Source organism: Musa acuminata, chromosome BXJ3-6 (genome assembly GCF_036884655.1).
Source record: "Musa acuminata AAA Group cultivar baxijiao chromosome BXJ3-6, Cavendish_Baxijiao_AAA, whole genome shotgun sequence".
Classification (NCBI taxonomy): domain Eukaryota; kingdom Viridiplantae; phylum Streptophyta; class Magnoliopsida; order Zingiberales; family Musaceae; genus Musa; species Musa acuminata.
The window spans coordinates 15,776,257-15,840,000 of NC_088354.1; the positions used below are offsets into that span (position 1 = coordinate 15,776,257).

Sequence of the window (63,744 nt, forward strand, 5' to 3'; positions counted from 1 at the left end):
ATAATAATACATATAATTAGTAGATTTAGATAATCCTAGAGGAATATCTACTTCAAATAATTAGATGATAGGATAACACGATAATATTTTGGATATCCTTGTAGTTTTGGGTTGTATACCAAATATAGTAATTTTATTCTACAATAATGTTATTAGTCCTCCATAATTGTAAAATCTTGTGTGAGCACAAGATATATCAATATTTTATCCAAAGATGAAATAGAGTTGATATCAATAATTTAAAATTTATTAAAAAATAAAAATATTGATATTTATTATTTTTATTATTATATTAATACTTCTTTCATTATATTTTTATAAATATTTTTATATTTTTTGAATTAAATTATTATAAATGGCTTGAGCATGTGTAATTTATATTGGAAGTTAGATATTGGCCATATTTGTTGGAAAGAATTATAGGCTTAACTATTGAAAGTTCCATGAGATAAATAATTCAAAAATTAAAAGTCTTAATTTTAATAATTATTAATAATATTTATATTTTATTTCATAATATAACTAATGCATAGAAATATTAAAAGGTTGATTTTAAATTATTGATAAGTCATTAACTACCACCTTAATTAAAGAACTAACTAAAGTCCAATATTACAGTATTTGATGAATTTTATGATATATCATCATTATGACTCACAAAGTTACGATATTAGATATAAATGTAGATGAGTCTTTCATTTGTAATTTATTATTAATTCTCTTCCTTTTTTTTTTGCTTATTTAAAATTTACTATGACACAAGTAAATGATAAGTGAAATTTAAATAAGCTAATTAGTATATATATATATATATATATATATATATATAGGAAGAATTGAGATTAAAGTATGAAATACTCATAACTTAAATGAGTTGACTAGTATATATGTTGTAGATAACTCCATATTCTATATTTTAGTGAATAGAAATATTTTATCATATTTATAAATAATTTATTTAGATATGATAATGTATCTAATTTATGTAAGGTCTCAAATTATCGACACCTTTAGGCGTACATAAATAGAGTTGAGAGATAATTAGATTCAAAAGTTAAAATTATCAAATCCGATAGGAGTGATAAATTTTATGATATATATGATGAGTTCAATTATAATTATGGTTCTTTTGTAGATTAAAAAAATGGGATATTCAGTATATCTTACCATATGTATAATAACATAATAAGATTATTAAAAGGTGAAATCGGATTATTATGAATATATAATTATGAGCATAATGAGTTATTCTTGCTAGTCATAAGTGTTCTATAAGTCAATCACGTGAGTGATGACACGTGTGACTTGACATGCAGTCTTTTTGCTTATTATATTTTAACATTTTATCACTTTATATTGATTGTTACATATACATATGTATATATTGTGATGTTTTTATATCTGTGCAATGGAAATCAAATCGTGATGAGATCATGATAATGAGATCGATTCACTTTTAAACATAGATCCTAAATAATCTCAATCATATGTCACTCGAGAGGGACATCGAGATAACTGGACAGGCTGGTGTGTTGTATACCCGTTCATATGATGGATGTAGTTGGTCTCATAGCTGCTTGTGTGGGGATACTAGGGATACAACATAGGTGCTCATTGGAGAATGAGTCCACCGATTGATCCGCTTACGGAATGTTGGATGGTTGATGATGCCTTATTGTCAGATAGTAATTCTATAGTCCCAATGGTGCATCCGACCCTTAGACTTGAGACACCAAGGATGTCATGTAATTCTTTAATACCGGACTTATAGGCCTAGAGGTTTCAGATCTAACACAACCGATCATCGGGAGTGGTAGCCAACCTTACGAGGACTATTGAGTGTCGATAGAGGATCATCCACTCTTAGTGCCATGAAAATGTTAGGATCAGGGGTCGGCACTAAGAGGGGGGGTGAATTAGTGTAGCGGTAAAAACTACGTCGGTTTAAAAAACTTCGTATGATAAAAACTGTTTCCGACGAAAAACCGATTTCGGAAACGTAACTTGAAAGCGTACGTAATGAATTAAAGGTGGTAAGAACTTAAAGAGGTTTACAGTAAGGTAATAGCAAGAATAAAATGTAAACTAGAGAACACAACAGTTTTAGAGTGGTTCGATCAACGTGACCTACATCCACTTTCGGCTTCCTCCTCCGATGAGGTCATTGACGTCCACTGGAGGCCTTCCTTCAATAGGCAAAGGCCAATCACCTTTTACACCCCTCTTCTCCTTTTACCGAGTTAAGGAGATCACCCTTACAAGCACTCACTCTCCTCTCTAAACAAAAATCTAAGTTTAAGCTAGAGGAGGGAATACACTTATGATCGCAGTAGCGTTTTCTCTCTTTTAATCTCTTTGTGCTTGTGTACTTTAACCAGGGATGAGAGGGGTATTTATAGGCTTCAAGTTGATTCAAACTTGGAGCCTAAAACTTTCCCATCCCGGGTTCCCCGGGCACGGGTGGTACCACCGCTTGCGTTGGGCGGTACCATTGCCTAGTGTCAATCTAACGCTGACATTGCCCTGGGCGGTACCACCACCCAGGTCTGGCGATACCACCGTCTGACATAGTCTCGAAGACTGTGCCACGACGGTAAGACTTCTTGGGGCATTGTTTGGGCTTCTTATTGGGCCCAACATAGTTCTTACATGGGCCTAGTTGGCCCCTAATTGGGTTGGCCCAAATCCAAGCCTAATTATATGCTAACTACGAAATCGTAAGACATTTGCTAAGCTAAACAAGTCCCTATGTCTATTCTTCCGACGAGCTTCCGACGATCTTCCGGCGAACTTCTAATGATCTCTCGGCAATGTTCCGGTGGACTCCCGGCAAGCTCCTGGACTTCACGATGATCTTCTTGGCAAGTTCCGACGAGCTTCTCTGGCAAGCTTTGAGACTTCTCGGCTGGTTCCGTTAGAACTTCCGACGAATGTCCAGACTTCCAACGAATGTCCGGACTTCCAACGAACTCTCGAACTCCCAACGTGATCTCAATCTTGACTCTGGGACTTCATTTTGCTTCATGCCTTGCTATCATAGTTAATCCTGCATATGTAAAAACATACTTCGATATAGACAATTACTACTAAGCATTAATTAAGTTGTCTGGCATATCATTGGTCCCTCGACGCTTCATTCGATTCTTCGGCGCATCATCTTCTCTTGTAGCTTATTGCCCAATCAGCCAGTTGACTCTGCAACTCCGATATCCTTGGCACAATATCCGCTCTTCTTGGCCCGATACCCGAATCCACGACCCGAAGCCTTCTGTCGATACGTCGACCGATCCACCGGCCCGACATCTAATCTTCTGACATGTTCCTCCGGCCCAACATGATTTTTCTTGCTTTAATTGTCTCATCCTGATCGAAGCATCCTGTATCACTCAAAACATAGATTAAAACATAAATACATATCGATTGGTTTCATCATCAAAATCTAAAATTCAACAATCTCCCCCTTTTTTATGATGACAACCAATCGACGGAGTTAACCTCGACTCCCAAAGTTTAAATAAACTCCCCCTATCAATATGTCATATTGATAGAGACTTTTGGATTCAAAAATCCAAGCAACATGTCATGATCAAATCATGCATAACATCAATATACTTATACCATACTTCTCCCCCTTTGTCATCAACAAAAAGGAAAAGTTCCAACTATCAAGGGTTTGAGATATCTAAGTTCAATACATTACATGAAAAACATAATATCCATTTTTATCATCATGCAAGCTAGCAAAAATTTAGAGTTTTACAAGTTTGTAAATTTTGCTAGATGTGTAAGTTTATCATTTTTGCTTCTTGAGATAGGCAAGATAACACTTTTTTGTAGTGTTCAAGATAGCAAGTTCTACATCATGCAAGCTAGCAAATTAGAGATGTTCAAGAAAGTAAAACTTGCTTTGTGAAATATACAAGTTTTACAATATACAAAGCTAGCAAATTTAAAGATATGCAAGTTGACATATTTGCTTTTCTTTGCGATGTGAAGATAGCATATTTTCTTGGTGATGTTCAAGATAGCAATTTCTTCTCTTTCGAGAAGTGCAATTTTTGCTTTCTTCTTGAATTGTGCGAGCTAGCAAATTTGCTTTCTAGCACGTTTTGCTCCCCGTTTGTCATTGTCAAAAAGAAGGAAAGACCCTTTACATCAATTTTTAAATTATGACAAAGGTAAATATCAATCTTATTTATGTATTATTATATTTTTAAATTAAAACATGCATAATGATACATTTTATTTTTCATGCATGATACAAATAAATCAATCATCACTATGGGCATATCATACATGATATTCAAGCATTTATGATACATCATTTTGGCAACATGATCATAGCTTTTCAAATGATAGTATCTAAATGTCAAAGTTCATTACATCCTATCATGCATGATCATTAATTTCTCATTTGTATTTCATGGATAATTTCATTTCATCATATTCAAAATATCATCAAGAAAAAAAAATTAATTGAGTGATGAATACAAGGAGTTATACAAAGACAAAAAAAATCATGTCATGGAAGATGAGATCATGTGGATACCAAAAGACATGATTAATTTTGACACATCTCCTATTTACATAAAATACCAAGAAGAATCGTAGGAGAATGATTAATGAAAAATCTCGATTCATAATAAATCATAATTTTAAATATCAAGGAATCAATATCATGATTTAATAAAAATTTATTCAAATTTAAATCATTAAAATCATTTTCAAAGTATAAGAGATTCATAAAGATGATACAAATGGATTCATCAAAACCCTTTTTGGAAAAATAAAATTTTCTAGGAGAAACCTTTTCTCTTTTAAGTTATTTCAATTCATGTGATTTATTTCATTTATGCCAAATAAAAATGTGCATCAACGTTTAAGATCGAAAAATAAATTTCATCATAAAAACCATTCATCTTGCTTATAGCAAAAAAAAAGCTACTTTTATTACCATGAAAATCGATAATCCATAAATCATAAAAATCATCATGCATCATTTCGAAAGAAAAACTTATTAAGCATGATCATTATGCATTACTTTAAATCAAACATGATTTCATTTATTTTTGAAATATTCATCATGATAGGACATACAAGCCAAAGAAATTATTAAACATAAAGCATATTAATCAATCATGATTTCATTGAGCATAAGATATTTTCAACCAAAATCATTTTATTATTTGTTGTAGCCATGCATTTTTCTTTTTAGGTGAATCTATCTTTTCATGCTTAGTTTTTCATACAAAAACCATACTGTTGAATCTCGGATTTTGATGATGAAGTCAATTGTCATTTGTTATCTAATCTATATGTTGAGATAAGTGTGTAGGATTAACTACGATGAAAGTAAGATATGCAGCAGGAGTTGCGCCGGAGTCAAGACAATGATCACGTTGGGAGTTCGAGAGTTCGACGAAAGTTCGGACAGTCATCGGAGGTTCTACGGGAACAAATCCGAGAAGTCCATGAGCTTGCCAATGAAGCTCGTCGGAACTCGCCAAGTGGATCGTCGCAAGTCCAGGAGTTTGCCGGAAGTCCGCAGGAGCATCACCGAGGGTTCATCGGATGATCGACGGAAGTTCACCGGAAGAAGCGATTGACGCACCGGAGCAAGTTGCAGTAAATGTCTTAGGAAATATCGTAGTTAGCACAATGATTAAGTTGGAAATGGGAGGTGATCCCATTAACTTAATCTTGGGGCAATTGGGCTCCTAAAAAACTCAAATTGGGACGAATGGATCAACCCATTCGGACCCTGATTTCTGCCAGGCGGTTGAACCGCCCAAGCCAGGCGGTGGCACCGCCTAGGCTCAGTCTCCGAGCGAGACTGGGCGGTGCAACCGCCCCAGCCAAGAGGTGGCACCGCCTGGGCTCGGTCTCCGAGCTCTGGCTGAGCGATGCAACTGCCTCAGTCAGGCGGTGGCACCGCCTGAGCTCGGTCTTCGAGCTCTGGCAGGAGGTGCAACCGCCCCTGACAAGAGGTGGCACCGCCTAGAGGCTCAGTCTTCGAGCTCTGTCAGGCAGTGCAACCGCTAGATCCCGGAATTCGGGGAATTGATAGTTTTAAGCTCCAAATTCAAACTAGGTTGGGGCCTATAAATACCCCACCCTTTCAGCACTGAAAGGGCACTCAAAACACACCGAAATCCTGATCTTATTCTGTGATTCTTAGAGCTCAAAATTATTGTAAAGGCTAAAAGTTCTTCTCCCTCTTTTCTTTCAAGTTCTGATCTTTAAAGAGAGGAGAGAAAATTCTGTAAGGGTTGTCTCCTAAGCCCGTCAAAAGGAGTGAAACTATAAAAGGGTGGTTGGCCTTCGCCTATCGAAGGAAGGCCTCTAGTGGACGTCGGTGACCTCGTCAGTGGAGGAAGCCAAAAGTGGAGTAGGTCAAGATTGACCGAACCACTCTAAATCTCGGTTTGCATTTACTTTGAGCATCTTATCCTTACTGCAAATCTCCTCAAAAGCTTACTGCTTTCTGCGCATATACGATCAGGTTTCAAGCTTTGCACTTTCCAAATCGGTGTTTAGACGTAAATCAGTTTTATCGTACGATCATCATAGCGTTTACGTTTTGATTTCAATCATAACTGCAAACTGCCTTTATATCCTTGCTTTAACTACATCTCGCTTAATCAAGTGATTTACGAATCAGCATTTAGACGTAAATCAGTTTTTTCGTACGAATATCATATTTCAGTTTGTACCTACTATCTGATTTGAACCATAACTGCAAATTGCATTTATATCTTTGCTGCATCTCGCTTAATCAAAAGTTAAAGTGATTTATGAATCAGGCTTTCTTACCGAAATCACTTTTATCGAACGAACGCAGTTTTTTTTAATCGTAGAAGGTTTTCCGCTGCACTAATTCACCCCCCCCTCTTAGTGCTCTTGACCCTAACAATTGGTATCAGAGCGGGGTTAACTCTCAAACGGATTAAAACCCAAGAGAGATGGCATACGTCGGAAACCAAGAGGGCCATTCTATTACACGTCCACCCATATTCAATGGGACGGACTACACCTATTGGAAGACCCGAATGAGGATCTTTCTTATTTCTATGGATTTTGAACTTTGGAATCTTGTCGAAAATGGATTTTCGAAGTCTTCTCTTCCAATGATCGATTGGAATGAATTAGAGAAGAAGGTTTTCGCTCTTAATGCAAAGGCTATGAATGCCTTATTTTGTGCGCTTGATAAAAACGAGTTCAACTGTGTTTCGGTTTGTGAAACCGCATTTGATATTTGGCACATACTTGAAGTGACTCACGAAGGCACAAGTAGAGTGAAAGAGTCAAAAATCAATCTTTTGTTACATTCTTTCGAACTTTTCTGGATGAAACCGAGTGAGACTATTGGCGACATGTTTACCCGTTTCACGGATGTTGTCAACGGTCTAAAAGGACTCGAAAAAAGTTTTTCGGATTTTGAGCTCGTAAATAAGATTCTAAGATCCCTTCCTAAGAATTGGGATCCTAAAGTCACTGCTATTCAAGAGGCGAAAGATCTTAACAACTTCCCTCTTGAAGAACTAATCGGGTCATTAATGACCTACGAGATGACTTGCAAAGCTCATGAAGAGCAAGAAGACATCCTTCCAAAGAACAGGAAGGATATGGCACTTAGAACTTCAGAAGACCACTTGAGAGAAAACTCAAGTGATGAGGACTGTGACGATGACTTGGCACTTCTAACAAGAAAATTTAAAAAATTCATTAAAAGAAACAAGTTTAAGAATGACATAAAAAATAAACTTGAACCCAAGAAGGACCAAGTTATTTGCTACGAGTGCAAAAAGTCGGGACACTACAAAAGTGATTGTCCCCAAGTCAAAAAGAGAACATCAAAGAAGAAGGCGCTCAAAGCAACGTGGAATGACTCGAGCGCATCCGAAGAAGAGGAGTCCAACACCGAGCAAGTTGCTCATTATGCCTTAATGGCCATCGGAGAGGAGGTAACAAATTTAATAGATGCAGATTTATCATTTGATGAATTATTAAATGCCTTCCATGACTTATTTGATGAATGCAAGATTATTAGTAGAAAATACAAATTGCTAAAAAAGGAGCATGATAGTCTTACTTGTAATTTCGATAAGTTAAAAGCTGAATATCATGATAGTTTAGGTTCATGCATAAAATGTCATGATCTAGAAACTCTCCAAAAGGAAAACTTGCTACTTAAGGACACCTTGAAGAAATTCGAGGTTGGTAGCAAGTCCTTGAACATGATCCTTGCAAACAAGGGTCACGTTCCCAAAAGAAGTGGAATTGGATTTGTGAGAAGTCCTCACCAAAATCCAACCACCTTCATAAAAGGCCCCATCTTACATGTTCGACACCAAAGCAAATGCAACTTTTGTTGCAAACTTGGACACAAAACGCATTATTGTCCATTCAAGAAAATTAGTCCGAACAAATTAATTTGGGTTCCTAAAGGAACCATGATAAATTCTATGCAACATGATAAACAATGTAGATCTATTTTTTAGGCACCCAAAAGCAAATGGGTACCTAAAGATCATCCTTTCTTGTAGAAACATATACCATCGCAAGCTAGGAGCAAGAGATGGTACCTTGATAGTGGATGCTCAAGGCATATGACCGGAGATCCATCTCAATTCTCTAAGCTCACTAGCATAGACGAAGGCTATGTTACCTTCGGAGACAACAACAAGAGTAAAATCATTGGTAAAGGAACCATAGGTAACAAATCTAACTTCTTTATTGAAGATGTTTTGTTAGTTGATGGTTTAAAACATAACCTCTTGAGCATTAGTCAATTATGTGATAAAGGATATATTTTCAGGTTCGAATCTAATGCTTGCATCATTGAAAAACCACACAAAAACACGTCTATGATTGCATTAAAACAAAATAACGTACACACTATTGACATCAATGATTTGTGTAATGAAATGTGTTTTTCGGTTTTGAATGAGGATGCTTGGCTATGACATAGAAGATTAGGTCATGCTAGTATGAAACTAATCACTCAAATATCATCTAAAGAACTTGTAAGAGGAATTCCTCATATCAAGTTCATCAAAGATAATGTATGTGATGCTTGCCAATTAGGTAAACAAATTAAGGGTAGTTTCAAATCTAAGAATCAAATAAGCACCTCTAGGCCCTTACAATTGATCCATATGGACTTGTTCGGACCAATCTCTACATCAAGCCTAGGAGGTAGCAAATACGCCTTCGTCATTGTGGATGACTATAGCAGATACACATGGACTTACTTCTTAAAACAGAAAAATGAATGCTTTAGATATTTTACCAAGTTTTGTAAACTTCTTCAAAATGAGAAGGGTTCTATGATTTCGTTAATTAGAAGTGATCACATTGGTGAATTTCAAAACCATGATTTCCAAGAATTTTGTGAACTCAATGGATACAACCATAATTTTTCTACTCCAAGAAATCCTCAACAAAATGGAGTAGTAGAAAGAAAAAATTGAAATTTATAAAAAATGGCAAGAACCATGTTGAATGAACATGGCCTACCCAAATATTTTTGGGGCGAAGCCGTAAACACTGCATGCTATATTTTAAATAGAGTTCTAGTAAGACCCTTACTTACCAAAACTCCCTATGAGTTATGGAACAACAAAAAACCCAATGTTTCATATTTTAAAGTCTTTGGGTGTAAGTGTTTTATCTTGAATGAAAAAGATAACTTAGGAAAATTTGATGCTAAATCCAATGAAGAAATCTTTCTTGGTTATTTTTCGGTTTCTAAAGCTTTTCGTATCTTCAATAAAAGAACTTTAATTATTGAAGAATCCATTCATGTTGTTTTCAATGAGATTTCCAAAATCAGGAAAAATGATTTTGATGATGATGTTAATTTTGATTCCTTGAATTTAAATGAAACCCCGTCTCCAACTAGCAACTTGGATGCATCCACTTCCGAAACATCCTTACCCAAGGTTTGGAAGTATATAGATGCTCATCCTAAGGAGCTAATCTTAGGAGACACATCAAAGGGGGTTTAAACACGTTCTTCTCTTAAAAATTTTGGTGCCAACGCCGCTTTTCTCTCCCAAATTGAACCCAAATGTGTTGACGAAGCCATGAAAGATGATTCATGGATTATCACAATGCAAGATGAATTAAATCAATTTGAGAGAAATGATGTGTGGAAGTTTGTTCCTAGGCCAAATGAACATTTAGTTATTGGTACTAAATGGGTTTTTAGAAACAAGCAAGATGAATATGGTATCGTGGTTAGAAATAAGGCTAGATTAGTGGCCAAAGGTTTCAACCAAGAAGAAGGTATCGATTACGAAGAAACCTTCGCTCCTATGGCTCGATTAGAAGCCATAAGGATGCTCCTTGCCTACGCTAGTAGCAATAATTTTAAGTTGTTTCAAATGGATGTTAAAAGCGCTTTTCTTAATGGCTTTATTTCCGAAGAAGTCTATGTTGAACAACCTCCTGGATTTAAAAATAATAGCCTCCCTAATCATGTGTTTAGATTAACTAAAGCTCTCTATGGTTTAAAACAAGCTCCGAGGGCTTGGTATGAGAGACTTAGTTCTTTTTTTATTGAAAATAATTTCACAAAAGGCAAGGTCGATACTACATTGTTCATCAAGAATTTTAAAAATAATTTTCTCATTGTTCAGATTTATGTTGATAATATTATCTTTGGTTCTACGAATGAATCTTTTTGTGAATCTTTTGCTAAAACTATGAGTCTTGAATTCGAAATGAGTTTAATGGGAGAATTAACATTCTTCTTAGGCTTACAAATCAAACAACTAAGCAATGACATCTTTATTAGTCAAACTAAATATGCTATGAATTTGCTAAAAAAATTTAATATGAATAACTCAAAAGCTATTAACACTCCTATGAGCACCTCCACTAAGTTAGAAATTGATGAAAGTGGAGAAAGCTTCGATCAAAAAACTTATAGGGGCATGATAGGAAGTTTACTTTACCTCACTGCAACTAGACCAGATATCATGTTCAGTGTAGGACTTTGTGCTAAATTTCAATCAAACCCTAAGATATCTCATCTCAAAGCAGTTAAAAGAATACTTAGATATCTTAATGGTACCATAAATCTAGGATTATGGTACCCAAAATCATAGAATCTTGAGTTAATTGCTTATGCTGATGCAGACTTTATTGGCTGTAGACTAGATAGAAAAAGCACATCAGGAACATGTCAATTTTTAGGACATGCCCTTGTTTCCTGGTCATCTAAGAAACAAAACTCGGTTGCACTATCAACAATCGAAGCTGAATATATTGCAGCAAGTGCATGCTGTGCACAAGTTGTATGGATGAAAAATACCTTAGAAGATTATAAAAAGTTCATCTTAAAAATATTCCCATTAAATGTGATAACAAAAGTGCAATATGCTTAACGAAGAATCCTATACAACACTCAAGAACAAAACATATTGATATTAGACATCACTTTATACGAGATCATGTTACTAATCATGATGTAATCATAGAGTTCATTGATACTAAACATCAACTAGTTGATATTTTTACAAAACCTCTAAGTGAAGAACAATTTGATTTCATAAGAAGAGAATTAGGAATGTTGATGTGTCCGAATACATAAACTAGTTAAAATTATTTTTCGGACTTTATTGAATGATCAAATCACTTGATTGTCATTACATGCCTAAATAATATGTTGGAAATTATGTGTTGAATACAAAAATTTTCATAACAATAAGCATGTTTTGTCTTCATGATTGTATTTGAAAATCTATAGCATAGTCTTGTCCGAATGCATGAAAGTGTTAATTTCATTTTCGGAGTCGCTTAACAATTGGTATCCTAACAATCGGATTTTCTCATACACTTATTATATGAAAAATATTTTTCTGAAATGGATTTGATGAAATGATTCCTGCTTATAAACTCCATCTTGAAATATGGATGATAGTGTTTTTACTTGCAAAGATTTGTTTCACATACATATCTTGATCCTTGTAAAAATGAAGCATGATTTAATCTCTCATCGATTTTAACTTCACTCAAGTAAACTCACAAATAGCTGGTATCACAAATGGTCTTCCTCCTTCATGCAAAAAGATTATAACAAATAAAAAGGAAGAAGTATTCAAAGCGATCTACATATCATGCTTTCCTTTATATGCTTGCATAATTGATTTCCTATCACTTACTATTGGAAAATAACATGAACCTAGTAAAGGCATGAACAACTATCACATTTATGCTCAAAATTTGCTTATATTGTTCTCCTGGTATCACAATTACCATGCTTTTTGTTGATGACAAAGGGGGAGAAATATATGAGTATTAATGTCATGCTTGCATCACCAAGAGATATATGAATTGATGCTATGATTGCTATAATTTGCATTATGCCTTGTTTGTATTATGTAATGATATCAAAATCTTACTTCGCAGTTTTACATGTTGATATCTTACAATATGATGAATTGCTACTATTACCATCATTCAAACTTGTAATGTAAAATTTGAAAATGAATGTCAAGCCTTGACATCATCTTCAGAGAGAAACATCATGATGGGAATCATGATGAGAGTATTGATAAGTTTAAATGATTTTAACTTATCAATATGTCTCTTGAATTCAAAGGTTTTGAATTCAAGAATGACTTATCTCAAGTATGGCATATAGACAGGGGGAGTTAAGGTTAACTCCATTATCAATTGATTGTCATCATCAAAAAGGGGAGATTGTTGAATCTCGGATTTTGATGATGAAGTCAATTGTCATTTGTTATCTAATCTATATGTTGAGATAAGTGTGCAGGATTAACTACGATGAAAGTAAGATATACAATAGGAGTTACGCCGGAGTCAAGACAATGATCACGTTGAGAGTTCGAGAGTTCGACGGAAGTTCGGATAGTCGTCGAAGGTTCTGCAGGAACAAATCCGAGAAGACCATGAGCTTGCCAAAGAAGCTCGTCGGAACTCGCCAAGTGGATCGTCGCAAGTCTAGGAGTTTGCCGGAAGTCCGTAGGAGCATCACCGAGGGTTCATCGGATGATCGACGAAAGTTCGCCGGAAGCTCGCCGGAAGAAGCGATTGACGCACCGGAGCAAGTTGCAGTAAATGTCTTAGGAAATATCGTAGTTAGCACAATGATTAAGTTGGAAATGGGAGGTGATCCCATTAACTTAATCTTGGGGCAATTAGGCTCCTGAAAAACCCAAATTGGGCCGAATGGATCAACCCATTCGGACCCTGATTTCTGCCAGGCGGTTGAACCGCCCAAGCCAGGCGGTGGCACCGCCTGAGCTCAGTCACCGAGCGAGATTGGGCGGTGCAACCGCCCCAACCAAGAGGTGGCACTGCCTTGTCACGGACTTAGCTGGTTTTGCCTAAGTCGTGCGGCACCCTTGCGTGTCCGTTCGCAAAGGTCAGCCCCCCCGAAGCCTCCCATTGTCCCTTAGGACCACCAAAAGAGAGAACGGCTTAGAGAGAATGCCTCAATCGGGATCCACAAGCAAACATCTCCGAAAAACACTTCATAGACAATGCAAATTACAAACAGACTTTACAAGCTCTGAACAGTGGCACAACAAAGGGTAAAATGGTCCATTACAGATCGAGAATCTCTCGCACGTGTCCACATGACACAACCTTTATTTATAAGCCTAAAGAGGCCACCAACCCAACTAAAATGGGACTATTAAGCCTTCGGCCGCCCCTCTATATGCTGTACAAGGTATGAACATGCCAAAAGACACGGACATACATAAGCATTACATCAAACACCTTGTTTAGAAGTTTGTCCATGACATTCTCCCCCACTTATTCCTTCGACGTCCTCGTTGAAGCCTTTGTCGACACTGCAACTCCTCGCCTTTGCTGAGTCTTCAATCTTCTGCTCCAGCTACAATGCGCCTCTTGGCTCCTTGCTGCTCTCCGCTGCTGTTTTTGAGTAGTCGAACCTTTGATCCGCCATGCTGCTTCAACTCACCAATGACTCTGACTCTGGTGTGGGGTTGGCTGAGTTGTGTTGATCCTTGTTGATTCCTGCGGATCCCCCAGATGAAGGAAAAGACCATCCTTACTGCGCCAGTCTCTTAAATTCCTCATACTGCTTGAACTGGGTGGATGCTTGTTGGAGCTTTAACGAGCATCGTCTCGCAAACTTCTGAAGTTTTGGGTCCTTCCTCCATAAAATTTGCTCATTGACTCTTCTTTCACTTAGTTGTCACATCCAAGTAGGTTCGCATCACTTCCGCTTTCGATTGGCATTTCGTTGGGAAATGAAGCGGACAATCTACTCTCAGTAGCACTGATCACCGTTGGTGAGGATTTGACAACTATTGTCTTTCATTATCTTCGAAGGGTCTTTGAACTTGTGCAGAGTTCCTCTGTTGGATAGATCAGAGAATTGGGGTACTCGATTTTCACCTATTCTCTTAAGGGTTGAGAAGGCAAAAGTTACTTGACTTCGCCCGCCTCCTCGAGGTTGTACTTCATGCATCGAGCTGGTTACTGGCCTTCGCCTGCTGTTTGCTCACACTTCTGAAGCACTTGAAGTGTTTGCACTCTTTGCGTTGAGTTAGTTACTGTGATTCACCTTCTCAATGCCATTGAACTTCTGGAATGCAGGAAGTTTTCACCCCAACTTGGGATAATTCTCTCATAGGTTTGGTCGCCTCTGGGATTGTACCGTCTTCTCCATCAACCCTGCCGCCTACTCCTCTGAGTAGCAAAGGTACAGCACTGCCTACTGCCTGCTTCATTCCTTGGTTATGCACTCTTGCATGACCCGAAGTCCTTCACTTTCGGCTATCTTTGATGAGAAGCACATTAACACCGATCTTACGAAGTTCTTCGGCCTCTGCCCTTCAGCCTTGTCTCGGTACTTGGAGATTGCCTTTGCATTCTCCACCTCCTCAGCCTCTTTCACGACCAAGCGCTCTCCCTCCATGAGAGCAAGGGATCAATGACTTTCACGGAAGTCCCGCCTCTGCGGTACCATGGCGCTGCCATGCTCATGGCCCTACTATCTGTCGCCTCGCATCTACATCCTTTTTCTTCATAATCAGTAGATATGTCTCCGTGGCACTCCTCTGAGTCCACCTCCATTCTAACTGATGCTTAATTTTGGGTAGCTAAGTCTCTCTGGACTCGTCGTCGCTTCCTCGCCCCTTTCGACCCCCTGCTTCAACACCTTTGTGTTCTCCAAGCAGTCTGTTTGGTTGATGGAAAGACAGACTGTAATTTCCATGCATGGCCTCTGCCATCACGTTGTAAGGTTTGCACCGATTCTGTTCTCCTTAGCTTCCTTGGTAGCAACGTTCGCTTACTCGGCCTTGTCCTCTGACTTGCCGGGCTCCCTTAAGCGAATATGAGCTCTGGAGCAGTCCAACTCTCCAGGTGCTTCGATCATACCTCTACATGATCAAGTTCCTCCCATGGAACTCACTGGTACTTGCATTCGAACTTTTCCCTTGGTGGAACCCAGCCCCCATATGCTGATGACCAAGGTTTTCATCCGATGCAAAATTCGATGCACGCACGGAAGACCCGCCTCTGCGGTACCATGGCCTTCACTCCTTGAATCCATAGCCCTTCTTGTCGTCGTGTTGTTCACCGAAGTGGAGCTCCTAGTAGCTCCCGATCATACCTCCATACGATCTAGTCCCTCCTGGGACTAAGTCGTGTGTATCGCATTGCCACGAACTGTTCCACCACGATCCGCTGCACCATGTCGCCTTCTGGTGACATCTCCATTGCATCCTGATCCTTGTGGAATAAACTCGAATTGTGAACCCTCCATGTGTGGCCTCTGCCAATACATCGCAGGGTCTCCTCCACCTTCGATTTTGTTCGCTCCTTTGGTAATCGACCTTCATCCACCCACTCTTGGGTCACACCTAGATGAAGCACCGCTCTAGAACAGTCCGTCGCCTAGTAGCTCCCGAAGTCCATCGACTTCACTGTAATTTGTGCACCATTGTCTGGATCCTGGGCCTCTGCCCCTACCAGCACAATCTCTGCTGCGCACTACTTCCTTCATGGCAACTTGAATGGCAACACTGTGGCATATTCTTCAAGAGTACCCGCCTCTACGTCCTCTTGCCCCGTGCTAAGACCTTTTGAACCCAACTTCGCCTCCGTAAATTGAGTCACCTTAGTTCCTCCATCAAATGCTCCTCCGAGATAAGGTGCATGTGCCTAGAAGCTCCCTTCGTCTTTGGCACCATGCAAGATGAGTCCGCTCCGTTAGAAAGAAGGACCCATGGAACAACATGATCCTACTCTTGCCTCTGTAAGAGTTCATGTCCTTGACCTCTGTCTAAGAAAAGCACTGTGCCTCTGCTCCATGTTCCAACTTCTATGCTGGCTCCCTTCATGCAGCTTGGGTACTTCGCCAAGTTACACCCAAGTTGCTCCGCTCCTCGTTTTTGCATTGAGTCGATGGTGGCCCTCACGCCCACCATTCCACGGGTCAGCCCTCCCTTGAGTCCGATCTCCACATCGACTCCAAGTGTGCATTCATTTAAGTTGCTTTGGGTCGCTCCCCCACTTGATCTTGCAATGCATCCACCAATGCATTCTCTCAAGCGAGATCATGCGACGACTCCTCGCCGCTTGCTCAGTCCATCGAGCTTCGTGGAGTTGTTATTTGTTGAGGTACTCCTCCTCAACATGTGAGGTCCGTCTCACATGATTCTCCCTCTGGAGAGCCGGGACTTATCCCTCTTGGATAACTATCCCGTTGGAGCAACATCTCTCTTCGTTTGGGAGACCACTATCCCCTTGGACTACTCCGATCTGCTGAACAAACTGTGCATTGTTCTGCCTCCTGCAAACGCCCTTGCTAGATTGCGACTCCCCGTCAATACACCCCCCACTGCACCCCTCAAGGCCTAGCAACATGCTGAACTCATTGCACACTTCAGCCTCCTACGGACGTATCCTTCACATGCCGAAGAGAAAGTTTCAATGCTCCATGGCGCCGAGTTTCGGTCGCCTTGGGATGGCCACGAACATTCCATCGTCCGCATACAAGCCCATGCATAAGTACCAAATTCTTCGAGTTAGCAATTCCCCTCACCTTTATGAGCTTTGCATAACTCTTTTGGTCGTTGAGCAACTCATTCCACCTTGGATGGTCTCATCCATTACCAAGCGCCTCGCTTGTCTTGAGCACCATCAAGTATAGTTGTCAACGTTGAGCCGTAGCTCAAACTCAGCCATCCCAACCTTTGTGCACTCCACATTCTTCCAAGCTTGTCTGTTCTCGTGGTGCCTCTTGCGCGAAGGGTTGGCCATTCCTCTGAATGCCAATCTCAGATGCCCGCTCCTCCGAGCGACTCCTTTTCCCTACATCTCCATGCCCGTTTTCCCCCAAACGGTCGCGCGTGTGCTGACTGCCCTCAACGCAACCCCGCTAGGTCCCCCACGTTTGCATGCTAAGTGTTTCTATGAGTGCTTGTCCCGCTCTGATACCATCTGTCACGGACTTAGCTGGTTTTGCCTAAGTCGTGCGGCACCCTTGCGTGTCCGTCCGCAAAAGTCAGCCTCCCCGAAGCCTCCCATTGTCCCTTAGGACCACCAAAAGAGAGAACGGGTTAAAGAGAACGCCTTAATCGAGATCCACAAGCAAACATCTCCGAAAAACACTTCATAGACAATGCAAATTACAAATAGACTTTACAAGCTCTGAACAGTGGCACAACAAAGGGTAAAATGGTCCATTACAGACCGAGAATCTCTCGCACGTGTCCACATGACACAACCTTTATTTACAAGCCTAAAGAGGCCACCAACCCAACTAAAATGGGACTATTAAGCCTTCGGCCGCCCCTCTATATGTTGTACAAGGCATGAACATGCCAAAAGACACGGACATACATAAGCATTACATCAAACACCTTGTTTAGAAGTTTGTCCGTGACAGCCTGGGCTCGGTCTCCGAGCTCTGGCTGAGTGGTGCAACCGCCTCAGTCAAGCGGTACCACCGCTTGAGCTCGGTCTTCGAGCTCTGGCAGGAGGTGCAACCGCCCCTGATAAGAGGTGGCACCGCCTAGAGGCTCAGTCTTCGAGCTCTGCCAGGCGGTGCAACCGCCAGATCCCGGAATTCCGGGAATTGACAGTTTTGAGCTCCAAATTCAAACTGGGTTGGGGCCTATAAATACCCCACCCTTTCAGCACTGAAAGGGCACTCAAAACACACCGAAATCTTGATCTTATTCTATGATTCTTAGAGCTCAAAATTGTTGTAAAGGCTAAAAGTTCTTCTCCCTCTTTTCTTCCAAGTTCTGATCTTTAAAGAGAGGAGAGAAAATTCTGTAAGGGTTGTCTCCTAAGCCCGTCAAAAGGAGTGAAACTGTAAAAGGGTGGTTGGTCTTCGCCTATTGAAGGAAGGCCTCTAGTGGACGTCGGTGACCTCGTCGGTGGAGGAAGCCAAAAGTGGAGTAGGTCAAGATTGACCGAACCACTCTAAATCTCGGTTTGCATTTACTTTGAGCATCTTATCCTTACTGCAAATCTCCTCAAAAGCTTACTGCTTTCTACGCATATACGATCGGGTTTCAAGCTTTGCACTTTCCGAATCGGCGGTTAGACGTAAATCAGTTTTATCGTACGATCATCATAGCGTTTACGTTTTGATTTCAATCATAATTGTAAACTACCTTTATATCCTTGCTTTAACTGCATCTCGCTTAATCAAGTGATTTAGGAATCAGCATTTAGACATAAATCAGTTTTTTCATACGAATATCATATTTCAGTTTGCACCTACTATCTGATTTGAACCATAACTGCAAACTGCATTTATATCTTTGCTGCATCTCGCTTAATCAAAAGTTAAAGTGATTTACGAATCAGGCTTTCTTACCGAAATCACTTCTATCGAACGAACGTAGTTTTTTTTAATCATAGCACTAATTCACCCCCCCCCCCCCCCCCCCTGTTAGTACTATTGATCCTAACACATACATCATCATTAAGCATGATATTAAACTTCTTAATATTTTCATTAAGACATCAAGCATGGTTTCAATCAAAATCGGAAATCATCAAGATACACATTATTTCTTCTTGAAAAATATTCGTAGAATCATCATTAGATTTAAATCTAACATTTTATTCCATTAACATAAAACATGTAATTTTCGTTATCATTTTTAAAATTACTAGCATGATCATAATTTTTACATTTTCATTTTTAAACATGTAATTTTTAAAAAATAATAATTCAAAAAAATGCATCATGAAAAGCATCATGTAATTTCGAAGTAGATTAATGGGGTTTTGATTACCTCATCGTCGAAAGTCGTTAAGGCGTAGTTTGCCACCTCGCCTTTCTTGATTTTCTCCTTGTCTTCGGAGGAGCTCGATTCATCTCAATTTTTTGTTCTTCTTCTTACGTTCAAAGCAAGTAGTTGCATTCTTTTTCTTTTTGTTCTTTAATTTTTATTTCATTAACTTTTTAAATTTCATGAGTAATTCAAGTTCACCATCACTTGAGCTTATGCTCGAGTGGTCTTCAATTGTTCTATGTCCCAAATCCTTCATGTTCTTTAGAAGGTAGTTTTGTTCATCATGTTCATCATGTGCATTGTGCACCATTTCATATGTCATTAATGAACCAATTAGTTCTTCAAGTGGTAGGTTGTTTAGGTTTTTAGCCTCTTGTATCGCAGTTACTTTTGAATCCCAATCTTTATAAAAAGAACGCAAAATCTTGTTTATAAATTCAAAATCCGAAAAACTTCTACCTAGTGCTTTTAAACCATTGACGACATCCGTAAAACGGGTGTACATATCAACAACGGTTTTCTTGGTTTCATATGAAAAAGTTTAAAATCATGCATTAAAAAGTTGATTTTCAAATCTTTAATCTACTTGTGTATTCGTGAGTGGTTTCAAGAATATGTCAAATGTCGAAAGTCGTTTCACACATAGAAACCCAATTAAACTCGTTTTTATCTAAGGCACAAAATAGAGCATTCATAGCTCTAGCATTTAAAGAAAACATCTTCTTCTCCGAATCATTCCAATGATTCATTGGAAGAGAAGACATTCGAAAACCATTCTCGATAATATTCCATAAATTTAAATCTAACGAAAGCAAGAAAACTCTCATTCGAGTTTTCTAATAAGTGTAGTCCATCCCATTGAAAAAAGGAGGATGAATGAGAGTGACCATCTTGAAAGCGCCTCGCATCACTATCCTCACATCATTAGGGCTTCCTTTCCCTTATTATCATATTAACAATAGTGAAAGAGGATTGTTAGAAATCATTAGCGATAAAGCTAAAGACATATGGGAGATCGAGTGAGGAAAGTGAAGGGGTGAAGGCGACACAAGCTACGTGGAGGCCTTCCGTTTAGTCGGGGTTAGGATGGGTGATAGGGGAGGAGGGGAGAGGCAAAAGAGAAGGGCGAGCAATGGGGGAGGAGGAGGAGGAGAAGGAGAAAGGGAGGGGGGAAGACGATTGGCTATGGGGGTGAGAACAATGGGTGGAGGCAAGGCACAAATATGGTCAATGATTGAGGCAATAATTAGTATGGCAAAGGTAGGGGCAAAATTATTTTATTTTGAAAGAAATGATATTTTACAAAAAATTATGAAAATAAGGGCACAAGAATTTCTCAGAATTAAAAACTTTATATATATATATATATATATATATATATATATATATATATACCGAAGAAACTATATTGTGTCTTACTATATAATACCCCTATATTTGATTTTTTACTAAGGACACTTCTTTTTTGGATTTTGATTAACACATCTTCAATGAAATCATAAAAAATAATGATTATCCTTTGAGACTTAGTTTCTTAGAATTGAATCAATTTTTTTTTTGGATAAATCAGATCAGATCATTTCAACTAAACCTTGGCTGTCTAGTTTGGTTCAATTGAGCTCTAAATTATCTCTTGATTTCTCTTAAATTATCCCCCACCTCTACTTTGCCTCCTCCCACTCCATATCTGCCTACTCCTTCTCTCACTCCACCACTACCTCCTCCTCCTCCTCTCCCTTGTCTTCCTCCTCCCTCCTCTCCATCTCCTTTTCCTCCACCGCCTCTCTCTCTCCCCCTTGCCTCCACCTCCATCACCTCCTCCCCCTAACCCTTCTCTTCTCTCTCCTCTTCTTTGACCCTTACACCTCCTCTTCTCCCTCCTTTTCTTTTGTTGTTTTTTACTTTTTTATTTATTTATTTATCCTCTCTCTCTCCCCTTCTCCTCCACGTCCTCACAGTTTATCTTGAAAAGTTATTACACTTAGTTATGCTCGGATTACACTTAAGTTATGTTAATTCATAATATATATTTAAAATATATTAATTTATATAAAATTATCCTAAATTTATCATAAAACTAAAAAACTCATGTGATCCTAAAAATTATATTAATTTTTATATAAATTATCTTAATTATCTTAAAAAAGCTATTATATTCTAAGTTATACTTGAGCTACACTTGAGTTATATTTATTTATAAAAAAAATTAAAAAAATATATTCATTTTTATAAAATTATCCTAAATTCATTTTAAAACTAATCACAAAATCTATAAAAGGTCGTTATATTCCAAATGGCACTCATTCAAAGAATATATTAAAAATATATTGATTTTTATATAAATTTATCATAAAACTAATTATAAAATCTATATATTTTATTTTCTATGTTGACTTACTTATACTCAAAATTGAACTAAGTTAAATTCGATCACCTAACTTAATTTAAAATTAATAATTTTTATTTTTAGATGATTTTAGGATAATTAATATCAAAACTTTAAAAATTTTACCAAAATATAATTCTAACACAAATCATATTATTTTTTTATTTGATGATACATTTAGAATATATTTATATATAAATTAATATAATTTAATAAAATCAATGAATGAGTATAACCTGAAGGAAGGGGGGAGGGAAAGAGCAATGGAAGATGTGTACAAGACAAAAGAGGAAGTAGAGTAGGAGTGGGAGATATAATTGAAACAGAATGAGGAGGAGGAGGAGGAAGCCAGGGGAGGAATAAACCAATGGGAAGAAAGAGACGGTGAATTGAGAAGTGAGAGGAGGGAAGGAAAAAAAAAGGAGATTGAGAGAGAGGGATAAAAAAAGGGGGGGATGGGAGGAGAATAAAGCCGAGAGAGAGAGAGAGAGAGAGAGGGAGAGAAAAGGGGAAAAGGGTGGAGGTTATGGAGGTGGGGTGGGAAGGAAGATACGGATTGGGGTTAATCCGAATCGGTTTATTCATGTAGATTGATTCATTAATCTAAACGGGCATAAACAGGTTTAAAAAAATTAAAATAAAAATAAAAATGATATTTATAAAAAATAACGACATAAGGGGGAAAATGAACAATGCAGGCGCGTCGTCGTCTTAAAACACGCCAAGTAGGACCGATATTTGGTAAATGCCTATTTCTTTAAAAAAATTATCCTATTGGTGAGGAGGACGGCAACACTCCCTTTCGACCTTACAAAACTCCCTCTCTCCTTTATTTCCTTTTTATTTTCCTTATTATTTGTCGTACTTATGTGCATACTTCCCCAGAGCTACCCGACATGGCATTGGTTCGAATGTGTGGCGCGTCACCTTGGAATCAATTAGAAAGGCGGGTAAGTGGGACGGGTTGCAACATTAGTTTTCATGGATGTTATATGCACTTCTGTAAATAATTCCCAATCAAACGACAGTTTGATTGAATCATCTCCTCCTCGACCTCCGCCTCCTTCGCCGGCGCGGTTTGCTCTCTCGCTCGATCGAACCTTCCCCTTCTTCGTGGTGTTCCTCGCAGCGATGGAGGCCGCCGCCAATGACTCCCGCCTCGGATTCGGCAAGATGGAATTCGGGTATCATTCTTTTCCTTGGTTAATTTCTTGTTTTCCGCTCTTCGGATTTAGGTTTGTTTGGGTAAAAGATCTGATGATTCGCAGGTGTAAGCACTATAGGAGGAGGTGCAAGATCCGAGCTCCCTGCTGCAACGAGATCTTCTATTGCCGCCACTGCCACAACGAATCCACCGTAACACAATCTCTTTCCTTCTTTCTCGATCTCATTTCTTGACCCTTATCATCGTTACATGGTTTGTTTGTCGTTGATTGGTGAGTGCAGAGCGATCGGCATGAGCTTTGCCGCCAGGATGTCCAGAAAGTATGTTCCTTCTTTCATATCGATCTGTCCGATACTCGATGTGTTCTCATTGATAAAGAGATGAATGGGGGTTGGACTGATGAGTTGGGATTTGGTTTGATTTGCAGGTTATTTGTTTGATCTGCAACACCGAACAACCGGTGTGATATTCGATTTGAGATTTCCTTTTCTCGAGCTTAATTTTGGTTTATCCTTGATAGCGTAGGCTTGATGATCTTTTATTGGTTAGGTTGCACAAGTGTGCTCAAACTGTGGAGTTAGTATGGGGGACTATTTCTGCAATGTGTGCAAATTCTACGATGATGATGTGAGGATTATAATTTTCTTTTTTGTGTTTACAGCAAGTGCAAAGGAAGTTGGTACTTAACAAGTTTGTTTTTATTTCGCTCTGTGATTACAGTTGAAGAAAGGGCAGTACCATTGCAATGACTGTGGCATCTGCAGGTAATTAGAAGGCTTGATCATACTTTCTTATGTTCTTTTCAAGGTTTGCAGGGTAGTAGACTGACCAACTTGTGCTCAATCAGAGTCGGTGGTAGCGAGAATTTCTTTCACTGCAAGAAATGTGGTATGTTAACACACATACTACATCTCCATGGAGCTTAGTGTTCATATATGTTTACTTCTGGGATTTTCTTTGTTAAAAAAAGAAATTGCATTAATCAAGGAGCAATTAATCATCAGCTCCATTGTGATTGGAGCCCAAAAAAATATGCTTTAGTACAGTTAACTATTATTGTACCAAGACAAAAGAATTTGCCTTGCTTTTCTTGGGATGCATGCATATTTTGCTACTCCATTTTCTTCTCTAGATACATGAGATATTTCAAATTTGTTCATATTAGACAAAAAATACAGTGAAATATATACAATGTGCTGAGTCTACATGGTATACAATCCTTGCTCAAGAGAAGCTACACTACTAACCTGGACACACACACCCATTCCTGACATGCATCTCATCTGGATTGTGACCCTTCTGCAGCTCTCGACCAACTGCATTGTTATATATGTTTACCTAGAACTTACAACAATTATGCTTGGACCAAAAAGATCTCTTATGGTTGGTTACATGTTTCATGCTTACTCTTTTGTTACCTGACTGAAAGTTTGTTCCTGGATATGAGCACCAATTAATGGGTAAATGAAGAAACACAGATTTTTTTTTTGTCATTTTGGGAAATTTGTTATTAGGGAAAACATTTGTGATCGGTGCGGTAACCTTTCATCAATTTAAACGGATTCTGAAATCAGTGATTTAAAAAGCGCTAGGCGCCAAGGTCCAAAAACGCCCGAGGCGCTAGGCGCTCGCCCGAGCGAAGCGAGGCGCTAAAATATAAAAATATAAAATATAATTAATAAATATAATTATTTAAAATTTTAAATAAAAATATACTATTAAATTAAGAAAATCTAAGATACAAAATCACAATGTCACATTAACAAAAAGTTTCAAAATTCAAAACAATAAAATTTTACATCAAAGTGATTCATTATAATCAATATTATCATCATTTTCACACAATTCATCTTCATTGAATTCGTCTTCTTTCTCTTGTCTTTCGATTCCTTCCTCTTCATCAAGATATGTTTCATTCTCTATGTCTTCAACAATTGCAGGAGCCGAGCTTGATGTTTTTGCACTCATTTTTCTCTTTGACATCTGTCTTGTATATGTTTGTAATTCTCCAGCGCCTGGAGCTCTTGTCACATCTCCCCATGTCAATCTATCATCTTCAAATACAAGCTTGTCTTCAGCATCTTGCAAGTTAGCACCCATTTCTCCTACTAACCACTCATTTGAATCATCAATATCTTGCAATGAGATTGAATCAAATCTAATTTTCAAATCATGACGAGTCTTCAAAGCTTGATTATACTTTATGTAAACAAGATCGTGCAATCGTTGATGTTCTAACCGATTTCTTCTCTTTGAGTGAATCTGTTATGTCATATAATTTAAAAATATATTAATATATATATCTAAATAAATAAATAAATTAAAATAAAAATATTTAGTAATACTTACATGCTCAAAGACACTCCAGTTTCGCTCACAACCCGAAGCACTACATGTCAAACTAAGTACTTTGATAGCAAATTTCTGTAAGTTCAGGGTGGAATTTCCAAATAGACTCCACCATTCAGCTGCAAAATTTATGTTATTATTAGCAATAACATAGTAACATAATATATATGAAATTAATTATATCAAATTATTAATACCTGGAGAGGTAGTTGTCCTGGATCGAACGACAATTGGAATTCCAAAAAGACCTTCAGCATTTTTATATAAAGATAATTCATGAATAATCTTATCTTGAACCTCAATGTTGGGAACTAATCTTGCAACGCACTGATATAACCCACCCAAAACTTCTGCATCAAATTCAACAGATTTAATCTTATAAAAGAATTCAGGGTTCAAATAATATCCTGCTGTATGTAAGGGACGATGAAGTTGACAATTCCATCTTTCGTCAATGATTGTAAAAATTTTCTCATATTTTTCTTCATTTTCATTAAAAGATCTTTTAATCGTCTCCTTTGCTCTATCCATAGCCTTATAAATATATCCCATTGCAGGCTTATTTTCATTATCCACCAACCGAAGGACTCGAACAAGAGGGCCCATTACCTTTAATATATAAACTACATGATTCCAAAAGGATGGCATTAAGATGATATCAGTAGCCCTCTTGCCTTTTGCTTCTTTTGCCCATTTGCTTGTCACCCATTTCTCAGAGGTAAACATATTTCTTAGAGTATGTTTTTGACGATGCACGCTCTGTAATGTCAAGAATGAAGTAGCAAATCGGGTAACACCATGTCTCACTAATTCTTTATTCCCTGTAAATTCTCTCATCATATTCAAAGCCCCAATGTGATTATAAAGAAATCCAACAACAAAAATTGCCCTTTCTAAGGTTTTCTTGATTTCTAAGATCTTTCCAATATCCTCCAACATTAAATCAATACAATGTGCTGCACATGGAGTCCAATACAAGTGTTGTCTTTTTTATTCAAGCAATTTACCTGAGACAAAGGATAACAAAAATGATAAGACTTAAGAGTTTAACACACTTAATTGAAGATAAAATAATTAACAAAATCAAAAGATGAATATTACCAACTAAAACATAGTTGCTTCCATTGTCGGTTATGATTTGAACGATATTTTGTTCTCCAATTTCTTCTACGAAGTTGTCAAGTAAATCATATATCTTATCTCCAGTTTTTACAAAAGATGAAGCATCTATTGACTTCACAAACATAGTTCCTAAAGAACAATTAACCATAAAATTAATTATACTCCTGCGCCTCCTGTCAGTCCAAACATCTGACATAATAGAGCAACCATGTGTTGCCCATGATTCTTTATGACCCTTTAGTAAGTCATTTGTATAATTCAACTCTTTTTGCAGCAATGGAACTCGCATCTCATAATAACCTGGAGGTTTTAATCCTGCACCATATTTTCCAATAGCTTCAATCATATCCTTAAAACTGTCTAAACGAGTTGTACTAAGGGGAAGACCAGCCTGATAGAAGAAGCGAGCAATGTGCTGAATTGTTCTTCCTCTTATTTTTTGTCACAAGCATCACTTATATTTGTTTGTCTAAATTTTAAGCCTCCTGTTTGCCCTTGTTGTTTCTGGGATCCTTGAAGCATATATAGATCCATCGGTCCTTTTTTACCTTTCTTAGTTCTCATAACTTCTTTTCCCTTTTTGTCGTATACTCTTTTTTCACTTGGGTTAATACTCATAGAATAATCTTCTTCTTCATCCCTGAGATGTTCAACATTGTCTTCTGGTAAATTCCCGTAAGATTCATTCTTTTGTATCTTCTTTTCATTCATATAACTCAACAACTCTTTTTTTACCTCAGGTGGACATTTTTTGCAAGCTGCTGTATTCTTGAAATTTCCTACTAGATGTTGTTTTGCACGAAAAATACCACCTCTGGTAGTCTTATCGCAGAATATGCAAGTCACTGCATTATGATCTTTCGGATCCTTTAAATAATTATACTTCCATGCAGGATCTTTTTTTGATACCGTTGGAGACTCTATTTAGTTGCTCTCTACACTTGCCATTTATGTTGAAACCTAACAATAATTTCAAATAAATAAAAATTAATAACATTAAAATCAAAATAATATATTATTAATCTATTAATGAAAATTAATCATTTCAAAATTCAAATAAACTTAATATTAAGATTTAAGAGTATACTGAGCCTCACGGAGAAAGGAAGCAGTGGCGGTAGTGACGAGCGGCGGGGGGAAAGGGAAAGCGAGCCGGAGGCGCGAGCAGTGGGAGGGCTCGCGGGAGTCGCGAGCAGAGGGAAGGCTCACGGGAGTCGTGAGCAGAGGGAGGGCTCGCGGGATGCGCGAGCAGCGGGAGGGCTCGCGGGAGTCGCGAGCACCGGGAGGGCTCGCGGGAGGCGCGAGCAGCTGGGAGGGCTCGCGGGAGGCGCGAGCAGCGGGAGGGCTCGCGGGAGGCGCGAGCAGCTGGAGGGCTCGCGGGAGGCGCGAGCAGCAGGAGGCGCGAGCAGCGACAGCGACGAGCGGCGGCAGCGGGAGCAAGAGCGACGAGCAGCGAGATCGGGAGCGGCAGCGGCGGCGGGTTAGGGTTGGGTAAGGGTTATATCGGTTTAGTTGGTTCGATTGAACCAACTAATAACCGAATCAGGACCGAACCAGACCTAAAATCCTGGTTCGGTCACTTGGTTTACCCAGGCGCTCGCCCGAAGCGCCCAGCGCCTGGGCTCGGGCGAGCGCCCAGGCGGCGCCTGTTTGAAGCGCACCGCCTGGGACATTAGCGAGGCGCTCGGGCCTCACCTCGCCTCGCCCGAGCACCTAGACGAGCGCCCGAGCGCCTATTTCAATCACTGAATCTGAAACTTGCTTATACCATTTGCTTCAAGAAATGAGAACTTTTAAAAAGTGAGCCCTTCTAAAGGTTATGACATGGTAAGAATCTCTTGAAGTATCTCCATGCTCCACTTTAAGGGGCATTTGTTCCATTCTAAATTGTGAATGGCGAAACAGAGCTAGGGCCTTCGGTCATTCAATTTGAGGTAAGTTATACACTTAACTAGTCAAACAGTCCAATACAAGCCAGTTTTATCTAGATTACAGGACTGGCCTTCTGAATCCAGATAAGGAAGTTGACTGATGGTTTTCAACTTGGCAAGATAAAAAGATGCATGTGATATTGTTTGTCCTATACCATGTCCTGCCTTGTATCAGAATCATGAGTTGTACCATTCTCATACAGTGCTGTGACAAGACACCTTATGTTGTAGATCCTTTAATTCCAAGTATCATCTGAAAATTTGTTGTGTATCTTTTCTTTTTTAGAATTGAGGTGGGTATTATACTATCACTTGAAAATTTTCATTTGACGTGACCATACTGCTTAACTGCTAAGAATTGAATTAATAACTAGCTATAATTATGAGGAATGTTGGATACTTCAGTGAAAGAGTATCATCTAGTATGCCTTAACTTGGATATCGCTAAATAACTTTTAAAATGCTATCTCACAAATGTGACTTTGTCTTTGTAGTGCTGTGATCATTAATGATCATGATTTGCATGTTTGTGAATGTGACTCACAATGCTGTGAAATGAAATTTGTCACCTGGAAACCATTTATGGTGTGTCCTACTGATACTGTCAAGTAACACAGGATCCTGCTACTCTACTGAATTGCGTGATAAGCATTTTTGTGTGGAGAACTCAATGAGGCATAATTGCCCCATCTGCTATGAGGTTTGTGCTCACTGAGTCATATCTTGTGAAAATAAATTGAAAATATCTTGACAGTTAAAGCTGTTTTGCAGTATCTTTTTGATTCGTTGAAAGATACAAGCGTTCTAAAATGTGGGCACACCATCCATTTTGAATGCTTTGACGAGATGCTGAAACATGCCCAGTATATCCTCACCTCCTCAAATGTGTCTTTTGCTATAGCAAATCAATTCTGTTTCTTTTAAATAATACAGAGTTCTGTTTGTTTCTGTGATTTCAGAAGATACTCATGTCCTGTATGCTCGAAATCGGTATGTGACATGTCCAAATACTGGAGGAAATTAGATGAAGAGGTACTATAGTGACCTTAAAAGTTGCTTTTTCATTTAAAGACTGTATTTGCTCCTAATCTCCATATGCAGTCTCTCTTCTGAAATTTTGCGTTATATGGCTTTTATGGCAAGATAACTTGTTAGGATATCTGTAGTCACAAAGTTTGTGATGATTCAAACCATAGTGGGATTTGTGATGAAAAGAAATTGACTGAATGGATCAGGAAAAAGGGGAATTCTTGATATTTCAATTTCTGTTTCTGATAGCTCTGAGAGATGCATGATAAAAACTATGACGTTATAGTTGAGTAAATTAAAAAGCTGATGGTTTTGTTTGGTCAAATTGTTGGTGCCATAAATAGTGATGTCATTGAACTACCATGTATGCAGGATACGCTGTTCGCTCTGGTACCTAAGTTACATAAAGTAAACCCTAGTTTTGTGCATTTCTTCATGTTCTTGTTTATTCCAATATTGGGATTCTTTGATTGTTTTAATGGCTTAATGATGCGAAGATTTAGTGTTTAGTAGTGGATTCCATCAGGAATCTGAGCATATGATATTATATAATAATAATAATAATAATAATAATAAAACAAAATATAATAATAATAATAATAATAATAATAATAATAATAATAATAATAATAATAATAATAATAATAATTCTTTTGAGAAACGGCCTCCTCTCTTTGCATCAAAAGCTTTAGATACATCTACTGAATTGGCTTTGCGTTGTGTCACTTGACTTCCTTCGATTACAAGCAACTACACTGTTTAGCAGGACAATTGGGATTTGCTTGGGCATCTTCGAGTCACAGAAACATGTTTGATCGTACTGGTAGTGCAAAAAAAGTTTAGTATGCTTTCTCTTGATAGCATTGAAGTTTTAGTCTGAATTTCACCTATGTTCCTTGCAGTCATAACTTATCCTATTAAAGAAAGAGGCAACACAACTGAAAACATTGACACTGCAATAATATTGGAACATAAATTATAACTTTGTTATTGATTACTGCCCCATGATTTGTTTTTGAGTTTCTTCGGATAGAAGGTAACAACCCAGCTTTTACTTTCGCAGATAGCAGCAACGATCATGCCTGAGGATTATCGTTACAAGGTCTGTACTATCTTAGATCCTATATCACTAAGGTTACTGTTTATCATGGTTAACGTTAAAATACAATAAATTTACTTGGCCCCTTTAGAACTTTCCTAAAGTAAACCTGCAACAAACCATTCATGATTTCTGTTGAATGGTCTTTTATTTTTACTGAATTACTAAATATAGCAATACCTGTAGCAGATAATGTCTCAATTCTCCATACAGTAGTGATTAAGATTTGAAAACTTCCCAATTCATGTAGTACAAATAGACAGTCTCCTGCTAAGCTTGTTTGTGGTGTTTATGCAGGTCTGGATTCTCTGTAATGACTGTAACAATGTTTCGGAAGTCTTCTTTCACATTGTTGGTCACAAGTGCAGTCACTGCCTATCCTACAACACCAGGACAATTGCTAACCCTCCAACTGTGTCAGCTCAATAGCGGTTCTTTTTTATATTATCATCAGTTTGAAAACTTGATCTGCATGCTTTTCAAAGCATTTATCGGTTAGCCGTGACATCCAAATTATAATCCATTGGAAGGGCCATTTACCCATGTCTGGACACCAAACTACTCAATTGTACTAGTAACTGTTTTATTTTTTTCTTTCTTCCATCTTCACTTGGCCTTATACAAGCTTATGCTGACTCGCATTCCTTCTTGACTGGCGAAGTATTGCTATTCTCTCCCCCTCGATGCAGTCTCCATCGATATGGATGTATTTGTCTGTGAGACGAATAATGTGGTCTTCATGGATATTATATTACATTATATTCTTGAGCAGTAAAGCAAATATTGCAAACACGTTCCGTTTGGATTTAATGTAATAATCAACAATTCCTTCTGTTTCCCTTATTCTGAGTTGAAGCAGCTGTAACCTTGGATATCTGTCAATAGAGTATGTAGCAAAAGTGATAACAAGGACAGTGAAAACATGTTTTAGGTCCTCCTATCAGATGTATAGGTTTCTGATGACAAAGGGAGGTAGCGGGCGGCTCATTATTTGAATCGGATCCTGTCTATGATAAATTGTAGGATCCGGATCCGAAATTATACCGCCGTCTCCATAATATCAGCCTGACCGTCCCCGACGCCCAGAGTGGCGAGCGATGGATCGGGACTGGGGATCTAAGCCGGGTAGCGGTGGCGCCGCCTCCGCCCAGAATGAGGCGATCGACCGCCGGGAGCGCCTCCGGCGTCTTGCCCTCGAGACCATCGACCTCGCCAAGGATCCCTACTTCATGCGCAACCATCTCGGAAGGCAACAACCCTGAACCCTAGAAATCTTTGGTAGAGCTTTTCCTTCTTTTTTATCCCTTTCTGTGAAGTGATGGTCGGATTGGTTTTCTTGCAGCTATGAGTGCAAGCTGTGCCTGACGCTCCACAACAATGAAGGGAATTACTTGGCACACACCCAGGGGAAGCGCCACCAGACCAACCTCGCTAAGAGGGCCGCCCGCGAGGCCAAGGACGCGCCCGCCCAGCCTCAGCCCCACAAACGCAAGATCGCCCTCCGCAAATCCGGTAATTGCATCAGCTTTCTTTTACGACTTGCTATGCTCCAGTTACTCTTAACCTATGATCTCTGTCTCTGTGTCGTGGAAGCTCAATAATAAAGTCTTGAGACCTAAAATGCTATGATGTTGTATTGTTGATTCTTGTGCACTTAGTAAGATGGAGCCACTCGGGCGATTGTGCTTTAGTTATTCTTTTATTGTGGAAACTCAATAATCGTGTTTTTGTTACTGGAAAATCATAGTCGTTAGCTTGCTTCTTTTGGTCAATTTGTAGGAGATACTTTAAATGTAGTGTACATGAGTTGTGCATCTAAATACAAATAACTTGAACTTTCAAAGAAAAAAAGTAGTAAAGCATGTTTTGAGTTGTTTCACTTTTAATTTTCCCATGTTTGATAAAATTCCTTGTTGAATAAAAATTGGAAAACGGATGATTGGGGGCAGTTCTACATGTCTTTTTCTTCAATATTTAAATCACATTTTAATGTGTCACCAAACAAGTAACTTCTTCGTTTACTTTAAAACTGTGCTTTTCGTAATTCTTTGTCATAAGGAGGCTTATCAAGAAACTCTATTGCTTCACAAGTTCCACATGAAGGAGAGTCCTTAGTTGGAGGTGGATATGCAATGAAAGATCTACAGTAGCATCTTATCTTGGAGTTAAGCAAGTTCTGATTTAATCTTGAAGGGGAAAGCTTTTGATCTGAGGGCTGGGTGTTTTTGGTTGGCTTATATTCTTATCAGGTCATTTCGATTTCTTTTTGTTGATTTTATTGATAAATTAGACAGGTTGGAAGTGCTTTATCATACCTCGTTCAACTTCCAGAAGTAGTATTTCTTTATTGGGAAGAACTGAAATCTTGCATTGAAGTCTGCTGTGAAGGATCAAGTTTCATACATGTGGATTTTGTTCATTCTTTTCTTATCCTAATTGTTACATGCATTATAAAGCCTTTTACAATAGAGGTTTTAAATGTGAAGTTGATGACACTAGAGGACACTGCTAACACATGCTACTAATGTCGGAAATGATGAAGGATTGAGTATGACATGGTTATCTAGAATAAAACACTGGACATCACAACTTACGGGGAATGAGGAAATATAAGGAAAGGATGAGCGAAAAGGAGGGTGGACCCCAGGGCATCAAGAGAGCTTCAAGTCTTGATAATCTATTTTGTAGGTGTTTTTGGCTAATGTTAGGATTTGTTAGCTGATTATAGCTGAGAGGAGCTAATCTCACTTTGATAAGATGATGCATTGTCGATCATGCTTTGTTGTCAGTGTCAAGCTTAGATAGGATGGATTAAATGTCTTGCTACTTGTTAGACTTCTGTGCTCCAGATTGATGTCTGAGATCTGCAGATGCACAGTTTAAGAGGAAAAAATGATAAACATGTCCACCATGATCCATCTTTTGCTCTTACTTTGTAGGCTCTTATCACGATGTTAACAATGACATTGTACAATCCTTTTATCGAAATGAGATGTTTCCTTTGAGTTGTTTTTTGCTATTCTTTTGCCATTAGGTGTGCTGTATCTTTACAATAATGAAAATTGTATGCACTATTTGTTCTTAAGTATTATACATGGTTAGGGAGCTCACCACCAACAGATGTGTCACCCATTTGTGATGTCCAAACACATCAGGTTGCTTATAGTGTTAGTAGACATCCCTTCAAGTGTTTCATACATCACAATTCACTTTAGTAAACAGGCTTTTGCAATTCTAGAGTTTGAGTGGAGTACCTGAATATAAACATGAATTGAACTTGAAACAATGTTAAGTAGGAGGCAACAAACACACTTCATTTTCATTTTAACACTGTGGTCACATGTTAGTTATATGTATTTTCGAGTTGGTACTAAGGATTGGGTCTATTTATGTTCAGTTGCATCAGTTATTGCTATGAACATGAATCTAACACATGTACATATATTCTTTAACAGTTTAACTTCCTATGTCAATGTCCTTGCTGGTACTTGGTTGTACATATATGCTTTGACTTCGTTAATTTTATTGCTGATGCTTGGTTGTGATGTGCTATATATGCAGTTAAGATTGGAAGGCCCGGATACAGGGTAACAAAGCAATTTGATCCAGAGACAAAGCAGCGATCTCTACTGTTTCAGGTTCTCATACACTATTCTATTATTTAGATGCAAATACTTGTTGAATAATGGATTCAAACTGTCAAAACTGTTCTTTGGTTTTGGATTGACTTGAATGTTTAAATACCTTGTTAAGGCCATAATCTCGATTCAGGTTGAAAATTTCTAGTCAAGTTGTGCATTTTGTCACCATATGCACAAAGTGTATCAATGACTATATAAGATAATTACAGGAGGAGTTCTCCATGATGTTTGGACCTCTCCCATTTATTCCTTGGAATTATAGGTATTTTTATGTTTAAGACATGCTGCAAAATCTGGTGCTGCTCAAAGACATGATGCAATTCATACTCACATGTTATTCTGGAGTATAATCATGTGACTTTCTGTTTATTATATGAAAAGAATAAAAAATTTCAGTTGTTTAATGAGCTTCTCCCTTATATGGTATTTTGTTTTGTCTACTATCTTAGTTTGTCCTTGAAAATTATTTCATTACTTAATGGTAGTAGGCAAGATTGCAATTTTGTGGCATGGGAGCATATGTTGATACCATTCTAAAGTATATCACCCTTGTGCTGGCTGATCGGATTTAAGTGTAAGCTTGGCCATATTGTCACGAATGGTCGTCGTGCACCCGCAACAACTTTGTTCAACGAACCGTTCGTTATTTTTGCATGCTTGTACAAAGATATGACAGCATGTTTTGCCTTGGTTTTGTGTGTTTTTGCTTGAAAAATGTAAGCAATGATAGTTCGCAGCATTGCAGTGCGATCGCTTGCCATGCCGGGCCGAACTGCCCCAAAATGGCTTTGTTTTTGTGTGTCATGGCTTGTTTTTTGCACGCCGTAGCTGTACGCGAAATGTCAGCCATCTCAGCACCCTGAAAACCCCCAGGTGGCACAGGTCTGGATAGGGCTTCGGTATATTGTCGTGCATTGAACAATCTTCACAAGTTTGCACGCTAACTTGACGGGAACTTGCCTTCGCGTCCGGCACCCAGTGAGCAGTTGTTTGTGGACTTGCAACTGTTCGTTCTACCGTTTAAAGTCATTGTTTTCTCCTTCATTTTTTTTCTCTCTTGTACTCAAGGTGCTTGTTGAATTGCTTGTAAAGCTTCCCTTTTCGCGAGATGTCGGGACTTGTTCGTTGCTCGTTTTCAATCTAATCAACTTTCTATATTATAGGTCCTTTGGGACCTGTACGAGGTTGTAACTAGGCTGAACCTTTGCGGACGCATATGTCGCAAGGGCGTCTCTTGACTTAGGCAATCCCAGCTAAGTTCGAGGAGTTGGCACAAGGGTGCTTCATGACTTAGGCAACTTCAGCTAAGTTCGTGATTTTGCCACGAGGGTGCTTTACGACTTAGGCAATTCCAACTAAGTCCGTCACATTGTGGTATCAGAGTGGGCAATCAATTTGAGCAAGCAGCGAAGAAACTTCGTAATCTTGCCATGGCCAAGCATCGTGGTTAATCGAGCAAGGCGGGGCAAGTTGGAACATTGCCCCAAGTAGTCGCAGGTGGGCTGCAAGTGCAAACTCGCTCTCATGTTGGTGGAGCCGTGCTGGAGGATCGTGGTAGCGAATATGATGAGTAAGAAGTTGGCTACTCTTCGCGAGCGGAGGAGGCACAATCTGGAGCGCCAATCGGGAAAAAGAGCTATAAGGAGAGACTCACGGCGGTGGGAACCTGCCTAGATGTTCTTGAAGCGAGCTTGGAGGAACTCTACCAAGGCCAACGAAGGTTTGTTGGGGTAGAGAGCTCACAAGAAGAAGCTGAATCCCGAATCGACAAGGTTGAGACCCTAGTTGATCGATTGACGGATGATACCAAAGACTTTGTGCAACATTTGCACGAAGTCATGGCAGAACTCACTTCCAAAGTGACAGCGCTCACAAGGGCACTAAATGCGGGAGGGAGCAACACCCGTGTTGCGCCGCCACAAAACTTGAGGGCACCTGAGCCTAATTGCTATAGAGGTGCTAGGGACGCAAAAGAGCTTGAGAATTTCTTGTTTGACATGAAACAGTACTTTCGAGCTACAAGGCTTGATTCTGAAGATACCAAAGTTTCAATAGTAACCATGTATCTGAACGGGGATGCAAAACTTTGGTGGCGAACCCGTTAGGAGGAGATCCAACAAGGTCGGTGTCGAGTGGACACATGAGAGGACTTAAAGCGGGAGTTGAGAACTCAGTTCCTGCCCGAGAACACAGAGTTCGTCGCAAGGAGGAAGTTGAGACAACTTCGCCAAAGTACTTCTATTCGAGACTACGAGAAGCAATTTTCTGCGCTGATGCTGGACATACAGGACATGTCTGAAAAGGATAAGCTATTCAGCTTCCTAGATGGCCTAAAACCGTGGGCTCAACAAGAATTACATCGAAGGAATGTCACCGATGTGATCGGGACAATTGCGACCGCAGAAAGGCTCACTGACTTTGTTTCCTCGGAGGACTCGGGGAAAAAGAAACAATCTTCAGGAAACTACCGTCCAAAATATTCTTGAGGGAAGGAGCCCGGGGGCAAACAAACGAAGAGCTCCCATAAAGGGCCAAGTTCAAAAGGCAAGGCCCCAAAACCTAGCGGATGCTTCTTGGGCGGAGGGCTGTACATAGTGAGGGAGTGCCCATAGAAACAGGCACTCAATGCTTTAACAGCTTCAATCCACCCTCCCAAATCAGACAAGGGCAAGGCTGTCGTTCTTAGTTCAAGTAGTTCAGAATCCAGCCTCGTCATTAAGGAGTTGCAAAGACCCCGGATGGGAGCAATGCGTTTGTTAAATTCTTTACGGGGTCAAGTGGGGGAGAACACAAAGACAAAGTCATATAAAGCATGGAGCAGTGAGCTGATGTACGTGGACATTAAGCTCAATGGCCAAACAACCCATGCAATGGTGGACACAAGTACTACCCATAACTTCATTGCTGATCGAGAAGCAAAGCGACTTGGGTTGATCTTGGAGAAGAACCCAAGTCGAATAAAGGCGGTGAACTTGGTGGCCAAGCGGATCTCCGGACTGGCAAAGGGGGTCCCCATCAAGATCGGGACATGGAGCATAAGCACCAACATGATGGCGGTGCCAATGGATGACTTCCAAATAATTCTTAGAATGGAGTTTATGCACGCAGCAAAGTTGGTGCCTATGCCATTCCGGAACTCCCTATGTCTGATGGGAGGCAACAACCCTTGTGTGGTTCCCGTCTTTTAGAGTGGAACCAAGGACCCCAACAAATATTGGCATTAGAATTTTAATGAAGAAAGGGGTACGAAAAGGAGAATTAACCTTCGCGGCTGCTGTGAAGCTAGAGCCACTCAACGGGGAGGTCATTCACGAACCTGCCGTGGTGGCAAATGTTCTGAAGGAGTTCACAGATGTTATGTCATTCGACTTGTCGAAGACTGGCACCACGCAGAGGCGTGGATCATCATATCGAGCTGGAGCCAAGAGTGAAGCTTCCAACGAGACCATCATATCGCATGCCCCCACCAGAGTTAGCATAACTTAGAAAGCAGTTAGATGAATTGCTAAGCGGTGGTCTTATCCGCAGTTCTAAAGCACAATTCGGAGCTTCAGTTCTCTTCCAAAAGAAACAAGATGGGAGTCTCCGATTATGCGTCGACTATCGAGCCCTCAATAAGGTGACGGTGAAGAACAAGTATCCCATCCCGCTCATCGCTAACTAATTCGATCAATTGGGCAAAGCAAAGTATTTCTTCGAATTCGACATTCGGTCGGGGTATTGGCAAGTGTGCATTGCTGAAGGCGACGAAGCGAAGACTACCTGCGTGACCAGGTATGGAGCGTTTGAGTTCTTGGTGATGCCTTTCGGCTTAACAAACTCTCCGGCCACATTCTGCACTCTTATGAACGAACTATTCAAAGAGTATTTGGATAAGTTTGTGGTTGTGTACTTGGACGATATCGTCGTCTACAACCAAACGCTCGAGGAGCATGTCGAGCACCTTTGGACAATTTTCAAAGTTCTCAGAGAGAACGCTTTGTTCGTGAAAAGGGAGAAGTGCTACTTTGCTCATACGGAGATCTTATTCTTGGGGCATCGAATTGGTGAGGGTTCCATTCGGATGGACAAAACAAAGGTGCAAGCCGTTGCGAAATGGCGAACTCCAAAGAAGGTGTCGGAGTTGAGATCCTTCCTTGGTTTCATCAACTACTATCGGTGTTTCATAGCTGGGTATTTGAAGCGCGCAACTCCACTGACGGAGTTGCTGAAGGAGCAACCTTGGAGATGGTTTGACAAATGTGAAGTTGCATTCCAAGATCTGAAGACTGTTGTGTTGGAAGAACCGGTGCTCAAATTGCCGGACTATGGGGAGCCCTTTGAAGTCCATACAGATGCTTCAGACTTCGCTATCGGGGGAGTACTCATGCAAGAGGGTCACCCGGTGGCCTACGAGAGTCGTAAGCTCAGCGAGACCGAGCGATGGTATCCGGTGCACGAGAAGGAGATGATAGTGGTGGTCCACTGTCTACGAGTTTAGCAGCACTACCTTCTCGGATCGCGGTTTGTACTGAGGACAGACAACATCACTTTAAGCTATTTCCAAACTCAAAAGAAACTCTCCCCAAAGCAAGCACGATGGCAGTACTTCCTAGCTGAGCTTGATATGGCAATGGAGTACAAGCTCGGAAAAGCAAATGTCGTGGCCGATGCATTGAGCCGGAAAGTGGAACGAGTGAATGCCATACAATTGGAGGGCAGAGGCCAAGCAAGTTAGTTGCACTCCAACTTCCTTTACAGGATCAGGGATGGATTATATAGTGATCCCCAAGCAGTAACCCAGATGTAGCTCATCTAAGAAGGCAAGACACGACGATTTTGGGTCCAGGAGGGACTCGTTTACACAAAAAGGGAATAGGGTTTATGTTCCTCAAGTGGACAATTTGAGGTGTGAACGCTTAAGAGAGTGTCATGGTTCCCTTTGGGCTAGACATCCGGGTATTCACAGAACCTTGGCTCTCGTGGAGAGAGCCTTCTATTGGCCGAAGATGGGGACTGATGTGCAGGAATATGTTCGAACGTGCCTCACTTGCCAACAAGACAAGGTGGAGCAGTGGAAGCCGGTGGGACTTTTGGAGCTGTTGCCCGTACCAGAAAGACTGTGGGAGAGCATTTCCTTGGACTTTATATCAAGCTTGCTGGTAGTAGGGGGACTCGAATCGATAATCGTGGTGGTCGATCGATTTTCAAAGTATGCAACTTTTATTGTTGTACCCTTACACTGGTCAGCGGAGGAGGCGGCCAAGTTGATGATGAAGAATGCGGTGAAGTATTGGGGAGTCTCGCACAATATCATCAGTGATCGAGACGCTCGGTTCCTGGGATGATTCTGGACCAAGCTATTCAAATTGTTGGCGTCTAAGTTATACTTCTCTACAAGCCTCCAAACCTAGACGGATGGCCAAACTGAAAGGATAAACTCACTCCTTGAGCAATATCTTCGACACTATGTGAGTGCCAACCAACGAGATTGGGTGAAGCTGTTGGACATAGCCCAATTCTCCTACAACTTGCAGCGGAGCTCTGCGTCCAACAAGAGCCCCTTCGAGATCAATACAGGACAACAACCGTCGACTCCTCACACCTTGGCTATCAGGCATATTGGGAGTAGTCCGTCAGTATATCACTTTGCAAAAGAATGGCAACGAAATGCAGATATTGCGTGGGCTTACTTGGAGAAGGCGACCAAAAAGATAAAGAAGTGGGCAGACTTGGGAAGGCGACCGCAGGAATTCAAAGTCGGCGATTTGGTGTTGGTAAAGCTTCAACCAGCATTACTCCAATTTTTCAGGAACAAAGTACACAAAGGATTGGTGCGCAAGTATGAAGGGCCCTTCTTAATTATCAGTAGGGTGGGCAACGTCTCCTACAAGTTGCAGCTACTGGCGTGGCTCAAAATTCACAATGTTTTTCATGCCAGCAACTTGAAAGCCTACCACTCATATCCGTAAGATGCTTCCCGAAGTGTTCCAACTCGTTTACCCCCCACCAAAGCCTCATACGAAAAACGAGTTGAAATCATTTTAGCGGATCACAAGATAAAGCTCCCCAATAGAGCTGAGCAAACCGAGTACTTGGTGAAGTGGCGAAAGCTTCCCCGAACAGAAGCCATTTGAGAGTCCGAAGACGCCCTACGATATGAAGTAGTCATTAACAATTACCAACAAGCTGTCACGAACGGTCGTTGCGCACCCGCAACAACTTCGTTCAACGAACCGTTCGTCGCTCACTCCCGCATGTACAGCTGCTTGGCAGCATGTTTTCTCATGGTTTTGGGTCATTTTGCTTGTAAATATGTAAGTTCGAACAAGCTGCAGCGTTGCAAAGCGACCGTTCACCGAACCGAGCAAAACAGCCCCAAAACAGCCCAAAACAGCTCCGTTTTCGCGTGCCGCGGGAGGTGAGCGGAGAGCTGCCTCCGCTCACCAAAATGTCAGCCAGCTCAGACCCCAGGAACCCCCCGGGTGGCACATGGCTGGATGGGGCTTCGGTTATATACCGGGCGTTGAACACTCTTTCGCAAGTTCGCACGTGACCTTTACGGGAACTTGGTTTTGCGCCCGGGACCAGGTGGGTGGCTGTTTGTGGGCTTGCAGCTGTTCGTTCATCCTTGAAAGCCTTGTTTTTCTCCCTCTCCCTCTTTTCTCTTGTGCACACAAGGTGTTCGACGAATTGCTTGTAAAACTTTCCTTTTCGCGAGACTTCGGGACTTGTCCGTTGCTCGTTCTTTCGATCTAACTCTCGTTCTCTTTTACAGGTCCTTCGGGACCTGCGAGAGGTTACAAAGTGGGCTGATCCTTGCGGAGCAAGATCGCAAGGGCGAAGCGCGACTTAGGCAACGCAAGCTAAGTTCGCGTCTTTGGCCGCAAGGGTGCCGCACGCCTTAGGCAATTCCAGCTAAGGTCGTGACATTGTGGTATCAGAGCGGGCAAGCTCTTCGATCGAACAGCGAACGAACTTCGCAACTTCGCCATGGCAAAGCATCGTGGCGAATCAAGCAAGACGGGGCAAGCCGGACCCTTGCCCCAAGCAGCCGCAGGTGGGCTGCATGTGCACACTCGCTCTCATGCTGTTGGAGCCGCTCATGAGGATCGCGGCAGCGAACAGGATGAGCGAGAAGTTGGCAACTCTCCGCGAGCGGAGGAAGCGCAATCTGGTGCGCTAACTGGAAAAAAAGAGTCATAAGGAGAGACTCACGACGGCGGAAACCCACCTGGATGTTCTGGAAGCGAGCATGGAGGAACTCTACCATGGCCAACAAAGACTTGTTGGGGTAGAGAGCTCGCAAGAGGAAGTGGAGTCCAGGATCGATAAGGTCGAGGCCCTAGTCGACCGATTGTCCGATGACACCAAGGACTCCGTGCAGCACCTACAGGATGTTGTGGCGGAACTCACGGCAAAGGTGGTTATGCTCACAAGAACGCTAAATGCGGGAGGAGGCAACACCCACGTTGCACCGCCACAAAACTTGAGGGCACCTGAGCCCCATGGATACGGAGGGGCCAGAGATGCTAAGGAGCTCGAGAACTTTTTGTTCGACATGGAGCAATACTTCCGAGCTACGAGGCCCGATTCTGAAGATACCAAAGTTTCTATAGCAACAATGTATCTGAATGGAGATGCGAAACTTTGGTGGCGAACTCGTTGGGAGGAGATCCAACAAGGTCGGTGTCGAGTCGACACATGAGAGGACTTGAAGCGGGAGTTGAGAACTCAGTTCCTACCGGAGAACACAGAGTTCGTCGCAAGAAGGAAGTTGAGACAACTCCGCCAAAGTACCACCATCCGAGACTATGTAAAGCAGTTTTCTGCACTGATGCTGGACATACAGGACATGTCCGAGAAGGACAAGTTGTTCAGCTTCCTTGATGGTTTGAAACCATGGGCTCAGCAGGAGCTGAATCGAAGGAATGTTACCGACGTGGTCGGGGCAATTGCAGCTGCAGAAAGGCTCACCGACTTCGTTTCCTCTGAAGACCCAGCGAGAAGGAAACAATCTTCAAGCAATCGCCCTCCAAAACATTCTCGAGGGAAGGAGCTCGGGGGCGAACAGAAGAAGAAGAGCTCCCACAAAGGGCCGAACCCGAAAGGCAAGGCCTCAAAACCGGGAGGATGCTTCTTGTGCGGAGGACCGCACATGGTAAGGGAGTGCCCACAGAAACAGGCACTCAATGCTTTGACGGCTTCCATCCACCCTCCCCGATCGGACAAAGGCAAAGTTGTTGCCCTTAGCTCAAGCAGTTCTGAATCCAGCAGCGACGATGAAGAGTCGCAAGGACCCCGAATGGGAGCAATGCGTTTGTTGAACGCTATGCGGGGTCAAGTGGGGGAGAACATGAAGACGAAGGCACAAAAAGCAGGAAGTAGTGAACTGATGTATGTGGACATCAAGCTGAATGGCCAAACGACCCGTGCAATGGTGGACACGGGCGCTACCCACAACTTCATAGCCGATCGTGAAGCACAGCGACTTGGGTTGACATTGGAGAAGAGCCCAAGCCGAATGAAAGTGGTGAACTCGGAGGCCAGGCGAATCTCCGGGTTGGCGAAGGGAGTTCCCATCAAAATCGGAACATGGAACGGGAACACCAACATTATGGCCGTGCCACTGGACGACTTCCAAGTGATTCTTGGAATGGAGTTTATGCACGCGGCGAAGTTGGTGCCGATGCCGTTCTTGAATTCCCTATGTATGATGGGAGGCGATGACCCCTGCGTGGTTCCCGTCTCTCGGAGAGGAGCCAAAGAGCCCCAACACATTTCAGCATTACAATTGAAGAAAGGGGTGCGAAAAGGCGAACTGACATTCGTGGCTGCTATGAAGCTAGAGCCACTCAACGAAGAGGCCATTCAAGAACCTGCTGTGGTGGCGAACGTCCTGAAGGAGTTCAAAGACGTTATGCCACCCGAGTTGCCGAAGACTCTCCCACCACGCAGGGGCGTGGATCACAGTATCGAGCTGGAGCCAGGAGTCAAGCCTCCAGCGAGACCACCCTACCGCATGCCCCCGCCAGAGTTGGCAGAACTCAGGAAGCAGTTAGGCGAACTGCTAAGCGGTGGTCTCATCCGCAGCTCAAAAGCACCTTTCGGAGCTCCAGTTCTCTTTCAGAAGAAACAAGATGGGAGCCTCCGATTATGCGTCGACTACCGAGCCCTCAACAAAGTAACAGTGAAGAACAAGTATCCCATCCCGCTCATTGCGGACTTGTTCGATCAATTGGGCAAGGCGAAGTATTTCTCAAAACTCGACCTCCGGTCGGGGTATTGGCAGGTGCGCATTGCTGAAGGCGACGAAGCAAAGACTACTTGTGTGACCAGATATGGAGCGTTTGAGTTCTTGGTGATGCCTTTCGGCTTAACCAACGCTCCGGCCACATTCTGTACTCTCATGAACCAGCTATTCAAGGAGTATTTGGATAAGTTCGTGGTCGTCTACTTGGACGATATCGTCGTCTACAGCCAAACGCTCGAGGAGCACGTCAAGCACCTTCGGACGATTTTCAAGGTTCTCAGGGAGAACACGTTGTTCGTAAAAAGGGAGAAATGCTACTTTGCTCAGACTGAGATCCTATTCTTGGGGCATCGAATCGGTGATGGCTCCATTCGGATGGATAAGTCGAAGGTGCAAGCAGTTGCGGAATGGCGAACTCCAAAGAAGGTGCCAGAGTTGAGATCCTTCCTTGGTTTCGTCAACTACTATCGACGCTTCATCGCGGGATATTCGAAGCGGGCAACCCCACTGACGGAGTTGCTGAAGAAGGAGCAGCCTTGGAAGTGGTCTGACAGATGTGAGATAGCATTCCAAGATCTGAAGGCTGCTGTTCTGGAAGAACCAGTGCTCAAATTGCCAAACTATGGAGAGCCCTTTGAAGTCCATACAGATGCTTCGGACTTTGCTATTGGTGGAGTACTCATGCAAGAAGGTCATCCGGTGGCCTACGAGAGCCGCAAACTCAACGAGACCGAGAGGCGGTATCCAGTGCATGAGAAGGAGATGACAGCGGTGATCCACTGCCTACGAGTTTGGCGACACTACCTCCTCGGGTCGCGATTTGTGCTGAGGACAGACAACATCGCCCTGAGTTATTTCCAAACTCAGAAGAAGCTCTCCCCAAAGCAAGCACGGTGGCAGGACTTCCTGGCTGAATTTGATATGGCAATGGAATATAAGCCCGGGAAGGTGAATGTCGTGGCCGATGCGCTGAGTCGGAAGGTGGAGTGCGTGAATGCTGCACAACTGGAGGGCAGAGGCCAAACAAGTCAGTTACACTCCAACTTCCTTTCCCGAATCAGAGATGGACTGTATAGTGATCCCCATGCAGTTATCCTGATGCAGCTCATCAAAGAAGGCAAGGCACGACGATTTTGGGTCCAGGAGGGACTTGTTTACACAAAAGGGAATAGGGTTTATGTTCCCCGAGTGGACAATTTAAGGCATGAACTCTTAAAACAGTGTCACGATTCCCTTTGGGCTGGACATCCCGGCATTCACAGAACGTTGGCTCTCGTGGAGAGGGCCTTCTACTGGCCAAAGATGGGGATTGATGTGGAGTAGTATGTTCGAACATGCCTTACTTGTCAACAAGACAAGGTGGAGAAGCGGAAGCCGGTGGGACTTTTGGAGCCGTTACCCGTACCAGAAAGGCCATGGGAGAGCATTTCCTTAGACTTCATATCAAGCTTGCGACCTGTAGGGGGACTTGGATCGATACTTGTGGTGGTTGATCGGTTTTCAAAGTATGCAACTTTCATTGCTGCTCCCCTACACTGTTCAGCTGAAGAGGCGGCCAGACTGATGATGAAGGGTGTAGTGAAGTATTGGGGAGTCCCACACAATATCGTTAGTGATCGAGACGCTCGGTTCCTGGGACGTTTCTGGACCGAGCTATTCAAATTGTTGGGGTCAAAGTTATACTTCTCTACAAGCCTCCACCCCCAAACGGATGGTCAGACTGAAAGAATAAATTCGCTCTTAGAGCAGTATCTCCGGCACTATGTGAGTGCCAATCAACGAGATTGGGTGAAGCTGTTAGACATCGCCCAATTCTCCTACAACTTGCAGCGGAGCTCTGCATCCAACAAGAGCCCCTTCGAAATTATCACAGGACAACAACCGTCGACTCCGCACACTATGGCAATTGGGTATACTGGGAGTAGTCCATCAGCCTACCATTTCGCAAAGGAGTGGCATCGAAATGCCGATATTGCGCGAGCTTACTTGGAGAAGGCGGCAAAACGGATGAAGAAGTGGGCAGACTTGGGAAGGCGACCACAAGAGTTCATAGTTGGCGATTTGGTGTTGGTAAAGCTCCAACCAGCATCACTCCAATTCTTCAGGAAAAGAGTCCACAAAGGATTGGTGCGCAAGTATGAAGGGCCCTTCCCAATTATCAGCAGGGTAGGCAATGTTTCTTACAAGTTGCAGCTGCCGGCGTGGTTCAAAATTCACAACGTTCTTCACGCCAGCAACCTGAAGGCCTACCATTCGGATCCGCAAGATGCTTCTCGAAGTGTTCCAACTCGGCTACCTCCCATCACAGCCTCCTACGAGAAGCGAGTGGAAACCATTCTGGCGGATCGCAAGATAAAGCTACCCAACGGAGCGGAGCAGACAGAGTACTTGGTGAAGTGGCGAAAGCTTCCCCGAACTGAAGCCAGTTGGGAGCCTGAAGACGCCCTGCGACATGAAGAAGAAGTCATCAACAACTACCAACAAGCGTCGACGAGGGCGTCGACAGTTTAAGTGGGGGAGAATGTCACGAACGGTCGTCGCGCACCCGCAACAACTTCGTTCAACGAACCGTTCGTCGCTCACTCCCGCATGTACAGCTGCTTGGCAGCATGTTTTCTCATGGTTTTGGGTCATTTTGCTTGTAAATATGTAAGTTCGAACAAGCTGCAGCGTTGCAAAGCGACCGTTCACCGAACCGAGCAAAACAGCCCCAAAACAGCTCCGTTTTCGTGTGCCGCGGGAGGTGAGCGGAGAGCTGCCTCCGCTCACCAAAATGTCAGCCAGCTCAGACCCCAGGAACCCCCCGGGTGGCACATGGCTGGATGGGGCTTCGGTTATATACCGGGCGTTGAACACTCTTTCGCAAGTTCGCACGTGACCTTTACGGGAACTTGGTTTTGCGCCCGGGACCAGGTGAGCGGCTGTTTGTGGGCTTGCAGCTGTTCGTTCATCCTTGAAAGCCTTGTTTTTCTCCCTCTCCCTCTTTTCTCTTGTGCACACAAGGTGTTCGACGAATTGCTTGTAAAGCTTTCCTTTTCGCGAGACTTCGGGACTTGTCCGTTGCTCGTTCTTTCGATCTAACTCTCGTTCTCTTTTACAGGTCCTTCGGGACCTGCGAGAGGTTACAAAGTGGGCTGATCCTTGCGGAGCAAGATCGCAAGGGCGAAGCGCGACTTAGGCAACGCAAGCTAAGTTCGCGTCTTTGGCCGCAAGGGTGCCGCACGCCTTAGGCAATTCCAGCTAAGGTCGTGACAAAGCGTCGACGAGGGCGTCGACAGTTTAAGCGGGGGAGAATGTCACGAACGGTCGTCGCGCACCTGCAACAATTTCGTTCAACGACCGTTCGTCGCTTTTTCATGCTTGTACAGAGACATGGCAGTATGTTTTGTCTTGGTTTTGTGTGTTTTTGCTTGGAAAATGTAAGCAATGACAGTTCGCAGCACTGTAGTGTGATCGCTCGCCTCGCCCGGCCGAATTGCCCCAAAATGGCTCCGTTTTCGCGTGCCACAACTTGTTTTCTGCACGTCGCAACTGCACGGGAAACGTCAGCCATCTTAGCACCCTGGAACCCCCCGGGTGGCACAGGGCTGGATGGGACTTCGGTATATTGTCGAGCGTTGAACAATCTTCACCAGTTCGCACGTTAACTTGACGGGAACTTGCCTTCGCGCCCAGCACCCGATGAGCAGTTGTTTGTGGACTTGCAATTGTTCGTTCTGCCTTCTAAAGTCCTTGTTTTCTCCTTCCTCTCTTTTCTCTCTTGCACTCAAGGTGCTTGCTGAATTGCTTGTAAAGCTTCCCTCTTCGCGAGACGTCCGGACTTGTCCGTTGCTCGTTTTCAATCTAATCAACTTTCTGTTTTACAGGTCCTTCGGGACCTATACGAGTTTGCAACTAGGTTGAACCTTTGCGGACGCATATGTCACAAGGGTGCCTCATGACTTAGGTAATCCCAGCTAAGTCGGAGGAGTTGGCGCAAGGGTGCTTTATGACTTAGGCAACTTCAGCTAAGTTCGTGACTTTGCCGCGAGGGTGCCTCACAACTTAGGCAATTCCAACTAAGTCCGTGACAATATGTTGGCTCTGTCAGCACAACTTTGACATGACACATCGCCATCCATTTTTGACATGGTATGTTGTTACCAAGCCAAACTGTGCTGATTGGCACAAAGTAGTTGTTATGGGGTGCACTATCTACATTGGACCTAGTCTGACTTGATTTCTATGATGACTGGTGATTCATAAAATGATAAAATCTTGAATTGGGTTCCAGTTCAGGTTTGAATACAGCTGGAATTTTAAATCATGATCTTGTATATCTTATCTATGTTAATGTTGTTTCCTTAATGCAAGTATCCTTGGGTCAAGGGTAAATAAAAAATTGTTTATAATTTTTAAGGCAAAGCATCTAAGTTAGAAACAATAATCAAAGCTTCTGTTTATACAATTTGCAAAGAATGTGAAAAATGAAACGTTTGTATCTGCTCAAGGTAGTAGACAAGTTGTACAATTTTTGCATTGTTCTTTTGCTTATGATAATATTCAGTAGTTATGTTTTCTTCTCCTTTGGTTTTGACACTTTACGTCGAACTTTCTGCAGATAGAATATCCTGAAATTGAAGATAACACTAAGCCAAGGCACAGGTTTATGTCATCCTTTGAGCAGGCAAGTGCTGACATATGTTGTTAGATTTAGATCTATATTTTGCTTTGTATGGTTGTAAAGTATTTATGCTTTCCTTTTTCTTGCCCTTTTTTTTTATTGTGCTTCTCTCTTTGCATCTTGATTCAGTTCACTTTTTTTTGGCAAAAATAATTTAGGCTCATTGATTTTGACAGAGGATCGAAGCATGTGATAAGCGATTCCAGTATCTTTTATTTGGAGCTGACCCATATGAAATCATTGCCTTCAAGGTGCATCCTGTAACTAGTTTCTGCTCATGATCTTTGTTCTTTTATCTTTAACTTATTTTCTCTTTGCAGGTTCCCAGTACAGAAATCGATAAATCAACACCAAAGTTCTTTTCACACTGGGATCCAGATTTAAAAATGTTCACGGTTAGATTAACAGTCTGATTTCCTTTCAACTTAGTTCTTGTTTCTCTGCTTGCATTTGCTCTGATCCAATGATCATAAAGGAGTAATGTCCAACTGGACTCCATCAACAGCTGCAACTATATTTCAAGATCAAACCACCAGAAGCTAATAAACCACTGGCTGCACCGGCTCCTGCCTCCAATGGTTCTGCTACAGCTCCTGGTGTTCCTCCAAGGCCATTGCCACCTCCACCTCAAGCACCACCACCACCACCACCTCAAGCACCTCCACCTTCTGCTCCACCTCCGGTCATGAATCCTCCTAGGCCTCCACCACCTGCACCAACTATGGTGGGCTCACAACCTCCCCCTCCGCCACCAGTGGCAAATGGTCCTCCCCGGCCAGTACCACCACCACCTATGGGTGGCAGTGCGATGGCAAACTTCACACCAGGTGTTCAAGCTCCTCGACCACCAATGCAAGGTTTCGCTGGACAGCCAATGCAAGGCCAAGTTTCGCACCCTCCACTACCACCTCCTAACATGGGCCACTGATCTCTCTTCTTGGTTATCAGTGTAATTGTATGAATTCTACCGCAGTCTTCTCGGAAGCCTGTAATGGGTTTATCTGGACAGATGCTCAGTGGACCGGTGACTGTCATAATACTTGCTAGTAGTAGCATAAGTAGTGTTGTTTTCATTGTGTTTTACAAACCAAGAATTTCAGAACGGACCAGAGATGATTCTATAGGCTGTGGTAGGTGAACTTGCTGATTCCTCCGAACCACCTCGAAGTATGTAAGATTGGGGTAAGAATTTGATGTTCGACTCAAGTTTCTGTTAAATGGTTGAATTGGTTCGGTTTATGGCATAATATAAATCGTAAATCAAAGGGATAATTTTTAAAATCTAAAATATCAGCTAAATGATGGTTCCTAGATTCACTTTACCCAGTATTGAGTATTAAAATTTTTGTTTGATAAAGCTTTGATGATGTCAGCAAACCAGATTTGATAGCCCATAAAATCCATTCTGTTAATGGTCCCCCCAGAAAAATTGCAACTCGATGTGACGTCCAGAATGGATGGACTGCTCAAGTGTGGGACAGTTCCAATTTCATGTTTCAGAGATTCACATAGATTGAAGCTTAACTTTTTCTCTTGACTATTGATCGATGATCTTATCAGAGGGCCATCAACACCGTCCACAGACAAGTTTATTGAATCAAATACATCAATTTGTTGCGGACTACCTTTGCTCAATTTACATCAAGAGCTGGTCCCGAATCAAACTATCCAATTCAAAGTGGAAAGTAGTGAATTAACATAACGAAACTCCCATTGTCTAACGACGCCGAGGAAACTCTTACTTCGGATTGCAATGGCTTGAATGACGGAATTTCGGGAATCGGGAATCGGGAATTGTTATAACGGTGACTATATGCTGGGGTTTCGATGAGCGTCAACCGCCTCCTGTTTTATTATTTGAGGCCGCGATACACAACGTATCGCGCTGCCTTTTAGATCTCACAAGAAAGCAAATTAAAGACGACCCACCCATCCACCGACGCATCGTTCTTCTTTCTTGTTACTGGGGGAGACACAGCAACCTCGGCCTTCGTCCCTATAAATACATCCACCCCTCCAACTCCCCTCCCCCTTCGCCTATACTTGCCGCCCCCTTTGTGCCGATCGGCGATCTTGCTCTGTGCTTTGTGTCGTGGAAGGAGGATGGCCACGGCCAGGGCGAGCTCCGGCCTCGCTTACCCCGAGAGATTCTACGTGGCCGCCTCCTACGCCGGTTTCGGCGGGTCTCCCGGCTCCTCCGCCCCTGCAGGCGGCGTTTCTAGGTTTCAGAACGACGTCGCTCTCTTGCTCTACGCTCTGTACCAGCAGGTGAGTTCCGCTATTATTGTTCCTTAATGGGACGTCTTGTTGATCCGCACGTCTTCCTTGTTGGTCTAATAGCTTCTTGGCATTCCTTCATTCGGGATGGCTCGAATCTGCTCCCTTTGCTCGATCGTTCCATTTGTTAGTCGTATGCTTCGTGATCTCGCTAGATCGGTGGTCGGGAGTTGAAGCTTAAACCGATCATGCAAACTTTCTTTGGATGCAAATCAGGCCAATGTTATCTCTACGTATCTTTGAACTTAGATGTCTATTTGGTTTTTGCTTGTATGTTGGATCTATGTTGATCATGAAGCGAAATGCTGTTCGGTTTCCAAAGTCAATAAGCGAATACTTTCTTCTTTAATACATTGTTCGAATTTGATTCATGACCGCAGGCAACTGTTGGAGCTTGCACTGTTCCAAAACCTAGAGCCTGGAATCCCGTGGAGCAGAGCAAATGGACAAGGTTGGTTTTGCATGATTGTTCTGTCTAAATATGTATTAGGGAAAAGTTGCTATACTTAGTTTTCGACCTGTAAGGTCACTGGTCGTTAAGATTTCAATAAAAAAATGAAGCTTTCCTCTGGTTAGATGTTACACTATCATACCTGTTGAACATCTACTTCTCTAGTTCTCTAGTTCTTTATATCCCATCTTATGTTAACATCTGGAGTGGTCAAAATCTTGTTCTCTAGTTCCATGATTAAAGATTGTTCTGAATTATTTGAAGGTTGAAATGATATCCTACATGGCCAAGCCAGAAGTATTTTTGATGTTTTTTCCTTGTTATGCCACTAAATATCCTAGTATTTCAAAGCAGTGCTAGCAATTAAGTAGAGTGGAACTCACACTGTGAGGACCAGGCAAAGGCAAATATCTTTCAGCAATAGATATTGAGTATTGGGTATGTCACATATTAGTCGTTCAATTTATGAAGTAGGCCTTATGGTTGACTTTAAATAAATATATTAAAATAGAGAAGTGGTCATTTTGAAAGCTAGTACACGTGAGATTTGCAATACTTTATCTGTACTTTCTGGACAAGGTGGTCTACTCTTTTATTATTTATCTCATCCTTTTTGGTATTTACCTTTTTTCTGCTTTTTGGTCATGTATTTTTAAAAGTTAATGTATGAAAAATAACATATTCTGGTTTATTGAAACTAACAGTAGGTTCTTAGTCATTGTAATCATGCCATGGTTTGAAGTCATCTGATAGGTTTTGTACCAGTTTTTTAGGAACAAACGAGGTTATACAGTCCAAGTTGTAGATGGCAGGTTCCCATGCATAACAAGATTTAACATGATTGGCATTTTAAGAGTCAAGACAAATGCTGATTTAGTTTTGATGCTCAAAGTGTATACAGATATTACATAAAAGTTGAGTGTTCTCTTGACTATGGTACTGTATGAATATGTTTGACATAAATATAACATAGATTTAGTTTTGTACATCATGTTGTTTCTTGTAGTAATGCTTAATTTATGAATTTTTTTTAAATTTTCCATTCATATAATTATTTTGATCATTATGTTTCCAGTTTTTCAAAAATTTTGGACTGTTTTTTTTTTTCAAATCAATAAAAAAAGATTACCATCACAAATTGTTCCATTTCATTTCAATTGGTTGTTTCTTACACAATGTGAAATTTCATTAAGTTACTCCTAGGCTCTAGATATTTTCGATTAACATTCTCTCTAGATATTTCTCACTAATCAGGTGTCTCCTCAGAATAAATTATCTTACAAAATAGTCAGAAAATTAGGATGGACATTTTACTATTAGAATTTGCATGTGATGGTTCTTCTTCACTATTCCAGCTGAATGATAACCTTCTGATGTCGTAATTGAAAGATCTGTGTTCTTTTCTTTATCTTGAATATCTTGGACTAATGACTTTTCTGCTTACAGTTGGCATGGACTTGGAAACATGGCTTCGACAGAAGCAATGCGTCTCTTTGTGAAAATTTTGGAGGTACATACATGCCTCAGTTTTTCTGCCGTTTTACAGCGGTAAAATGATAATTTTTTCTCTCATCTAGGAGGAGGATCCTGCTTGGTATTCCAAGGCTCCTGAATTGACAGCAGAACCTATTATTAATGTTGAAACACTTGTAAGTATATCAATGAAATGTATCTTGTTTCTTAAAAATTACAGGTCAGTCATACATGTATTGTTAACAACCTAAGGATCTTTTGGCATGTGCGGTATTTGTATATTTCATGTTAATCATCAACTGTTAACCAGACATCTTGAATGGTTCTCACATAAGCTTCAGAACTAAATTGGTAAGATTGATTTTGCAACAAAAATTATTTAAAGAAGGTCATGGATGTACATATCAAATATTTTGGTTGAACTACAAAGTACTGAGAGAATGTTCAGATCCCAAGACTTTACCAAGGTTTTTAAGATAGGTGAAGTGAGATGATAGGTTTTGGGTGCAAAATAAGTCAAACTGGAGTTGAAATTGGATGAGAAAACCCAGGTTATCAAATAAAAAACCATTACAATTCATTTCTATTTGCCATATAACGGGATGTCAGGGATGATTTGGTTAATGTACTTGTTCTTTTGCAAAGTCATGGTTCAATGTAATCCATTTTTTTTTCTATTTGACAGAGATTATAGTCATTATTTGTTATGTAATATTTCTGCTGATTGAGCACATTTACTTCTAGTTATTATTTCATTCTAATTTTTTCTTTGCCAAGCGAAGCATCATTCAAATAACTACTGTGGTTTATTTATGCTTGCTAAATATCTCTTCTCTGTCTTATTATATGAGTCATTGTTATGCATGCTTATCCTGTTAACTTATCCCCTTAGAAAACAGAACTGGAGCCAGCTGCTGCATCAGCTTCAGGAAATGGAGATTCCTTACCCAAGACTAAAACTGTTTCCGCAGAAAATGGTCTTCTGTTGGAGACACAGGACAAGGATGTAATAACAGAGGGTATTGGCTCAGTTGGTATTTATGACCAATGGGTTGCACCTTCAGTATCTGGACAACGCCCTAAGTCTCGTTATGCGGTCTTCAATCCATTCTTTAATTTAATTTGGAGCACAAAATTTTATTTTTTCTCATAAGCAACTAAACTGACTGTCATTTGTTTACAGCATGGAGCAGCTGTTCTGCGAGGAAAAATGTATATTTTTGGTGGAAATCACAATGGCCGTTACCTTAATGATATCCAGGTATTTGATAAAATTTATGTATGATATGAGTGATTTGTGTTTAACTTTGATTAGTACATCGCAAAATTATTTCTGGGTGTATTTTCCTTGTGATCCACATGCTGGTTAAATTGAAATGCGGCTAAATGAAAAGCTTTTCCAATTTTGTACAATTATAATATCTATTATAATCTTCTTTAAAAAATAATTTATATCCATTACTTAGAACTTATTACTAGCAAGTAAGTGTGTTTAAGCTTTCCTTGTTTTTCACTATTCTTTCTCTTGATTATAATGATTAAATCTAATTCTGATTGCTATGAACATTTTTAATTACTGAAGGTTCTGGACCTGAAAAAGTTGACATGGTCAAGGATAGAAGCCAGAGAATTATCAGGGTCCTTGGATTCTTCAGCCATTGCTTCGGTTTCTCCCTGTGCTGGCCATTCCCTGGTAATCTTGAGTAGTTATTTATATTGAAACATTTGCAGTCACTAAAAATGGTAGATATCTGAAAGAATATGTAATGGAAATTTCCACGGTTACTTATCAATAATTGCAGATTCCCTGGGGAAACAAAATTTTATCTATTGCTGGGCACACAAAGGATCCATCTGAGATGATTTCAGGTTCATATCAACTAACTATTCTGCCTTATTTCATTTTCACTAACTTTCCTCACTTTTTTCCTCCACCTGAAGTGAGTGTGTTGTTTCTAATTTTGTGCTAGTGAAGGAATTTGATCCGCAAACCTGTCTATGGTCGAATTTAAAGACATATGGGAAATCACCGGTAAATTTTATTTGATTTGTGTTTCAGAATATATGTTTAACCATTAGATCATGAAGCTTTTTCATGTCCTATTTTCCTTGAAATTGATATATGCTTTGTAATTTGAACTTTTAATACTAGTAATCAGATTGTTGTCATGGACTTAACTGGATTTGTCTAAGTTGTATGACATTCTTGCATATCCGTTCGCAAAGAGTTAGCTTGCTCGTAACCTCTTAGGATCCCCTAAGGATCTGCAAAAAAGAAGACGGGTTAGAAGAATAATTATACTCGGGATCCCACAAGTAGACATTCTAGTAGGCATTTGATAGACAATGCAACATACAAATATAGACTTCGTAAGATCTAAATGATCGCATGACAAGGGGTCGAAGGCAGTCCACCACGGCTAAGAAGTCCCTATATGACATTATTGTGAAACAAGACAATAAACCATCCTTGGACAGTACACCAATGGTCCATCCAACCTTGTGCCATCCAAGTAGCTCTAATGTGCTAAAATAGCTAACATTTTGTACTGCTTTGTACACCCAGAATACACTTAAAATGGTTGCTTGGATGATCTATTTTTGGGCAATTTTGCCTCTGCGTGATGATCCCCTCAAACCCTGCGTATACAAGCCTGAACCGATACAAAAGTCAACCAACATAAAGCTACCAAATCTACTACAAGCCCCGACATGCTGTCCAAAACATAAACAAAATCGAAAAATATGGACACATAGAAATATTATATCGAACACCTTGTACACAGATTTGTTTGTGATATTACAGTACAAGGCAAGTATTTAAATGACTTCAGTTCAAGGAACAAACAATTGTTTTCCATGGAATATGTCAACATGATCTCTTCCTTTCAATTCAGCAGCTATTTAGTTTGTAAAAAGTTGCAACCTGTTACAAACTATATGATAATATGTTTTCTTTTGTTATTTTGCACAGTTTGGGGATACAGAATAGAAGTTTGATAAAATGGGGTTGGACATGCTAAGAAATTTATTTTTATTGCTTACAATTATTGGTGTTGCCATCTGAATATCCAGTCTTAATGAAGCCCAGTGATTATTGTCTAGAACTCAATGATCTTCCTTCTTCAGATTTCCCGTGGAGGCCAATCAGTTACACTTGTTGGAAACACATTAGTTATGTTTGGTGGTGAAGATGCTAAGAGATCTCTTCTGAATGACTTGCACATACTTGACTTGGAAACTATGACTTGGGATGATATTGATGCTATGTAAGAGTTAGTTATTATTATTATTATTTTTGAACATTCAGCTAATTTTTCTTTCGATGAGAAAGTTTGCTATGAGTTTTGATTTAAGTACTTGTGAAATATATCATTCAAGGGCCCTGACAATTTGAAAGTTTGCTACGAGTTTTGCTTTATATACTGTGAAACGTATCATTTAGTGGCCTGACAATTTGTCACATGTCGACCCATGATCAATGCACATGTAGTGCTGTTATTGTTAGTTGCTCATGTGATAAGTTGAAAGGAGAGAACATAAGTTTTTTTCTCTACAGACTAGCTTTATCTTTGTCAATTTAATGCATACTATGTCTATGAATAACTTCTTTTATGGGTACATTGGCTGTTCAACTTATGCACTTCTTTGATGTTATAGTTATTAATTTAAATGCCGTTGTCTGCAAATATTTTTTTTAAAATAATTTCAGTAATTAGTAAAAGCTACTTGGGGGATTTTTGTTCCCACAGGATTAGGCAACAAGACTTATCACATATGACATTAAAATGTTCAGAAATGAGGAGCGTATATGCAAATATGATAGCATATTTTTTTGTTCAATTAAATTGTTATTGGTAAAAGTGATTGATGACATATGATGCAACTAAAATATTTATCTCATTATTCATTCTTTCTTCATTGTGTTTTAGAGGCATACCTCCTTCTCCAAGATCTGATCATGCTGCTGCTTGCCATGCTGACCGGTATCTTTTGATTTTTGGTGGTGGGTCTCATGCCACATGCTTTAATGATCTGCATGTTCTTGATTTGCAGACTGTAAGCACTACTCCACTTTTAGATGCCTGACAGAAGGTGGTGGATTAAATTCTTTGATAAGACTTATTCTTCAACTTAACCTTTTCAGATGGAATGGTCAAAACCAAAGCAGCAGGGTGTAAATCCAGGCCCACGAGCTGGCCATGCAGGCATAACAGTTGGGGACAACTGGTTCATTGCTGGTGGTGGTAATAATAAGAATGGTACGTTTGTGAAGCAATTTTTTCTTTATGTGTGTGTGAAAAAGACCATTCCTAAAGTTATATTTTACACACTGTTTCATTGCCCTAACCAGACTTGTCTACGGCTGTCCATTTGAATTGAAAAAACCGAAGAACTGAACTGCATCATGGTGATTGGCCTAAATTATGGTTTCTGACAATGCTTCAGTCAATTTCAATTTTTTAAGTGAGAAACCAAAGCTGTTTGGTTTGGTCTTTTGTTCAGTGTGCAGCATAGATCAAATAAACAGGAACCAAAATGAATACTCCTATTAAACTCAACTATTTATCTAATTTTATGTTAATACCTTTAGATTTGACTAGACTGGTGGTTTACTGTCAAGGCTACTCAACCCCTAAATAAGCCTACAACTTTTTATCTTTATCACAAATCAAGTCTATCCAGGATAACTTGCAACTGTTGAAAGCCATGTACATGTATCAAGGCTATGTGATGAGTGATTTGAAACACTTGGTAAGGTTTGCCAATGGCCAAAAGCAGTGGGTTCTCATGGTTCCCTAGGATCGAGATCTATCCTCTTCATACTTCGACAGCTTTGATCAAGTGCCCCTTAGACGTCCACTTGTTGTTGCTTTTCATATCCACAGGCATTTATTATCTTTATTAACTTTGTAATACTGATGAAGTTGATATACTATTATAATGTAACTTTTTATCGATATTTTTGTAAATGATGCAGTAGTTTTATACTGGCTTTTGGAACGGAACAATTTATGATCTCTGTTAACTTTCGTTGTTCATATTCCTAATTTCATGTGGAACTTCTACCTATGTTTTCAGGTGTCTCTGAAACTCTTGTCCTGAACATGGCCACATTAGTCTGGTCAGTTGTTATGACAGTTCAAGGGCGTGTGCCTCTTGCTAGTGAGGTACACAAACTGTCTAGTTAGTGACTTTTACATGTTATTTGTACTATGTGCTTGACTGTGAAATTCATTTTCTAAGCCAAGAAAGAAATTGCTTTTGATAGATGCTAAGAAATTAGTATCATAATCTGTGCAATGCTGCTGTGGTAATTTTTATCTTTTGTGGTATAATAAGTTGTAACTTAATACTTCCTATGAACATATTATGTGGAGAAGTATAAGCCATGCAAATTTTCTTTATTGATTGCTTACATCTAGGACTTTGTGGAATTGATAACTTTCTGGAGTATACTAGGAAACTGCAAGCATATTCTTTTTTGTCTCTTCTGACACACTGTATGAACCATGGTTTGCAGTACCGGTCCGTACCGCCCGACTTCCGGTACGCGGACCATATGTTACCGTTCCGACACTGTAGCACTGTAGCACTGTAGCAGTGCTCGGCACGCCTGAATATACCGCTCGGTACACCTGGGTGTACCGAGCGGTATACCGTACCGTACCGGTACCGAGCCCAGGTCGAAACTCCGGTACGATACGGTATTGCGAACCTTGGTATGAACTACATTTTGATAAGGTGTATGTATCTATTAGCAAAGTTGACATTTGTAAGTAGCTATCAGTTATTAGAACAGTTCTAGAAACTTTTTGTTTAACAAAACATGGTACTGCTTATCTTGTTGTAACATTGCAGGGTACCAAACATTGGTTATTTAATTGCTAATGAAAGTCAGAAACCTGTGAAAATGTAAGCTAAACAAAGTTATCAATTAGCATCAGATCATGGATGACAGGAAATGTGCCATTGTTCTTTTTAGAACTTCAATAGAAAAAAAAGGCTTACTAGGGTAAATGATTGTTGTATTGAATGGTTCTGCATACAAACTTACCATTATTGAGAGTTATCTTTTGTTAGGGACTCAGCTTGGTGACAAGCACCCACAAGGGAGAAGATTTTCTTGTTTCATTTGGAGGTTATAATGGGCGTTATAGCAATGAGGTGAACAGTAAATTAGTATCTTTTATATTTGTTTTGTTATATTGTAATTCTGATCACATGATATTTCTTGGTTGGCTAGGTTTATGTCCTCAAGCCAAGCCATGTATCAGATTTACAGTCAAGGATAATAGATGGTCCTGTGTCAGACACTATTGCTGCAATGCTTCCTACAACAGATGCTAGTAGGGATATGGAACCTGAGATTGAACCAGCTCAAGATAAAAAGATTAAAGAAATTGTGATGGAGAATGGTGATTCAGAGCCTCTGGTAATGTTAACATGATAAATTGCTACTTTAGTAATTAAACTTTTCAGTTGCTCAGTATCAACTTAATGCATAATAAGTGAAATCAGTTGCAAAATGATACAGGTAGAAGTTTCTTTGATGTCTATATTCATGCGTTATTAAATTCTTCAATTAAAAAGCTTGCAAAGCTAAATTTGTGACAATTCAATATGTAAACTTTTTACATGAAATCTTGTTATGACTTAAAAAACATGAAGGTATTTAGAATTGTGAATTGAGTTATTATTCTCTTCTATATGTTTTTTTTCCAAAACATAGTTGTTTTATGACCTTGATTTTACCTAAAATTTTCAGAATATCAGAAATGAGGTTACAATAAGACTTGTGGAAGCCCTGAAGGCAGAGAAAGGGGAGTTAGAAGGAACACTTAACAAGGAACAATTACAAATGCTCCACCTTAAGCAAGAGTTCAATGATGCTGAGTCTAGGAATATTGAACTAACAAAGGCAAGCTTCATGTCTGTTTTACTCCTCTGTAAAAGTACGGATTTATTTTTATTAAATAAATAAACTTCTTATTTATTAACAATACAGGAACTTCAGTCAGTTCGTGGTCAGCTTGCTGCTGAACAGTCCAGGTGTTTTAAACTTGAGGTATGCCCTCATAGAAACAAATTTACAGATCAGTTTGGATGTTTTGATTGTTGCTGTTTATATACAAATTATAGAAATCTCATGATAGATTTTAGCAGTAAATCACATCTAGAATTGATATGTGCTTGGATATCTTGATATCCTAAAACTCAAGTGGTATCAACTTTAAAGGAACATGTTCAAAGTCCAGATGGAACATACAGTAACTATGTTGATGATGCATCTTCAAATGCTTGTGGTGTTAAGCAAGAACATGATGATTTCCTAACTTGCATCAAGCTATCATGGTACGATATGGGAACCATCACCATGTAGAATTTTTTGTGAATGTTATAAATTAGGGATCTAAATTTTGTGTTATTGTACTTGCATTCATGTTTTAGGAAAAAAAAAAAATTAGAATACTGAATTTGATCTAGAAATCATACTGAATTTGATCTAGAAATCATATTATCTTCTGCTGGCTGATAGCGACTGAATAAGCTGCAGTTCTTATTTTTAGACAGGCATTTACATTTAGAGTAGTGGGTTTTTATCTTTTAGTTGTGGGTTTATTTAGTTTGCTTAAACCAGTGGACCAGTGAGTAGAATGGGCATCTTGACTGCCAGGGTAACAAGAAGGCTAATGTATTTAATCCTACTCCCACATGCAACTAATTCGGGAAAAATAAACTAAATTAGGACTAATTATTTAAATATTTGCAACTAATTTGGGAAGAGTCAATTAAATTTCTTCCAACTAGAAATTGTTCAAAATTTCTTCCATTTATATGAAATAAATTGTTGTGTGCAGTCTCTACTACATATATGTTTGTTTGTTTGTTTGTCTGTTTCTTTTTTTGCATTCATTTAGGGGGTATCTATACCTGACAGGTGGACATTGTGGAGCTACGACAGAAGTTACAAGCAATGGAAACGTTAGAGAAGGAAGTGGAGCTGCTTCGGAGGCAGAAGGCTACTTCGGAACAGGCAGCTTTGAGCACTCATCAGAGGCAGAGTTCTGGTGGGGTGTGGGGTTGGCTTGCTGGGAGCGCACCCGACCAGTCTGGCCCTTAATGGGCTTTGAGCGGCTCAGTGGACCAGTGTTGAGGTAATTACAATAATTGATGAAATTTTAGTGTAATTCTCATGCTTGGGCAAGTGCCTTTCCAAGGTCCGGTATATACTACATTTTCCTGCATTCCCTTTTATTTTGTTTACTTTTTTTGTTTAGTTTTCCTGCACCAGATACGAGTGTTTATTTTATTTTATTTTTTGAACTCAAGTAGTTCGAATATGGTGAACTAATTAGTTAGTACCGCAGGAGGTGTGGGATGGTGGATTTAGTTGAAGTGAGTTTTAGATTTTTGTTTTTGGCTTCTATATTATGTCGATGGCGGAAAGAGTCCTGTTTGTTTCTCTACTGTTCAAATAGTGACCGTGAACCGGAAAGGAACCTTAATGATATATAACTTGGGGGTGGTAAATGGAGAGAGAATATTCGTTGTATTCACGAAACAAGAGGTTGGTTAGGGGTTCTTGATTCTTTGGACGAACACAAAAAAGACAGCTAATGTGGCTACGACAATCATGAATAGTCAGTACTAAGAAATTTTGTAGCGCCAACGCACGCTATCTTCGACAAGTCAAATGTGTTCGTGGAGTGACGAAGACGAACGCCATAGTTTTTGGTGTTGGGTTTAGTCGCCATAAACAAGCTCATAATTATTTCCCACTACAAACACCAATCCTTTCTCACCCGGATGATGCATTTGTTGGCTGCTAAGCGTAATGGCAACCAATAAAATAATCAACATCTGTTGGAGGTTCTAATTGACACGGAAATCTTCATGCAGTGCAGTTTTCAACACATTGTGAAAATTGTTCTCCATGCTTTATTTTTGTATCTAAGTTGTGTTGGGGAAGGATCTCGATACCACATAAACAATAAAACATAAAAAGTCTATAATGTAAAATTTAAGTGGTTTTGCACTCGCACTATTTATGCTCAAAATTAAGTTTCCTTGAGATAACCTTAACTAAAATTTTAATTTTTTTTTTGTATGTTCTTTGTAAAGAATTTCTTAACTAAAATATAAATTTTCTTATAAATAAAATATTCTTCCCCATCTATAAAATAGCCAAGTCATAATTTTTAAAAAAAATTTCTCTATAAGTATTTTCTTCTTTATGTCCTTTTGTCTTCTAAGCACACTAGATTTAATCCAACAATTGTTGTCAATCCCAACAACTATAATAACATTCTCATCAAAAATAATGAAAATTTATTTCATCAGCATCCTTATATGTTCGAGCACTCTTACGTGATTCAAATTCTGCAGCATGGAAGAGGATTGAGAGTGCTAACAAAGGGAGAGCTTCCTAAGAAACAGTCTTCCATTTGAAAAATACAAACAGAAGAAATAGATTAGAAGCTAGTGGGCATCAACGAGTAGCCCTTTGCCATGCACCCTCAGAGTTTAGGGAATACCTCCAATAACATCTGCCACATATCTTATTATTACTCATTGTAAAAATATGTCGAATGAGGTTATAAACTCTTAAAACTTAGGTTAAATGAATTTGATATATCATCAATTTAACTTTTGGTGTCAATATGTATGGTATATCATCATCATATTAATATTATAAAAGTTTGAACCGTCAACCTTTCATGAGTCTGATGCATAGTCATGGAACAAATATTACAGATATGATGACCTAATTTTGTGGTTGTGTCATCACATCTTTCTATTTGTGTATGTTACAGTCAAGCATTATGGACCTTTGAAGTATATAAAACAACAGTACAAGCTACATCGATCATGCATAGCTCAAAGTGTTTGATCTCGGCATTTTGTGCAGGTTGTATCTATGGTATATCCGTAGAATATATTAGACACAATGGTTGTTAGTTAACCACCATAGCAGTATTCTTGTCCGTCCCGTCAAGCACTCAGGCTTACGCTTTTTCAGTAGTAGTTTCAGAGTTCATGGTTTGATCAATAGTATCGATCATATTAACACATACCAATTCCAAATGTAAGAACTGCTGCTGGCGATGATGCCACTGCTTATTTTTCCTCCTCTTCTAATGCTTCCTTGTAAAAACTTTTAATTGGAGACCTTTTATATGTTGCCTTCACACCAAATCTTATCCTAGCTGATGTGAGCATGCATGACATGGTGTTCGAAGCGTCTCGAGGGATTTGAAATATGCAGATTGCATGCAAATATTATTCTATTATTTGCTTGTTTCTGCCCTTTCTATTGCGAGAAGTGGACACATAACAAGCACATGGAGATGCCAAAGGAATTCCTTTTCTTCCTCTTCCTCGCAGCCCTCATGCTTGCCTCGATCGCATCGGAGGAGAGAGCGGGAATCAGCTACCACTGGGTTGGGTTCCTCCCCTCTCTGGTTGCCATGGAATCGTCGCAGAGTGCCTTTCCCGTAGCGAATTCGAGCTACAATAGGAGACGAGCCGCCACATCCTGGCTACCTCCAACTACATCAGCTACAATGCCCTCTACCGCCACATCCTATTACAACTGCCACCCCGGCGCTCGGGCCAATCCCTTCTCGCACAGTTACTCCGTCGTTACCCAATGTTAGTGTTAACGTGACGTGAGCTCTGTAATCCTCTTTCCATCTAGTAATGGGTTAATTATATATTACCCGATGTAATTAGTTATATTTAGCCTTCCGATCTAGTAATGGGCCAATCCCTTCTCCCACAACTACTCTTTTGCTTCTTAAAACCCTATGTAATTAGTTATCTTTAATTATATATTAATCTATCGTTATATTTATAAAAAAAAATATTTAACCTCGATTTTTGTTATGCCGTTTACCACTAAACACGTGTTGACTCTGCCTCACTTCGGTTTACCACTTAGTACATGTAATATTTTCGTCAACAGAGTTGATGATGTGAGGAGAAATAAGATTGAATAATATTTCACTTTCGTAAGTATAGGAATCTCAATATAATTTTGAAAGTGTAGGGATCGAGATACTAAAGATAACTAATTACCAATGATAATTTATAATTAGCCTTTTAAAAATGTAGAGTTTTATGAAGCAAAGGATTAATTTTGTGAGTTTCAGACGTTTTCATTTGAGATTTATTTGAATCGATGGGGCTAATTACATATTACCCTTGTAATTAGCTACCTTTAACGATTCCTATACTTTTAAAAGTTACACTGAGATTCCTATATTTACGAAAGTAAAATATTGAATCCTGTTTCTTCTCTCGTTGTTGAATTTATTGACAAAAATATAGTATAAAAAAATTATGCTAAAATAGGGTTAAAAAGATAATTTCATAATTTTATTTTTAATTATCCAAAGGAAAAAAATCTGGAGAGAGAGGGCTTTTGTTGAGAAACGAAGTGAGGTAGTGCTATTCAATTACTCTGCCTTTTCTCTTTATATTTTCAGAGGTTTTATTGAAAAGTGAAGCACTCGGTAGAAAGGATCTCTCTCTTATGACCCCGTCTTCTCGATTACTATTTTTACAAAAGTTATAGAAAGAAAAACTAATATTGATGAAAATAGCACTACGAAATTATCTTTTTAGTCCTCTTTTGGTACCATTTTTTAT

The 63,744-nt window shown here is 40.2% G+C and overlaps 3 protein-coding genes across 3 annotated transcripts; all 3 read left to right on the plus strand.

Moving 5' to 3' along the window:
• Positions 1-22,685: 22,685 nt before the first annotated feature.
• Positions 22,686-31,144, plus strand: LOC103988571 (E3 ubiquitin-protein ligase MIEL1). The gene is made up of 12 exons (XM_009407150.2): positions 22,686-22,841; positions 22,926-23,013; positions 23,104-23,142; positions 23,250-23,282; positions 23,372-23,449; positions 23,543-23,586; positions 23,670-23,710; positions 28,842-28,924; positions 28,996-29,087; positions 29,184-29,256; positions 30,317-30,355; positions 30,650-31,144. The coding sequence occupies exons 1-12, from the start codon at positions 22,789-22,791 to the stop codon at positions 30,779-30,781; spliced, it is 795 nt and encodes a 264-aa protein (XP_009405425.1). The 5' UTR covers positions 22,686-22,788; the 3' UTR covers positions 30,782-31,144.
• A 268-nt stretch (positions 31,145-31,412) lies between these two features.
• On the plus strand, positions 31,413-49,094 carry LOC103988573 (uncharacterized). Its single transcript, XM_009407151.3, has 7 exons — positions 31,413-31,601; positions 31,695-31,864; positions 33,914-33,990; positions 47,826-47,891; positions 48,065-48,139; positions 48,209-48,283; positions 48,394-49,094. Exons 1-7 carry the CDS (start codon positions 31,450-31,452, stop codon positions 48,814-48,816), a joined length of 1,038 nt encoding a protein of 345 aa, XP_009405426.1. The 5' UTR covers positions 31,413-31,449; the 3' UTR covers positions 48,817-49,094.
• A 637-nt stretch (positions 49,095-49,731) lies between these two features.
• On the plus strand, positions 49,732-60,422 carry LOC135639714 (acyl-CoA-binding domain-containing protein 6-like). The gene is made up of 18 exons (XM_065153581.1): positions 49,732-50,156; positions 50,546-50,616; positions 52,063-52,126; positions 52,194-52,265; positions 52,982-53,185; positions 53,273-53,350; positions 53,672-53,782; positions 53,892-53,958; positions 54,060-54,121; positions 55,219-55,358; positions 56,022-56,148; positions 56,237-56,351; positions 57,172-57,260; positions 58,174-58,257; positions 58,337-58,525; positions 58,859-59,011; positions 59,099-59,158; positions 60,032-60,422. The coding sequence occupies exons 1-18, from the start codon at positions 49,992-49,994 to the stop codon at positions 60,212-60,214; spliced, it is 2,034 nt and encodes a 677-aa protein (XP_065009653.1). The 5' UTR covers positions 49,732-49,991; the 3' UTR covers positions 60,215-60,422.
• Positions 60,423-63,744: the final 3,322 nt, after the last annotated feature.

Coding starts and splice junctions, on each gene's coding strand:
- LOC103988571 (XM_009407150.2), top strand. CDS start 22,789: ATGGAGGCCGCCGCCAATGACTCCCGCCTCGGATTCGGCAAGATGGAA. Junction 23,450..23,542: donor GCAAATTCTACGATGATGAT/GTGAGGATTATA, acceptor CTGTGATTACAG/TTGAAGAAAGGGCAGTACCA. Junction 23,711..28,841: donor CTTTCACTGCAAGAAATGTG/GTATGTTAACAC, acceptor CAAGTAACACAG/GATCCTGCTACTCTACTGAA.
- LOC103988573 (XM_009407151.3), top strand. CDS start 31,450: ATGGATCGGGACTGGGGATCTAAGCCGGGTAGCGGTGGCGCCGCCTCC. Junction 47,892..48,064: donor TTATGTCATCCTTTGAGCAG/GCAAGTGCTGAC, acceptor TGATTTTGACAG/AGGATCGAAGCATGTGATAA. Junction 48,140..48,208: donor ATGAAATCATTGCCTTCAAG/GTGCATCCTGTA, acceptor TTCTCTTTGCAG/GTTCCCAGTACAGAAATCGA.
- LOC135639714 (XM_065153581.1), top strand. CDS start 49,992: ATGGCCACGGCCAGGGCGAGCTCCGGCCTCGCTTACCCCGAGAGATTC. Junction 55,359..56,021: donor TGGGATGATATTGATGCTAT/GTAAGAGTTAGT, acceptor ATTGTGTTTTAG/AGGCATACCTCCTTCTCCAA. Junction 59,159..60,031: donor CCAGGTGTTTTAAACTTGAG/GTATGCCCTCAT, acceptor TATACCTGACAG/GTGGACATTGTGGAGCTACG.